The sequence below is a fragment of the Pyrgilauda ruficollis genome, unplaced genomic scaffold, assembly GCF_017590135.1.
Source record: "Pyrgilauda ruficollis isolate IOZ18807 unplaced genomic scaffold, ASM1759013v1 scaffold37, whole genome shotgun sequence".
NCBI classification, from domain to species: Eukaryota; Metazoa; Chordata; class Aves; order Passeriformes; family Passeridae; genus Pyrgilauda; species Pyrgilauda ruficollis.
This window is the reverse complement of record NW_024525156.1, coordinates 15,761,829-15,819,673: the sequence shown is the minus strand read 5'-3', so window position 1 is coordinate 15,819,673 and position 57,845 is coordinate 15,761,829. Positions and strand designations below refer to the sequence as shown.

The window sequence follows — 57,845 nt, the reverse complement described above, 5'->3', positions numbered from 1 at the left end:
CCACAGTGGCTGTGACAGGCAAGTTCCCACTCTGTCTCAAGTCAAAACATATTCATTGCAAAAAGATCAAATTGGCATAAGGCAGTGCTGTCTGTAAATATTGAAACATAAATTGCCTGAATGGGTTTGCTGAAATGCTACCATGAGCAATGTGTTTGTCAACATTACTGCAGGGGAATGCGAGCCAAATTAATGACAACTGCCAAAAAAGTAGAGCAAAAAAGGTATACTTTCCCCTGTGTGTCAGAAGCTGAATTTATGCCAGGCTCTGTCAGGATGTGAAAGAAAACGTGCTCAGAGGCTGCTGAGTCCCACAACAACTCTTCATTTCCTGCTGTAAGTATTTTCCTATTTATATTTATATTTATATTTGGCCATATGTGAGGGATGGTGATAAGGATAGATCCATAATTTCGTGAAGCAAGGAGGAAGAAGGACTGCTAGAAACATCTGTTAATTTGGATTCGTGCCTTGAGGCCCCTTCCTCTTCTCATTGTACCAGAGCCAGCCATAGGAGCTGAAGGAAACTTCACTGCACTTTGTGTCCCAGTGGTACCTTCCATGCAGGGGTTGAAGAAAGCTTGGAAGACTATAAACAAGTTTTTGAAAGCACCTGAAGGTAGTTTTTATTCTCTCTGGTTTGCATATTGTGAAACTGGAGCATTGAAAAGTTGATTTTCAGAGTTTCCTACTGCTCAGCACCTGCATTAAAGGTCAGCATTTCAGAAGCACTACGAGTGCTTGGGAGGAACCAAGCTCTTTCTCATAACTTTGAACAACAGCCACCTCTTTGCTAAATTTGCTAGTATGCACATGCTGGGGAAAGTCAGCACTGATGTTGACTAAAGCAGAGTTCGCAATCTGTTTGTGGCACCCGATAGCACCTTCGTTATCACTGTGCTTTTACCTTCCCTAATGACTAATGCACCAGGAATAAATCAGCGACATGCAAACTGGCACATTTTTCAGCAAGCGCAATCACCCAGGAAATTTGAGTAATTTTTCTCCTTCTCCCCATCCTGCCCATCTTCCCCTAGGAAACTGTTTCTTAATGGGGAAGATTGTTTATGGTGCTGGCAAATGACTCAAATAAAGTACTATGGACACAGATGTCCAAAGGCCAGCTTCTGGCACCCTACTGCTTGGGCAATGGGGTGAACAGGAATTTGTATTTAAAGTCTTGGTCTGTGAATAAGAGACCCAGTCGCTCACATCAATGTTTTGTCTCATGACATCTCTGGGCAGGGAAGAAGCCATGTTTCTGTGACCCATGATCACGCCATAATTATCCCAGGTGTAAATGAAGAACTGGAGCTACAGTCATTGAAACTGAGTCAGTGACAGCAAATTTCACCTGGTGTTTCTGGTATTACTTTAGAACCAGTGACCCAAATTGTAGCACACAAACTGCAATGTATTTATTGCATAAACATGTATAAATTTTGGGCAGCTACAATACGGTGTGTACTCCTGCTGCTGTTTTGACAGTCTTAGCTCAGTGAAACTACTAATTGAACTTCCAGTGCTGAAAATAATACAGCCATATGTGTAACTGCAGTGTGTACTTCATAAATGAGATGGTGGCACCATAAACTGTGAAAATAATGCAGCTGTATAAAATTAGAGTGATGAATGTGCATTGGCCTGCAATTCTACTCTGGAAGCCAAAGCTGGTACCAAACTCCTTCAAAACCGCGGGCGTTTAAACAAGCTTTATAGGGCAGCAACTGCTTACTCTGCACTTTCATGTGTGGGATACAATGCTGGTATTTTTTTTTTTCCCTTTCATCCAAATCTTTCTACTTTTGTTGCATTTCTGTTATGATGTTCGTCCTCTAATGTAGGTGGGCTTTGCTTCAGTTTTGGAGAAAACCACCCATTCCAGGCTACGACTAGCTGCTGTGGGCTGGGAGCTCCCAGATGGAGGGAAGATGAGAAATGGGACAAAGCAAAGTATGGCAATGGGGTGAACAGGAATTTGGTTTTCCTGCATTGTCCTTCTAAGGACAGAGAAAATCTTCAGCTTAGTGGGTTGTCACCATCACAGGCCCCTCTCCCTTCCCCTTTCCCCTGCACACAGCTCCTCAAACAAAGGACAAGTTAGAACAGGGGACAAAGACCTAGGCCATAAAGGGCTGAGAGCAGAAAGACAAGGAACATGAATACAGCCAAATGACACCTAAGTAAAGAGATTAAGGACTGGGAGTGATTCCTGATGATTCACAGAGGAGGGAGAGGAAGAGGAGGCAAAGACCATGATTACTATCAGCTTCTGGAGGGAACATCCCAGCCACATCCCAGGCTATCATATGGTGCCCGGAGGGAAGAAGCCAGGAGAGACGTTGAGAAGTGATTAGTGCGTGAAACACCTCTTTGCAGTCACAGGGAAGCCTGGCCGAGTCTGCTGGGGCATTATCTGGAGAAGACAGTGGTGATGAAACAGGTTAGGGGTTGTTGTGGTGGGCTTTTTTTTAGGTGGTTGGTTGGTTGTATTTTTTTTTTTTTTTAACTAAAACAATCTGCAGCTGCTACAGTATTGCAACGTTAAAAGATGAAGGTTTAACGCAATTAGATCTCTGGCCAGTGTGAGTACTCTGCTGGATGTTTCCTGAAAGAGGCACATTCGGGTAAGGGTAGTTCAGCCATCAGCAGATAAACAGCGATTTGACAACTTCCAGACCCAGAGGAATTGCTGCAGGCGAGGGTGCATCACTGGGGGGTGACTGTCGCTGTTTATCGATCTTGATAAGCATGAAGAGACATCTGTGGACAAGTAGCAGCCATGGCTCTTACACTGAGACTCCCCCTCTGATATTACTCCACAAAAAACTCCAAACCCCTACATCCCAGAAGTGGTTAGCAGCATGTGAGAGTTCTGTAGGAAACACCGATGAGTCCATGTGTAGAGCCCTATGCCATAGCACACCAATGAGTCCCTATGCCATAGCACACTTCTGTTGCCTAAGCTTACAGGTGTCAGAATGAAATGAGATGGTGCACTGCATGTACTCAGCAGAAAAAGATCACAGCTCACAGACAGTCAGAATAACCTTGCTCTGTAAATATGCACTATTTTAAATTTCATTTTTCATGCTGTGGCAACACCATTGTACCCCTTCTGCCTTAAAATAGCATTCACAAGAACCAACCCGCTGGTGAGGCTGTGCTGGGGCTTCAGCTGCAGACATGACTACATAGCATCAGCTCCAAAGAGAGGTTTGTCATGCTGCCATCAGCACTTTCTTGTTATATGGGATGTCTGGACAGGTAGGACTTTGGCATTAGGCTCTGGCAAGCAGCAACCTGCAACTGCAGCTTTTTCCAGAGCTCAGAAGTAATTCAGAGTGAGGCAAGGATTGGCTGCACTGAGAGAAGCAGGACCAAGGCACCAGAGGTGGGCTCCTCCTCACCTCAGATTTGTAGCTTGGTCCTCCTTGTCCAGTCGAGCACTTCTGCCGAAAGCCACCTGGCAGTCTCCTGGAGCCACCATTGCACATCAGAGAAGTTTTCCTCGTAAATTAAAGGATAGAACAAGCTGGCTGGGGCTGGATCTGGATCCGGATCTGGATGGAGCAGGATGCTGTTATTATAAGACAGCAAGGATAAGGAAGATGGTTAAGGAGTTCAGGCTGAGGAATACACTTCATAGCAGCAGGGAAGGAATTAATGGCCACGAGGTGGAAAGAATAAAATAAAATCCTAGCATTGAGAACTATGCTTCCTGATCTAACTTTGATAAAGCCATAATGAATGAAATTGAAACTATCTGGGCCAGTGAGTGGAGAGCAGGACAGTTTGCCTAAGGCAGCTATGAGGAGTAGGAAAGGTGACATCCCAAGAAGAAAAGGGTTTGCTGAATTTGGTCTCTCTCATGATTCCATTCTGGCATTGCCTGAAAGATGCTGATCCTGAGTTCAGAACCTGCAGACCACTTGATTTTTCCACTTCTGATACAGTGCAGTAGATAATCTGTGTTTTCTCATCTCTCACTAGCACCACTGGTGTAAAAACATATTCAGAAAAAGCAAAACACTTCTGACTTTAAAATGGAATTGAGTTCTGCCACACATAGGCAACTCTTTGTTAAACTGGGAAGATGATGATGAAAGGAAGCATTGCAGACAAAAGAGTAAGATAAAAGAGGCTTGGAGGTCTGCAAACTATTGTGGAGTTGCATCAGAATGGTTTTAAAAGAAGATTAAAAGAGAGAAATTAGTAGAAATTAAGAAATGGAGAGGGGAAACTTTCAGGTAAGGAGAAAACCGCAGTTTAGGCTTTAAAGGAAGAGAGACAGGAAGAGAACAACCCATGATAAAACCTAAAACCAGAAATGGTTAGAAGAGAATTACAGCTTTGGAGGGAGAGCATGAAGAAAGCTGTGTAATATTAGGCCTAGCAAAATGTATTTTATTTATTCATAGTTCTTCTGGATTATTTTTTGCTGGCAGCTGCTGAGGGTCCCATTGCTGCACATTCCCCTCCCTCCATGGAGGGCAGCCAAGCACTTCTCTTTGAGGATGATGAGTGTGCAAAATAGTTTTGAACGCTTCAACTTTAAACAAAGCACTTTCCAAAGCTCCCTTCTGCCTTGGGCAGCCGAACTCGAGTCTCCCTGGCGGAAACCTGGCAGCTTCCATGAGCTCCTTTTGCAGGTTGGTCCGTTATTAATGCTGAAATATAGATACTGGGACTGAAATAAATGAGAATCAGGCAAACTTTCCTTGCAAAAAAGAGAGCTGTAATTTACTTCCTCCTTGCATGTCCTGTGCTCACTTGCAGACAGGTGGGTGGGAATGTCAGCTCTCCTAGATTTAGAGCAGCTTCTGTATGGGACCCTCCAAATCCTGTTGTAATCAATGGAAACTCCACCATTCACTTTACTGGGACTTGGTGTGGCCCTGCAAGGCTCACAGCCCTGAAAGTCACACCCACCAACACCCAGTGGCCTCTTCAGAGAATTTGGGAAAATTGTGAAGTTGAAAAGCAGCCTAATCCTTTTAATTATTTTCCTGAGTAAGCCTTTTCCAAGCCTAAAAGGAGTGTTGAAAAGAAAATCCTTACTGACAGGTAATTTTTATTCAGCCCATACAGCGACATAGTAAATTTTTCAAAAGCTTTAAGGGTGTAAGTCCCATCTGACTTCAGAAATAAGAGACAGTTTTTTGCCCTTCAGCCACATTTCTAAGGAGGTATGTACTCCTTTAAGGAATGTAGGAAAATAGGGTTCTGAACACCTCTTTTTAAATCACAGTTAAATGTAAGAGCTGCCATGTTACAGGACTGACATTAGACATGGATTTAAGCAAGTCCTTGCAGCCCACAGGTCTGAACTGGGAACTCTGCACTTATTTTCTGGCAGCAATCTTACATGAGATACAGGAGATGCTGTTCTAGAAAACATGAACACGCTTAACTGGAGCTCTAGAGGAGTGAGCACTAATGAGACTGATCTATGAACTTAATAAGAAGCTTATTCTCTCAGACCATAAGCAGGCTGTTTGAAAAAACACCTACTAACTGAGTGAGGTTGGGAAAAGACTGTTTTGAAGCTCTGCCTCTGCAGAAATTCACTCAGAATCATCTTGAATTTGGCAGGGCAGGAGACGGGAGCCCATGTGGACACTGAGCAGCAACTGTAGTCCCCCAGACTTTGGACATGCTGACGTAGGTTTGAATGTGTCTGCCGTGGCCAGTATGTCCTGAAGACATTTGCTTGCAGAAATAAATTTAAAATTAGACACCACTGAAATTCTCCAAGCTTCTTCCAGGGGTTTAAGGACTGTAGGATGAAGCCCTGAATGGAAGACTGCTGTGCAAGGTTATCATCAACTAGTGTAGTTTGACCAGGCACCTCTGGCAGGGACAGCATTGGTTTTAATTTATTTCATGGCTACCAGTAATACCCTCCCCTCTGCGAGGCACAGACAGGATGCTTTCATTTTCAGAAGGCCCAATAAAACAAAAAAAAATATTTACTTCATATATTCATGTACTTAACTAGCCATACTGTCTATCCCAAGAAATCCGTGGGGTTTCCTGAAGAGCTCTGCTACTTAATTCATTGTAAATGGTGGGGAATCTGCAGCTGTATTGTTAAATGATAAATGATGTAATTTTGAGGAAGTGTCAGGATGAAGTGCAGTCACTGCCATGCCAGCACCCAGCACATAAATATCCCAGTGTGCTTGTTTTCCTATGTGTGCTTCAGATTTGACTCTGAAATTCCAGGCCTTGCTTCTCATTCTGTTAACACTGTGTGAGTAAAGTTACTCAGCTGAGGATGCTTCAGAGCAGCTTGTCCTGCAGGTAAGAGCTGGAAAGATCACCCAGTGGCTTGGAAATGTGTAGAAAGTCAAGAAAACAGGTCTGCATAAACACAGAGACTTGCATACCTCACTTTATTTTCTCTGCTAAAGTACACCATGACAGACATGCTGTCTGGATGATTGCTGGACTTTGTTGGGTGTTCTGTCTGGGGTAACCATAGGTTTTATAACGCCAGTCATGGGGTGTAAAGCACTCTGAACCTGGTGACTGGTCCTAATGATCCTAATGAACTACATCTAAAGTGTTTACGCAGTGCAATTTCATCTTCTCAAGGCCTGTAGTGTGAACTGTGGACTCTTTCTATCCTAAGGATAATATATCTGGTACTTCTGCTAGGCTAGACAAAATAACCTTTCTTCTACTCAGTTTGCTTTAAATAATACCAGAGTTGAGTTGCACCACTTCTTCTCTAACATGTTGAAACCTTAATCTCTTGGGCTAACATTTTCTGTGCCAGGTGGATACCTCAGTCTGATTCTGGAGGGATGTTTCTGGCTGTTCAGCTCTTCCTATGACATCTTTTCCTGTGAAAGACTGAATGCTTGAAACTAGATTTTCTACATAACATTAATCACTGCCTGGTCGTGATTCCCCTTCCAAAATGGAAGAAAAAAAAAAAAAAAAAAAGAAAAAAAAAAAAAGAAAAAAGAAAAGTGGTGCAACTCAACTCTGGCTGATGTGAAAAAATTCAGCTAAATTATAAATTCTTGGAAAATTGCAGTTTGCACACTCCTGGAGAGGCTTCTAAGTGTGGCTGCTGATCTCTATGATGTTTCAGTCTGTGGACACTTGTGCTCTGGTCTGTCTGTGGCTGAGGGACTGAGTAGGAGGTTTCTGGCAATGCTCTTCTTGGTGCCTGCTGGTACAGCCATGAAGACTTATGCTCTGTGTCAATGACCTCCTGGATCCCAAGTGATGAGGATGAAAGGACTTGGCCTTTATTTGTGGAGCTGGCATTAAAAGGTGGAGTAAAGCAGGCTGCAGTAAAAGACTGGAATTAGGGGCTTGGAGTGAAGAAGGTACTTGGGCCTCACTGTGAGAAACGTGATCTGGGCGCTGGGGTTGGAAACTGAGGCTGGAAACTGCTGGGATGAAATGTGGGTTACAGCTGGACAAAGAAAATGGGGGAGATGGTGCTGAAGAGAAGAAAGTGGCATATCAGGACTGGAGATTAGGAATGAGGGAACAGGGAGCCTAGGACATGGAACCTGGGTGGTGGCACAGGGGATGACAGAGGAGGTTGGCACTGGGGAGCAGGAAGCTGGGGTTGTGCTTCCGAGATCCCAAGCAAATGAAGGGAAGCCCAGGATGCTGTGAAAAGCAGCATGCACTCATGTAATGGAAGTGTGTGGTTATGTCAGGAATGACTTGCACAGTCAGCCTTAATTTGGTTATTTTCTAATTTTAAATGCATATGTTTGAAACCTCAATTTTCCTTCTAATTGAGCTTTTTGTCAGTGATAGGACTACCTGTATTTATTCTGTAGAGCTGGTGCCAAAGGGCTATCCTGATGCTTTAGTATGCAAGTCCTGAACAGTGAAGTTGCACTTAGTAAATTATGATGAAATATCTTCATGCCATTTATTTGTGGTGCTGTTTGTATATGAAGACTGTAATGCTCTTAAAACTCATCTACTTCAGAGGAGAATGAATTAACATGGATGACTGAGGGGTTGTCTAACTAATGGACTTCCAATATAGCTAGCGCCCAGCAACAAATTCAGTGTTACTTTGGATAACAGAAGAGTTAGGGTTTTTAAAATAATCGGGCTTTGGTAATTGAAATTCACTGATGTGAAAATATTTTTCACATATATGCTTTCTCTTTTGTTTAATATATAATGAACTATTAATTACTAAGAAGATACAGGCATGACTCAGTATAGTAAAAAACAAAGATTCGTATAAGTGTATTTTTCTAAATATCGCCTTGTGATGGGATAAGGGGAGAGAAAAGTGCAGCTCTGGAGATAATTGCCAGAGCTTATAAACAACCCCTCCCTTTCATTTTGTGACAGCTGCAGCAGCAGAGAGAATATCCAGGACTGTACAGAGAGCAACTGCTGCGGTAGCACCCCTGGTGTGTTTATCCAGCTCTCTGTACTGGCAGTAAATGTTCAAAACTCAGCAGGAGACAGCCCTGAGTGCCCAGCTGCTGCTGCCCCTGCTTTGAGCAGGGGGATGGACAGGAGGATCTGCAGAGGTCCCCTTCCACCTCAGTTATGCTGTGCTGACAACATAGGTAACACATCTCAGGCACATCCACACTGCTGCCCAGAGGCAGGCGGTGGCACTGTGCGAGAGGTGGGACCATGGTTGGTGGGATACAGGGTTTGTGGCTCCTCCAAGGTGACTCACTGAGAGGAGTCTGAGCCACTGCTTTGAAGGAAGCAAAAGGATGTGTCAGCAGACCCAGGCGGTTCCCAAGATTGGGAGCCTCAGGGGGCTCTTCGCACTGCCTGTCTCTGGGTGCTAAACTTCAGTGCAGGAAGCTTTTCCCCCTATCTTATCTGTGGAGGGAGATTAGCCCAGGCAGCAAGAAGGTGACTCAGAGTATGGATTTCTGCTGTGAATTATCTCCAGGGACATCTCCCCTTTGAGTGTAAAGGCAGTCAGCTGGTATTGAAGGAGCAACTTCCCTACATTTTGTACTTACAGATGTCAAATCACCTGATCTGTCAATGCAGGATGAGAGAGCTGGGATTGTTCAGCTTGGAAAAGAGAAGGCTTCAGGATGACCTACCTTTCCAGTACCTGAAGAGAGCCTACAAGAAAGATGGAGAAGGATTTTTTACAAGAGCATGTATTTATAGGACAAGGGGGAATTGAGTCAAAGTAAAAAAAGAGTAGGTTTAGATTGGACATTCAGTGAAAGTTCTTTGCTCTGAGGATGTTGAGGCACTGTAAACAGGTTGCCCAGAGATGCTATGGAAATCCTGGGAGTGTACAAGGCCAGGCTGGATGGGGCTCTGAGAACCTGGTCTAGTGAAAGGTATCCTGGCCCATGGCAGGTGGGGTTTGGACAAGATGATCTTTAAGGTCCTTTCCAACCCAAACCATTCAATGGTTATATGATTCTATGATTCATTATTAAAGTTATAATTAATAGATAAGCATTTTCAAGCTATTGCTATCAGGAGAAAATTATTGATCAAATTTCTGTATCCAACACAAGGACAAAAAGTGGGCTGAATAGCACACTGGTGAATAGAGAATTTGTTGCTCTCTTAAGGTAGGCACATTGACCATCTTCTCCTGCTTGAAGCCTTTAATCTTAATGAAGGGGTGAAGGCTCTCCTGTTAACTTTAGGGTAGAGTTTCTTTCTTTTTCGAGGGAGACTGGGGTTTCACAGCAATTTATTAAATGGAGTTACCACAAATACGCATCCTTTTTACGTGCCTGTTTTCAGGTTAGCGACCTGTAAAAATACTCACTCTGCTGAATCTTTTAAAGCATACAATAAAACAGTTTTATGGAAGGGAACAAGGGAATGTGTATGAGCCTGTCAGATTTCAATGAGCCAAAATGTTCATTGTAATTTTATCACAGGGTATCAATATGACAGGTGACAATTACCTATGATCAGCAGGGCTTGAAGCTGTTTCCACCAATAGATGCTTTTTTAATCGCTGTGGGCTGTACTTTTGTCTCACAGTTTTAGGCAACAGCTTTCTGTGAAGCTTTTGTGCAAGGTGTGGGTTTTGACAGGCCTTGACTCAGTAGCACTTTTAATGGTCAATGTAATTTTCCCTCCTTAGTCCCAGAGCTCTGAGATCATAGAAGTCTTCATTTTTTCCCACTGAAAGATGTTAGCTGAGCAGGGGATATTATGAAGTTTGGCGAGGTACTGCTGTTTCATGCATGTGTGCTCTCTGGCTGCCAGACTGAAGGGAAAAGAACTGAACTCTCCCTGCCTCTTACTTGGGGAGGGTTCAAAGAATCTTCTTTACCCCATTCCCTCAAAGAAGATTTCTTTGCCCCATTAATGATTTAATACACAACAACAAAAATCAGAGATGTTGCTGTCTGATTTCTTCTCCTCTGCTAACAGTTTCAAAAGCAGCTGAAAGAAAACAGGAAGATAGAAGGATACACAGTGAGGTAATATAAACTTTGTTTCTCTAGGAAACTGGGCTAAAAAGAGTTCCTAGGCTTTTTAATAACAGAGTAAACATTGGAAATATGATTTAAACCTCCAGTGTTGACTCAGAAATGAAAAGGAATGGATCCCCTATGTGCTGATTATTTTTAAAATGCTCACAAGCTCCCATAAAACCATTCGGTTTTATGATTATTTGGTGACTTGTTCCTGGAACTGAAAGTTTGACACTGAGGTCTTACATACATATTGTGTATTAGAAGTCTCTTAGGTGATCATAATGGAGAAACCATGAGTTAGCTACCTTTGTTATGATATCCCAGTGCTACCCCATCACTTGCAGGGATTGCTGCTATTATTTCTGTGAATGATAGATGTTCCCACTTCCCCAATACTGGGTATGCTTGAGTGAGTGCATCTGATAGCAGTTTGCTCTCATTGACTATTAGATATGATGTAAAAATTAAAATGATACAATTTGTTAGAAGAATCCAGTTGGGGGAAAAAAATGTCCCCATATCCAACCAGACTGGTGAGAGAACAGCAAAGGGCAGAAGAGCACTTCTGCCTTTCCATGCCTTTCCTCTGTCTTTTGATGCCTCTGGCTCTGGATGAACCCTTTTCATCCTTTTTATTCAGGTAGGAAATGAAAAGGGCAGTACCAAAGAACTTGCTGCCTTTTACAAAACTGTCTCCTAGTGAAAAGTTTTATCGAAATAAACCATGTGAAGCAATCTGAAGATGAAATCTATTTATCCTTCTATTTTCCTTCCCAAGTGTATTGCTGTGAACTTTTCAAGATTTCCTCCCCAGAGACTTACAGACTCTTCTCATAACAGATGCAGCCTTGGGGATGATGGCAGCAATCCAGGGATCCTCCTGGGAGTAATTACCTTTTCCAGTTCCCCTCACCTGCTGTATCTCTCTGGTAGCACTTCTGCCAGGAGCCTTGCATGTAATCCATTCAGCAGAGGGAGTCAGATGCCGAAAGCTGCAGTAGCCCCTCCGGACCAGGACCTTGTATTTGCATGTGGGATCTGAAACACTTGATTGTTTGCTGTCTGCTTAACCTGCATGGGGGTGTATGAGCTGAGCTGGCTAAACTCTGCTGTAACAATACAATCACAGCAGCAAGGACAGCAATACCATTGAGTCACTGTGTAAATGCTCTTCAACACTGCACTGCGAGATCCATCTTGTGATCTTTTTCTACATCTCTGTAGCCCCCCTGCCTTACTGGTGGACATCATTTGCAGAAGAGCTGACCGGTGCAGAGTTGGAGGGACATTTGGTTCCATTTTGTAATGCATTTTCCTCCCTTGAGTGCATGGAGATCTGGTACCACAGCACTGCCTGTATGCATAAGATGCCACTTGTTCTCTGAGGAAGAAAGGGGAAAATGACCCCTGAAAAGGCAGGGACTTGGAGCACAGAGGAACTGTGCCTTCCAAACCTGGTGTGTTTCTTCAAAGACAGGAGGTTACACAAATGCCTGATGTGAATTTGGCAAAAGCCCCTTCTTAAATTGTAAAAACAACTGTACAGCCCCCCTCTCCAGGACCTCAAAGGCTTTTTCTGAACAAAATCTGTAGAACATTGAGTGGCCACGGTGGGAAGGTGTGGGTCACAGCAGGTGCCATGGGCCACGGCCCATCCCCAAGAGCAGAGGGAAGGATGGCAGGAGGCCCCTGCTCCTTTAAGGGACACCTCAGAAGAAGCAATTTGGATGTTTGCTCTTCAGATTACTCAGCTGGGCAACGGGAGGGGGGAAGGGGAGATCGGCAAAATATTTCACACAGTCCTTCCAGCTGATCAACAGAGAAGCGAAAGTCAGCTGCATGTGCTAAAATGATGCCTGTGGTGTAAAATACATCGTGAGAGGTCAGAGATGGTAGTGACTAATACTTCAGAGACAGACATGAAGGGGGAACCAGACTCAAACTGATGGCTGAAATTTGACCTATTTGACTTCTTCTGTGTAATCCCAGTTATTTCATTAGGAAGTTTTGAATCAAGAAGCACTGTGGGATGCAAAAATCTGCTTCAAACGTTCATTGTGAGAATGGTAATTGAGTTTTAAATATTTATGGCAGAACCTGGAGTTGTACTAGTGAATGCATTATAGACTCCCTAGTGGTAAGCCTGGCTTGCTGGAGACCTTGTGCTGCAAATAGCCCCAGTACAGTGAGGAAGGGGGAAAGGAATTTTATTTTCTGAAAATGATTTATTTAGCTGATTATAGAGGGCTTACTCCTTCCTAGGCAACAGTTTCAGTGTGGAGCAACAGGATATGGGGAGGAGAAGGGTGTTCTATACAAACCTGGCACCTGGAAAACCTACAGGTCTGTGTACACACCACTTGCAACTGTTTGCTCCCAAAAAAACACTGGATTTGCAAAAAGATGAAGCAATGAGGAGTGAAAGACTCCTGTCTATTGTTGCCATTTGTAGTTCTTGCTGCTTGGCATTACTGATCCCATGTGAGACACTAGGAAGTACATATGCATTTTTTCTTTTACTGCTGATGGAAATAGGATTGTTTTCTCTGCAGGGAGAGAAGAAACTAGTCTGTGGTCCTGTGCTCTGTTGCCAGCATAGGCCTTGGTGCAGTGAATAAAAACGAGGCCTTATTCCCTCGCCTGGCCCTAGGTCTGCTGTGGTAAGACAACGCACCACATGTGCATACCACTTTAACGTGCTCTACTAATACAGCTCTAAGCCTCCAGCTGAGATTAATGGTCCTTAAGTCACTTGAGCCGGAGAACCTGCCTTGCGCGGGGTGTCCGACAGCCCCGCGTTCCCCGCGGGGGCAGCTCCGCAGGGTGCGCGGGGCAGGCGCCGCTCTGTCCCGCCGGGAATGCGCTCAGGTGCAGCTGTCCCTCACCTTGGGCCAGGTGGCACAACACGCTGCAGCTTAAAGCGGCAGAGCCCTTTCTCAGCCCTGAGGAACCCCCCGGCCGCTCCATCGTCCTCCTCCCCGCTGGCGGGGCCGGGTGGCACCGTGCAGGGCACGGGCTGTCCGCGGCCGCTGCCGCTGGAGAGGCTGCCGGGGCGGACGGAGCGGGGCGGCCTCGCAGCAGCGGCCAGCCCCGGCCGGGGCGGGGTGGGGCGCACCGGGGTCCGGGGGGGCTGCCATCCCGCGGGCAGGCACGGCGGCGGCGGCGGATGGCGGCAAGGTCAGTGGGCGCCCGCCGGCGGGGCTCCCCTCCCGGCCTCCCCCCGGGGCGGTCGGCGATGCTCGCGCGCGGTGGATCCAGCGGCGGGGGCGCCTCTCCCTCCTCCTCTTCCCGGCGGGGAGCGGGGCCGCCGCGGGCGCGGATGCCCCCCGCCACGCCTCCCTCCTTCCCTCCCGCCCGGGCGAGGGGCAGACGCGGGTTTCGTAAGCGCCTGCCCCGGCCGGCCCTGCCGCGCTCGGGTGTCCGCGGCAGAGCGGGGTCCCCCCGGGCGGTGCCGCGGCGCGATGCGCGGTGCAGGTGAGCGGCCGAGCAGCGCCCACCGGCGCGTCCCGGGAGGGCGGCGGGCGCCGAGGTTACTTCGAAACCCGGCGGGGTCGCGCCTGCATCGCACCAGCGCTGTTGCGAGCGGAGGAGGGTTATCCGTGTGCTCTGCGAGCAAGTAAATCCAGATAACTTAGAGACGGGGTTTGGTGGGGTCCTTTGTTACAGCGGGAGGTTTGGTGGTGCTTTTGCGTTGGTTTGGGTTCGTTTTGGTTTTTTGGTTTTTTTGGTTGATTTTCCTTCCATATGCCGCCAGTTAGCGGAGAAGATACGCGGTAACTCGGATGCTGTCATTGAGTGCCAGATATCTCGCCAAGCTTTTAGAAAAAGGTTTTAATTATTTTTTTAACCAGCCTGGAGGAGAGGCGAGAAGCCCCCTGCCCAGGTAGGGTCCCCGCTGTACGGAGCGGCAGCGCTCAGAGTTCCTTACGGCGTTAGATGCCGACCCAGCTGAGGTCGAGCTGCCAAAAATGTGATTTACGGACCCTGCCGACATCCGTCACCCAAGCGCTTTGTTCCGATACGCCGTCCGGTGGAGACACTTCTCCGGGAGCAGCTCTGCCTCTCCTGAAATGTGGATACACAGGATACGTGCACCAGGGTGCCAGCCGGCGAGGCATTAAGAGTGTGTTTGTGTAATAGGTGTCTTACAAAAAAAAAAAAAAAAAAAAGACGCAAACGGGATTTTGATAAGGTCCCATTAATTGAACTGTAAACATAGTAATTCCTCTGCACTTGTTTGCTCACTGAAACTCTTCCTTCTCCTCATCGATATGGCCCATGGTTTGTTTTTGTTTGCTTTTTATTTTTTGTTTTCAACTAGTATGTTTTAGAGAGTTTTTGATACAGATTTACTTAGACTTTTTGGTCTGATTTAGGCTGTTGGAAATTAATTATAGCCTTGCAGCTTAGGATGAGTACGAAGGTCATGTTCTCAGCCCTTCTGTACCACAGGCCTTTTTGAAATACCCAGTGAGTCTGTGCTAATGTAGAGCCTATGGGATGACAACAACAGCAATCTGGGGAAAAAAACCCTTCTGCTGAAAACTCTCTTGTTGGCTGTGTAACAGTGTGCAGCTGGATTTCAGCCTCTTGCTAGTTGCATGAAAGGTGGAAAATGAAAGTAGTCCTGGCTGAGGAGTGCAAAGCTGGGACAGCCTTGTGCTGTTGCTGGCCGTGGCACTGGCATGCCCATGACTGTCGGGACAGGGCTCTGTGGAAAATTCCCACTAAGCTGGTAGTACAGTTAAAAAGCCCAAGCCTCTGGCTCAAAGCTGTGAGGTCTCTCAGAGGGTTTGGACAGCTGGCCAGGTATGTGAAGACAAAATGAAATGATACCTGTTTTTTGCTGCTTTTCTGGGGGAAAGTTGGTTGGACCACATGTGATACAAATTTTGTATATATATTGTGAAGTCTTCTTGGACAGTACTGTGAGAGATCCAGATTAGAAATGCCAGGAAGACAATAAATATTATTTTGGCCTTAATATTGTGTGTTTAAGTCATACATGGAACTGCAAGAGCTCAGAACGAGCCTCTCATCCAAAGACCTGCTGTAACTTAGCAAAGTGCCCAGGGAATGGGCAAGTAGATCCTTCTGGGTGCTGGTATCCCTTCCCTGAGGGACTCAGGCCCTTCAGCTTTGCCAAAATCTGTGGATATGTTTTTGTCATACTTGCTCTTGGCTTCAGTTCAGGATTCTCACCTTGACCCCTCAGTGAACTGGATCAGAAGCCCCATCAGCCATAGTCCAACGGGAGGCTTCAGCACAGGTTTAACTTCAGTCATGTGAGTTGCTCCAGTGAAATTAGAGAGATACTTGAAAGCAAGCTTGCATATGGAGATTTCAAGCTCAGGGCTGCCTCTCATAAGCTTTCTAGGGTGTGAACTGCACATTATTTTTCCTTGCATGGGGCTGAGAACAAATGCCTCATCATGGTTGTGTTCCATCCAGAACAGCTAACCATACTTGGGACCAGTACTAGCAGATTAGGAGCAGTGGTGCTTTTCTGCTGGAGTTTTATGGAGCATTAGTTTGTGCTTGGGGCTTGAAGTCTTGCTGGAAGCTAATGAAGCTTACACTCCTAAATGCTCAAGCCATCCTTTTGAGCAGAATTTAGTTTTCTAAGTCAGTGAAGTATTTTTCAGACTGTGACCTCGATCAGTTGATGGGGCCTGGAGGATACAGGTCTATGGTATGAATGGATTTAGATGGTTCCCTGATCAGTTGACATGACTCTACTGAAGACCTGGTGATTTCTGATTCTGACCACATGGATGTTGACTTTGGGACTTGGCCTAGGGCTCCAACCTTTTTAACAATGATGTCCTTACACTGCCTTTTGTATACCTGTGTTTATTTGTCAGCCAGTTCTGCAGCCCCCTTCCGTACACCAAGTAGAAGATATTCAAGCAAGTAATGTCTCTGACTTGAGTGTGGTTCAGCTGAGTAAATTGTGTGCAGTCCAAGTTCAAAGCAGCAGATTTTGGGTGTGAGTGCTCTTTTTGTGTAGCATGTGGGAAACTAATTTCCAGAGCCTGGGATCTTGGCATGCCTTAAATTTTCTCCTGTTCTTATGCTTTGCCTCTATCCGGTGGGTGGGTGGGCTGGAAGTCAGATGGAAGGCTGGGCTTTCCTCCCCTTACAGAAAGCAGCTCTTCAGAGAAATTCCACAGCTGTTTCTGAGTCTGTCTGGAGCTGCCTTCTTGCTTTGTCGCTGCTGTTTCCTCCTGCTGTGCTGTGCTCTGCAAAGGGAGCAGCAGTCCTTGGAACTGATGCAGCTCTGTAGCGTGATCTGTCACACCGAGCAGGGTTAGAGGAAACCCTCCCAGCCCTCATCAGTGCAGCCTCTCCCTGGGTCCTGGACCGGCCAGGGCTCAACATTTGCTGGTCTGACTGCAGCAGAGCTGCCCCCTGCCCTAAAGGCAGCGATGGTGGCCAAGCACCAACAGCATGAGTTAAGGGATGCTGGGGATGGCAAGGAGAAGGATGCTGAAGTCTCTGGGATGAATTAATTTCCAGGGTTGTGGAGGAGAACTGCTTTCCCACTGAGATCTGAGTTATAGTCCTTCAGCCCTGACAAAGCATTTCATCGCTTTCAGACCAAATCCCCTTGCCCTGTTTTTTCTGCTGCAGAAATTACCCCTTCAGAGCAACCCCCAGATGTAAATAAGTTTGAAATTTGCCCCTTCCTGCTCCAGATGTGTAACATCTGGGTAGTTAAAGAGCTGAACTGCATTGTGTGCTATGCAGTTCACAGGCTGGATTGAGCAAAGTTGTTTTTTGGGATGTAGCTGAACATGGGAACACCACTAATCAAACGTAATGATTTTCATCTGGTTTCATTTTATTTCATTTTAACTGAGTTTCCCCAGCGTGTTTGTCTCCTGTTTGGCTAGTTTCAACCAGATTGCACCAATGGTTGGCAGTTTGGAAGATCACAAATTTCCCACTTGTGTTTTTTAAGAGTAGTGGGTGGCTGGGAAATCTTTGAAGCAGTGCTCTCTCTGACAAAAACTAGACTGCTTACAGCTATTCTCTGTTCTTCCTAGTAGTGGCTGTCCAGCCAGGCATTGCATGTGTGGTGGTCAAACATGCAGCACCTCTGCAGCCCTGGCCAATTTGCAGGGTGTGTGTGGCATCCAGGGCAGGGGCAGATGTGAGGCAGCACTGAAGGGAGCTGCAGGGGCAGGAGGGCAGAGGACACAGATGTCCCACAGATGAGTCCTGTTTGTTACTGTTCCTTGCAGCATGGCTACCCTTTGGTTTGTCAAACTAGAGAGATTTAGGAAGGCTTGTGGGCTGACAGCCACAGCTTGGACAAGCCTCCTTTCTCCTGACCTCCAGTACACCTTGGGAGGTGAGCATTGGAGCAGATGGGAATATGTGCGCTGGGCAGGATTTACCAGAGGTGTGTGTGCATGGGCAGACTCTTCTCATGTGTGCAATGGCGCTGTGATAATCTGGGTGTTCACTGGTGCCAGCCATCCTGTTGAATTCAGTGATGATTTGACACTGATAACATTCAGTGCTGTACATTTCTCCCACAGCAGCTTCTGTGAGTGAATGCAGTCTCGGATTCCCACACAGCCCTCTCCCTCCCCAGAGTGACTTTAGGTAGGTGTGCCCTATGGCTGAGGTGTTGCTGTGGGATGTCAGGGACATGCTTGTTGTTGCTGAGCATTCCCAGTATAGATGCAGCTGGTTTGGCATGGCTGTCTTGAGGGATCTGCCTCTGAAATCTGGACACCATTGTACTAAGAAAAGCAGACTTACCCTCACCCAGGCTGTGTCTGTGCTAGACAGTATAGTGTTCTGGATGTGGTGAGCACATTTCTTCCAGACCTGGACTGAAGGAAAAGACAAGCATTGACAGTAGAAATAGGAGTGCCAGAGGTGTTGAGCATTTATGGGATGCACATGCAATTCCTCACCCAGTGTGCATTTTGATACCCTTTTTGTTGCTGCTGATTCAGATGATGCATACCTATTGATGTGGGGCATAGAGCATGGCCCTGCAGAGATCACCAGTGTCATACTCTAATGCCAAAATATTCTAAGGTGACACCTTAGAAGGCCAAGGTAAATCTCAAACACCCATACAGATCTAGGTAAAACCAGATGCATCTGTCAAGGTGAGGTGAAGGGAGGAACTGTATAGCTGGCTCCCCATCATGGTTTACAGAGGATGTGGTGCACCAAGTCATGCCAATGAGGCAAAATTCCCTTTCCCCACACAAAAATCTGCCTGGGTATCTCTGGCATCCAAGTGTAATTCTCTACACTATTAGGGATATGTCACTTAGTGAAGCAGAACATCTCTTGCTTCACTTCTTTTCCCCTCCATAAACACCACCTCTGACCACCAGTAGCTTGGCATGATAGATGACTGTGGTAGAATGGACTCTTGGGCTTGGACAACACTTTGCAGGTCTCTCCTCTGAAGCCAGCCACCCAAGCTTCAGAAATCTGAAGCAGGCAGATGAGGGGTAAAACATGGCTGTGGTGTTATCTTTGCCTGCTCTTGTTAGATGTATTGTGCTACCTCTATACCTTTAGGGATGGTGCCGTGCTTTCTTTGTTAGGTTTTAAACTGAACTGAGCAGGTTGCATGCCAAGAGGGAAAGATTGCAATGTTTCCATTACCAACCACAGTGGACTTTTCCATGGTGGAGCTTTTCCAAAAGATATGCACTGAGAAGAGCTGGTGTGACCCGAGTGCCTGGGACACTGCAGGCTCTGACTGACTGCCCCTCAGGGACTTGATACTTCCAGATTTTTACCAAACTCTGCTCTCTGAGGATGAGGAAAGATAGAAGTGAAACTTGCTTTGTTAGGTGCACAAGATCATGTAAAGCTTGTGGTAGTAGCTGCCAGCACCCCACAGACAAGGTGAAAGTACTACTTAAAAGAAAGTCTGGGTGTGTATTTGCAACTGGGGACATAGAAAGGCAAAAAAGACTTTTTAAAAAGCATGAAGCATGCATAGGGAGCATGGTGTCAGACACACTGCCTCTTGCCAGCTAATACCATCTTGCAAATGAAACAAGTTAGGTTGTTGCTATTGCAGCCACTTTCCCTCACAAAGCAGGGTGACCCAGACGCTGAGAAACATGTTGGCAATTGGCCTGAAGTCGGATGTATGCAAGGTAATTTACTTAAAAGACCCAATATAACAATTATCATTCAGCATGAACACATACAGCCGTAATGTTTGCTTGCCAGTTGTATTTTATATGATGCTCTCCCTGAAGTTGCTCATTGGCTGCATCTCCCAACAAACACAGAAACACTGCCTGGGGATGGTGGGCTTCTTCCATGACCTGTAGTTAGGAGCAATGATTACACTTAAACAAGTTCTATTGTGGAGGTAGGAGGGATTCAGTGGCTTGGGCAGAAGGCTGTTAGTGGGGTTATTTGGGATCCAGGCCTTGGGAGCTTTTCTTCTGACCTTGTGCAAAGCACATCAGCTGCTCAGTGCCTCTGTTTCATAAAATCTGATTTGTGACAGTCAGCTTCAGAGTAGGTGATTGATATTGATCTTGGTTTCCTCCTCTGAAACAACCCCAAAATCCCCAAATGTTTGTGCATGGCATTGAAGTATAGAAGCTCCCTTTCTTCTCCCTGCTCTTTACCTCAGATAAAGGTGGAAGAAAGGGAGTTGTTCACAGCCATCTGCTGGAGGCATCCATCATGTTGGGAGCAGAGGCTTCTGGTTGTTCCACATGTTATTAATGATGAAAAGATATAAACATATGATCACATAATTGTGTTGTATTTCAATTGCTTACAAAATAATGATATCAGGGGAACAATGGGGTTACAAAATCAGGCGGACAAAAGCAATGAAGTTCCAGGACTAATGTTGCAGAACTCCCCTTTGCATCTGCATTATGATACAATCTTTAATTCTGTAATTGCATCATTTTTTCCCTTTCACAGAGTCCCTTTTTCACTAGATAGGTAATTGCTGCATAATTCATTTTCTCTTCCCCACATTTACTTTCTCCATGTGTCTCTACATCTATTTATTTTACACCCTACCCAGACCTTGAACTGAACAGTTGCTAACTCCTTCCTGGAGGGCTTTCTCAGGTGGGGAAGTTACTCTTGCAGCATATCAGGTACAGGTATTGTCTGTGTTTTCATAGTTGAGGAATGAAGTCAAAGAGCAAATCAGTCTTAGGAGATTGAAACACCTTCAGTTTTGGCTACATCAAAGAAGGTACTTGGGTATGATTTTATTTTTCAGTCATCCCAGAATACCTGGCATGATGTAGCAGTTCATCTGCTGGAAGCACAAGGACAGCTGACCTCAGGTGCTGGTGTCTGTAGATTAGCCCTAAATGCCTTGACTTGAGTGTGGAACCGCCCCGTTAGGAGTCGCGTGAAGAGAAAACTGGTTTCAGAGACTTGGTGAGCTTCTTAAAAGGTTAAATGTGGAGCCAAGGAGGAGGTAATTCCTGCCTGTAGGTGGAATGTCCAACTTCCTCATGTGAGGTGGTCGTCTGTCTCTCTTTCTTCCTGCATTGCTTTGTTCACTAATGTTTCTGACATTCGCTGAGAGAGGCAGGGTTTGAGAGATATCTGTTGCACCTTAACTGCCTCTTTTTTTGAAAGCAGGTGATTTCCAGAGCTCAAGTGGTTTGTGATCATTGAATTGGAAAGTCAGTGCAGATATATACAGAGGTGGGATGAAGGTTGTATGGGCAGTCTTCATGATGATATCTCCTAATCTTGAAGTGATCCAGTTTGCAGTCTTTTTATTAAAAAAATGCCATAGCTAGGTTTAAATGTAATTTCATAACTGTACATAGGGAAAAGTGGGAGATAAATAAAAATTAGGCCTTGTCATATGAATCTGCAGTGGCCTGAGTCATCCAGAGAGCACAGACCCTTGGGATGTAACATGAATTTCTGACCCATGAGATAAGGGCCTGGTGAGGAAGCACTGTTTGGTGGTCAGTGGCTGGGGTGGGATGACATGCTCAGCAGGTTGTCTGGTGCTGTAGTGGGGGGCTTTGCAGCCCAGAGTCTGGATATCCTCAGATCTCAGTTAAGGATGGGGTAGGCAGAGTTCTGGTGCTTCTCAAGTCCTCTCTAACCTGCCTGTGTCTGTTCTGCACTTCACTGTATGGCAGCCTAGTCATCCCATTAAACTTGCCCTCCCCAGTCCTTCCTGCTTTCCCCCTCTATTTCTGTGTTTCTCAAATGCCATCTGCTTCTCTCGATGTTCTCAGGTAATATCACTTTAGCCTGTTGTTTCTGGTGCCACTTAAAATTTTCCAGAGGTTCCGGATAGCCTAGTACAGTTATGTACAATCTTGATTCCAGTGTAGATCTGTAATTTTTGCTTATTCAAACTGTAGGTGAAGGGCCAGCCCAGTGCTTTTGAAGCATTTTAGAAGATTCATCTTCCTTACTTTTAGACCAGAGCTATTACTATGAGATACTTCGTGATCAAGCAATGGGGAAATGGCTGCTTTAGGCCAACTCTGTTTATACCTTATATCTAAAGAATATGTTGTGTTCCACCCTGTTCCTCAGTATTTTGTTGTATGCAGTCCTGCTTGATGTCACCTACCTTCTATGGGGTGAAATACGATACTGAAATTGCAATAATTCATAGTGAGGAACACTAGTTGCTCATGCTCTTTTTTATTTTCTGGAAATGAATAGCAGCATGATATTGCAAGAAAGAGTGTTCACGTTCTAGAGGCTGAACTTCCAGCTGAAATGCAAGTTGGTGAACTTGGCCACTTTCCAGAAAAGTGGTGTCAGTTGTTCCAGCAAGTCATTAGATGTCTGCACTTCTGTCTTCTGACCAATTTACAGCGAGTCTCCTCCTACATCTTTATTCAGGAGAGGGCGGTGGTTTAATACCAACCTCACGCAGCAGCAAGAGAGGACGATGTAGACAATTTCTGATTGTGTTCATTGAGCATAACAATAGGCTTTCTTTATGTACTTTAGGATTTTTTGTTTTCATTGTACTAGATGAGGAAAAGTGGATGTACCAGCAAAGAAAATATGCTTGCCAACAAATCTTGGAACAGACCAGGCTGACCTGTGAAACATTTGGGATGATAATAATTTTAAAGTCAGACTTGTGTTCTTGGGAGTTTGTAATATAAATCATGGCCATGATCACTATAACCATGTCAAACTAGATTAATAAAATAATGTCAGAGTGTCTTAAAAAGTTTCAGATGACTCCAAGGATTGTACACCTTTACAAAATAATTAATAACCCAGATGCTATAAACTGGCACTAGCCAGTTTTTCTCCTTGCATTGTCACTGTGTGTAAGTCCAAGAGCCACTATTTGACTACTGAACTTCATGTGTTTGAGGAGAGACAATTAACAGGATCACAGGACTGGTCTTCAGCTTTTACCTGAAAGTTCTTGGGGTTCCAGGGACTTTGTCAAGCCTCTGGAAGGTTACTGGGAGAAATGGCTTGTATCAGTGGAGACATCTACACATCTTTAAGAGGTGGGGGACAGGTTTTGTGGGGGGAGAAAGTAAACAGCAAAAAACACTGATATAGGCATCTCCAGCCTGGAAGGTGGTGGTGACCCTGTGTGCTTAGGATTTGGTCTGTGCTTGGATAGGCTTCACTTAATCCCTGATAGAACCTTGTTCTCTCTGTTTTGTGTGTGCGGTTTTCTTTTGAAGTGAGCATGTTTAGGCAGACCTTCAGGCACTGTAAGTTAGAATAGCTCCCCTGGGAAAAAAACAGCTCCTCTGTGGGGTGGCTCCCATGTTAGGTGTGCCTTGCTGGCCTCTCTTCACCCCTGGTTTGCCTCCCTGTTCCTCTTCCTTGCAGCATCTGTGGTCAGATGCTTAGAGGCAGGGACAGGGATTGGAAAAAGCTGGCTCAGCAGAGGCGGTGGAGAGCCAGCTGATGCCACTATTAATGTTCTTTCAAAATTGATGGATGAGATGATTACAAAATTGCAGAGGGAAGTGAAAGTTAACAGAATCCATGTTTTAATTGTATTCTGGATTGTTTTCAGCAGCCAGCTTCTGAGGTACAGGACAGATCAAGCATTTTTCTGAGGTTGTTAATGTGGACTGCACACTGTACTGTTTTTAAAGAAAGAAAAAGACAGGTACAGTCTCTTTTCCACACTCTGCTGCTTTCAGTCTTCTTCACTTGTCCTGTGTTGATAGTATGCTGTGTCTAGGCAGTAAATCAGATCTGAAACACTGTCCCAATGCAGCTAGAGAAAAAAGAGGCTCTTGCAAACACCTATGGTGTCAAGGTCCTCCAGCCTGTAAGGGGTACCTAGGTTCTGTAATTTCCTCTGTGTGCCCTTCATGCTCATGGAAAGGAGTAAGGATGGTGGAGCTGTCTGGCTGGTGGGTGACCAGCAGTGCTGGCCTTTAACATAAAGGAGATTCTTTTTCAGCTGATGAAGACCTCCTGCTCAATTTGCAAGTAGCAGTTGTGTGCAGCATGAGGTTTTCTTCTGGACAGGTGTTTTACTTGAGTATGCTTTATCCAGGATTGGACCGAAACACTCTCTTCTAAGTTTCATTTTTCTTCAGGTTTTAAATAAACCAAATGTCTTTGTAGTATTTTTCCTAGCTTTTCTTCCCTCTGTTACTGAGAACTTCTCCCCACAGGCTCCTTAATTCAAACATGACATGCTGTAATTCTGCATGTTTTGAGAAAGTACTTGTGTAGGTGGTTAAAAAGCATCAGTCCTTTCGCTTGCCTCCTCCTGCTTCCTCCCAAGTCAAAAGCTGAGAATGGGACACCTTTCAGGAGTGGGCTCTTTAAATTAAAGTCCTAGTCTCAAAGTCCTGGCATCTTCATCGAACAAGTGTTCTTTTCCATCAGCTACAGGTGGAGTTGCATAAGAGAAGGTATCTTTGGGTTCTTGGAGGGCCGCTGTGTTTCTTAAAATGAATATCTTAAAATGAATAATTTGGGGTGGAGATAGTCTTCTGCCTTAATGCTTTAGCATGTGTGTTTCTTCCATCTCTCTCATATCTTTGTAAGTATTTCTGGGATGCAGTTGGGCAGTGAGGAGCCTCCCCCATTTCTCCTTACTTACCTTCATGGGGCAGCAGCTGCCATTCTAGTGGTGAGGTTTAGAAATTTGTTTCGCTGGCTTCATTTCCTGCTCTGGAGCTGGTTGGTATTTTAATGTCTGTAATCTAAGATTAAGCAGGGTAGCACACCAAGGAGCTGGACTGCTGTAAGAGGAAAAGTTCCTCCCATTGTTGCAGGGAGGAAAACAAACTTGTGAGACGTGGTTGTGATCCCAGTGAGTTCCAGAGGCACCTTAGCTAAGCAGGCAGTAAGTGGGGAAGATGAGCAGTGGATCACAGCGGCTTTCTGACATCCTAAAGGACACAAAATCTTTGCAGTGTTTACTCTGAAAATATTCTCTCTGCCTTTCCAGAAGTGGGCTGTTTACACACAAGCAAAAGCTGAGGTTTTGCAGTGTACGTGCTTGTGCTGTTTGTGCTTATGGGCACAGCTGGTAATGCTGATAGGAGGGTGTCTCTTGTTCAGACACTGCTTAGAAAGTAGAAATTTGCTGAGAGTGGCACTGGAAGCCCAGCAATTCTCCTTCTGGTGGGGTAGGGAACTGCTGGTGGGGGCGGAGCTGTGCCACAGCAGGACCGGGGGTGCTGAAGTACTGGCACTGTTATTTGGAATATTTAAATCCTTTAAGCTTTTTTTCCCCCCTTAGCAATACTTTCCAAATGTATTTATTTAAAAGAAAACCTGAAATATGCTGTTTTGCAGATGCTTGGGAGCCTGTTTTCTTCCCTCTGCCGTGGTAGATCTGTTAACGTCAGTGACTGCAGCTACAAGTTGCTTGTCCAGGTGAAGCTTGTCTTTGCTTTTGTGGTATCAAGCCCTGTTTGGTATGTTTCGATCTGATTCTCACAGAATTTCCTTTTGTTTACTGCACTGTTGTGTATGCCAGTTTCCCTGTAAATGTTATGAGAACTGGCAGTATGGGCCTGATGCCAAGGGTAAGGGACTAATACAAATACATTTATTTTTATTTTAGAAGCTCTTGCAATTCACACTTCGCTGGCAGGGTGGTAATGATGTTTCACAGAAGAATGCCTTTCTTTTCATTTTGATTTCAAAATGCTCTAACAGGGTCCATCCACAGTCTTAGGCATGGCAGATGATGCACCAGGATCAGAGGCCATTCAGCAGCAGGAGATGGGGATGGAGATGGGCCTGGGGGGCATAGGATGAGCCTGAGGTTTGTCCAGGATAACAGCACTGCTGTGGCATCCCCAGAGCAGGGTGTGATGTCCCTGGGGTCCAAAACAAGGTCATGTTTCCATTTTTCAGTTGCCAGGTCTGTGCTGTAGCCATTCTGCTGTGTTGCTTATTCAGTGTTTTGTTTTAGGGGGCGTGAAGATGTGTTGCCGTAGCTGAACAAGGTGTCCTCTGTGAGATCCAAGATCTCTGCCTGTGCCATACCTGGCTGTTTGGGGTGTGCAGAGCCAGAGACAGAAGTGGCTGAGGGTTTGCTTTTGCTCCTGGTGCGTGGCTGTGCTCAGCAGGCTGTGGGATGTACAGAGCATTGTCATGCCGAGGTTCTTGCAGTGGGACGTGGCAGCTTTGGCACGCAGGGCTGTGCAGTCTGAGGACACAGTGTTTAAGCTGGAGAGACACTTGATGGGAGGTCAAGATGGTTATTTGCATTGCTGATGAGATGATTAGTAGACGGTGTTCATGGCTCTCATTAGAGACCTGTGGAAGATTGGGTTCAAACAGAAGGATCTCTGTGTGTGTGTAATTTATGAGGGCTGCTGCTCAGACCTTCATTCGTACTCTTAATTGTTCCACAGTGGCAGTGGGGAGGAGAAGCTGGAAAATGCTAATTGTGTCCTGTGCTCTCAAATGAGAGCAAAGGCGGCCATGGCATGCAGTCCTCAGAGGCTTAGATGCTTCTCTCTGCTGTGGATCAGCCGTGTGGGGCAGGAGGATCTAATTTTCTTATCCTGATGATTGGCTTTCTTTTTATAGAAATACCCATTTTTTTAAAAATAGCTGAAATCAAAAGGCCAGGCTCTTTGGTACAAAACTATTTGTTCTTGGTACTTGTCACATGCTTAGTTGACTGAATTAATCAAATGGAAAATGCTTTTTCCCAAACTAGAAGAATTCCATGAAAAGAAATGTACTCCACCTATTTTTTTTTTAAATTTAAAAGCAAAATACAAAAAGATTCCTCTTCTCTGCTACCTTCTCTCACCCTCTTTCTTCTGTTTTTCCCTTGGTGGCAAAATGAGAAGAGTAAAAAGTTGAAGATGTTTTGTATGGGCATTCACACATGTGTGTATGGAGGAAAAAACCAAAATATGTAGATGTTTTTGATTTACCAAAAATAGGCTCGTAAAAAATCAATGATTGATGTAAATTTACTTGTATGAAAAAGCTGCATTTAACAACTTGCAGTAACTTTGCAAGTTATTCCACTTTGTATTCTGGTGGTACATAAACATAGGCTTACTTTTCCAGTTTCTTGCTGCTGCATATCCTTTTCTAACTTACAGCACAGTTGTTGTTCATATAAAACTAGTCTAGGGTATTAAATAGGCATGTTCAATTAATTTTCTTTCAGCTCATTGGTTTTTGGTTTTGTTTTGGTGTGGTTGTTTTTTGTTTTTTGTTTTTTTTTTTTTTTTTAACTCTTAGTTCTGACGTATGCAGTGCACTTCTTTGAGTGTCCTGACCTGCGTCACAGTTTGGGAGCCTCTCTTCTCCATTTCCTTCGTGTTTGAGCAGAAGCCAGTGGCTGCCTTAAGAGGGTCTGAAGGCATGGGTGTGATGTGCTGCATACTTCTGAGATGTATCAGCTTCCCCATTTTGTAAATCGTAAGGTGCAGATCCTTTTATATTTCAGCATGGCTGAAATTTTATATTTCAGCATGGCTTGCTTGTTCAGTGAAAGGGATGCATGCAGTTGTCTAGGTGGATAAAACTGCTTTTGGGTGTTTCAGTACATCCACACGACAGAAATTCTGAGCTTCTTTATGTGAACTGTGTCTCTTGCAAGAGAGAAAAGTCCTTTACTGTACTTTCAAAACCTGAGTTAAGTAATTACCACATTAACATTTTCTTTTCTTGCCACTTTTCCAATTGTGGCAAGATTTGCAAGCAAGAAAGAAGAAAAGTAATGTAAGGGAGCAGATAGTTTGGGGGTTTGTTTGTTTATCTTCTTCAGTGCGTCTTATCTGCATCTGATTTCTGGCAGTGTTTTGTGACCTTCAGTGGATCTCATGAGTGTTCTCCATTTGAAGCTCCAAGCAGACAGAAACCAAGCAAGCCAGAGCACTGAAAGCTCTGAACTGCCCAAAAGCAAAAGCTTCTTGCTCTTCCACTTTTCTCCTCTGTTGGTGAGAACATTGAAGGCAATTGTTTAAACCAGCTGAGTTTTACTGCAAAAGAAGAAGAAAAAAAACCCCACAAAACTGTCAACATTTGGAGATAAGTAAAAAGAGGACTGACCACTCCTATTCCTCCTCAAGGCAATCCCAAATTTATTGCTTGCCTTATTTCAATACATTTTAAAAGCTTTTGAAGATCAACTTCATCTGAAAACAGAGCTGTGGTTTGGTTGTAGTGCCCCTAGGAAGTGGGGATTAGTCTTGTGTGTCAAGGATACATGTGTTTAGACTATCTGGAGCTTGAATATTCTTGGAATATTCTCAAAGTGGGAAAACTGGGAGCCATCTAGGCATTAGCTGAAGAAGAAAAGGTCTTAAGTCACAAAAATCATAAACAGAAGGAATACAAGTTGCATTTCTTTAGTGCTGCATAAAAGGAAATTGCTAAACATGTTCATTTGGTAAGCAAATGGGTTCATGAACTGTATTGTATTGCCTTTTTTTTTTTTTTTTTTTTTTTTTTAAGCAAAGGGGTTTATGAAATGTTTTTTTTTTTCTTTTTTTTTTTTTTTTTTTTTTTTGTAAATGCCCCCATTTCATCAGCTTCTGTTCTAAGACAGATTGCTGGCAGTTACCTTCTGTAGCCAAAAATCAAGAAGAAAGAGGTTTGTAGGAGTAGCAATTTCAGCAGACTGCCTGGAATCTCAAACTGCTTATTAGGTTTCTTTGAATTATTGGATGATGTATTTGGTAGCTGGTGCTTTGTATCAGAAGTACATAATGTAAATAAATTTAATTAGAATAGTGCTCATACACTTTGTCAGTCTTTTGACTGGATTTTGCTAGCTTTCTAAAGCACAAAACTCCAGCTACTGGCAAAACTTCTTCTTGTGAACTCCTTTCCTGTAAAAAGCTGGTGCAAAGTAGTTCTGTTCTATCAAAGGGAAAGACTAGGAGGCGTGCTGCTTTTCCCAAAACCACACAGGTCTCTGTGCTATTTTGAGGATGCACGTTGGTGGCTTAGCTCTTCCTTTATCACAGATCAAGGGTCCCTCTTTCCTGGTGCCTTGGCTGCCACTGCAGAGCCTCCTTACAAGTCTTGCACCAGTATAGGGAGGTGCCCCTGCCCTTACCTGTTGAGAAAGGGTGCTCAGCATCTGGGAGGCACAGACATCATGTTGGAACCCTCGCTCTCCCTGGGAAAGCTGAGGCAAATTGGAAAGAGCTAGAGAAGCAGGGTCCTGCAATCCACACACTATCTGCTTCCTAGGTCTTAGTACCGTGGCTTTTTGGAAGCAATGAAATTAGATGGCCATGTGCCCAGTGCAAGAAATTATTCACTCCACTGTATTTATTTTTATAGTGAAATTGCATTTTCATATCTCCGTGAGAGAGACTGTAGCCGGATACAAACCCAGTGAAGCATTTCTTTTTGTGGACATAGCGACTTTGGCACAGCTGTGATGAAGCTCGCTGCTCTCTTCATGAAAACACACTGAGCTGGGAATGCTGCTGGTTTGCATCCTCTCCGAGGAAATTCGGCAATGCAGTTGTGGATGGAGATTGTATTTTGTCACGCTCCAGATCGATGTCGTTGTGCAGGAAAAGATGCGCTGGACAGGCATAACTTCAGTAAAGTTATGTGACTGTGATTCACAGGGAAACATGGCATTAAGAACTACCTAGAAAATAATTTAATTTCACTTTCTAGTGACTCAGGAATGCGAACACTTCAGATTTGAGGCGCATTTCTTAAAGGGGTTTTACATTTCAGTGCATTGAAATGAATATGCATGTGAAAGCTTGAGAGTATGAAGTCTGTGCTTGTGAATTGGGCAGTTAGTGGTTTGGCCCACCTGCATTTTGTGTTTACACGCAAAGTAATTTCCATTAGCAGGAGAGCATTCCATGTGCATATAGCATGTGTTACAACTAATCTGCACACAAACAAAATGTTCTGAGAGATACAGGAGGCTGCGTGGTTAAGATGGGCTACTTGTTGGAGGTCACTAAATTGTGTCTTGTCTTAAAAACAAAAAGAGGGGGAAAAAATGGAGGTGAGATGGTGGGGGTTATGTGATTGTTTTAGTTAGGATCTAGTCCACTTCGAGTAATGCAGTCTGCTCTTGATCTTAGAGAATTACTCAGGGCTCTGTTTCAACTGGTCTCCAAAATGACTCAGTGTAAGTACCGAGGTCATGTGGATTTTTTTTTAAAGTCTTATTGGACTAATTAGGCTATACTATGTGGCTTAGTAGTAGTTAAGCATGCCCAGTGTTACTGGTAGGAGTTCAACCTTCAGTTTTCTGCTGGAAGCGACTTCCCTTCAAAATGCAGAGATGAACAGCAGTTGTGATTAGAGATTGTAACATACAAACCCAAAGCATTGTAGAAATTATGGGGGAAGGAAAGAAGCTGTAGAAACTGGAAGGGGAGTTAATTACATGACAAGGGATCCACTGAAAAAGCAGATGGCTTAACATTCAGTGTTGCAGGGAGAAGATAGATTGTATGAGTGTTTAGTAACTACTTGGACTGAGTCTGTTTATCTGCATATAATATATATTAAAAAAATTGTAGCTGCTGTGATTATGTGTAGTGGCTTATTATGTAGTTGTTAGAACAAGGCAACAGTGAAATAAGACTTCCAGATGTACTTCTGCTCATTACAAACATTCCGTTCCTTTCTCTCCACCTCTGGACATGCTGAATGTTGCTTGCACGTTATCTGTGTTCCCCCTTGCTTCCTGCTCGCTCTCTGTCCCTACCCACCTCCTGCCCCTGCCCTGGCCTCCAGCTCCCGTAGGGAGTCTGGTGTCTTTTCTCCTGCTGCCTTCTCCATCCTCTTCACGTACTTCCTAAACTTCAGTAATACAGATGTAAATCAGGCAGAGTTTTAGTTCCCCCTTAATTTCTGTAGCATATATAATTTCAAAAGATTTAAAAAAAAAATTTAATACAGGTCTTTGTCCAGTGTTTGTTTCCAGATACTTTAAATGATTGGTGAAGACCTTAGATTATTTCTACAAGGAAGCTGTCTTAGTATAAACTTTGCCAAATTCTACATGACTGAAAAAAATAATCTCTTGACCCATAATTCCAGAGGGGTAGTTTTATTGAGGTTCAGACTCAGGTTTTGTATTGCAGGAAGTCTGTGTCTACGAAGGAAGAGCCTTCATCTATCACATACTGTTTACTGTCCAGAGGCAAATTTCAAGTCTGGAAGTGTGAGGCCATGTGCCATCGGGAGGGTTCTCTCACAATCGGATTGCCAGACCAGAGGGCAGTATGATCAGATGAGCCAGAACGTGCAGTGGGGTGTTTTTAGTGATTTTCATCAATTGCAGGAAGACAGAGGACTGCCTGGCTGTTCACAGGGCCTGCTGGGCAAATGTACTGAGGCAGTAAGAACATATTGAAGCAATGCTGTGTTTTGTGCCTGTGATATCCATGGTTGAGTGTTGGGTTTGCTTTTGTGTGACACATTGGCCTTGTGCTGCCAAAGGTTACAGGGTGGCATTGGGTGCTTGTTTGTCCCAGCATAATTAATGTTCAGCGTGGTGTGCTTCCTCGAACTTGGCTTGGCTTTCTGGTTGGATTTTGATCCAGAAGAAGTAACTGCTGTCACCAGGGTGTGAGTACAGCATGGATGTTATACACAACATGTCACTAGTAGGCCTGCCCAGTTTAGTGGTGGCCAGTGCTGAGTCTAGAGGAGTTCTTTCTTTTCAGCTGTGCTTGGTGTTGGCACAGTGTAAGCTAAACTTAAGCTGCCTGAATACCAGTTTAGCTAACTTATTGTTCTTTGCTACTATTTGGTCTTCCCAGCACAGACAAACATCACTTCATTTCTCCTCTTCAAAGGCTGTTATTGCTCACTGTTTTTTTAATTTCTTCCCCCTCTCCCAGTGACACCTCCAGTAATGTTTCATTGCCATGCAAAATGAGGAAAGCACTTTGTCAGCAGCCTACTTCAGGCAGAGAAATTTATATCTTTGAGAAGCATTTCTACAGAACAGCAATTACTCAGATCATCAATATTTATATAGCAGATAATAGACATCATGGACAAGATGAATATTGTCACAAGAGCAATAGCTGTTGGGAGGGATGGGGAATGCAAAATATTATTACTAGATTTCTTTAAATGGGATAATTATTTAACTTTCAAGTGATTGGTGAAAGTAGCTTAGAGTCTGAATTAACTATTGAGTGGGAGTTCATCTGCTTCTAGAAAGCAAAGGAAATGCCCCCTCTCATCTACCCTCAGGTCACACAGGGAAAGCTGCCTGGTGTATTGTCCCTTGCATGTGGCTTTAGCTGAAGGCAGTAATGGTGCCAGTCTCTGAATGAGGACTCATATAAAATAACAAGTAATCAAGCAGCTTGTTTTGAAAATTAATTTTTATTATGTCTGCTGTGGATGGACACTTCTGGTTGAGATGGAGACACAGTCACACATGCTTTGATTTTAAAAGCTGAACCCCAGTGCTCAGGGAAAGGTGGCCATGCTGGGGCAGGTTTTTTACCAGGGCTTTGCAGCATCCTGCCTGCCAGCTGATGTGCTGCTGCCTGCCTTGGCGCTGCCGGATTGGACGGGCAGCCCAGTGAGTCCCTGTCTGGCCTCCTGGCCGGAGGGACAGCCCAGGTCAGGGCTTCCTGTTTGCGCAGGAGATGCAGCTCCTGAATTCTGCAAAGAGAATGCCTCCTCCCACCCACCATTTTTAACCTTTTAATGGCAGTGTGATTATTTGTGGGGCTTTCGTTCACTGGCAAAAAAAAACTGCTAGCTTGTCCTGTTTTTGAGATCTGTTAAGCCAAAAACTAAAGCCCACTGCATGTGTGCTGTTTGCTAAAGATAATTTATTTGCTGACTTTTTTCTTCTGCTTGTGAAATGCCTCTGAATAGCTCAGTTTTTTCTTTATACTGACTAACTCTTCACATGTGACTTCAGATGAGTGTCTGAAGCCCTGCACCCTCCTGACTTCTTTCAGCTGAGGGGGAGCAGTGGATGGGAAGGTACAGTACTTGATGTTCAGTGTTTAGCTCAGTTGGGTTGGCTGTCATTTGTAGCATTAATCACATGGTTTTCAAAACATTAAAGCAACTTGGGAACATTTGCAACACTGTTGGTCTACCACAAAAGATTAAAAGTACTAAAGTATCAAGCCTCTGGGCTCTGTGTTCTGTGGGATGCATATAACAAGGCTTCTTGTCCAATGCCCAGAGAAAAGCTGGAACAGCATTTGCAAAAGCTGGCATCCTAAATCAGGAGACACATGAACTGGCTACAAGGGAGGATCAGATGAGGACTTATAAGTCGGTGTCCCTCTTTCTGTTAAACATCCATTGGAGCAGGGACAGGAACTTCCTTTCCCTCATACTCACTTTTCCTTTCTGACCTGGATATTGAATTATGCACTTCAAAGTGGAATGGTGTTAAGGAGGAGGCATTGGTGAAGCTCTCCTGAACTACTGAAATTCCTGGTACTTGAAACTTTAATCTGGGAGAAAGGAAAAGAATATTATAATTTAGTCAGATTTACCCTTAGTGAAGAAAAGTTTCCTTCTGCTGTGAGCATACCCAGGTTCTTGTGTGGGTTCACTGAGTCTGCTGCTGGCATGTGGCTTGGGGAAGTCCTGACCCTGTTGCATGCAGCTCAATTTGAACCAAAGGCCTGTTTGAAGCTAAATTTAGGCCAGCTTAGATGTTGCTATTGCAGGTAAAATTGAGATCTCCAGTAATGTCAGTATTAATAGTTTAGATGCTTGTTCCAGTGCATAACTGTATTAATGGAGGTGGTTTCTAAACTGCAGATCACAGACCCAGTATTGCAACTATGCGTGTTTCAGCTTCTTCTAAAGTTGTACCCCCTGAGCTTTTAATGATGGTGGTGCAATCTTTGCTGGGAATTTAAACTTGCAGTCAACAGGCTCACTTTTGTGGTTATCTTCCCCAGATCCCTTTGAGGCAGCCACTCTTGAGACTCTGTTGAAAGACTGTCTGCAGAAGGGTTAATTTAAACATTATCATCTGTCTGTGGTTCTGCCTTGAGGAAAGTAAGACTAGATAGCCCTTGGAGAGACTGCTGAAGTTCTCAAGCCAGCCCCTTTCACAGGTGAGCCAGCCCTGTGACAGATGCATTCATTGCTCCTCCAGGTGCATTGCAGCTTGGAATAGCTTATTTTTTCAGAGTAAGGAGAAGAACAAGGGGCCATTGAAAAGAGCAGGTTATCAGCACTACTGATATGCTAGATTATTGGATTGTGTTGAAATAATTAGTTTTTTCATCAGGCTAGATTTTTGTACCTAATTATCTGAATAGTTTTTTTTTTTTTGTTGTGGTAACTTGCGCAGAGATCCTGGAGATGATGAAAAGGATTGCTTTTCCCTCACGTTTAATGAGATACTTTGCTGTGTTTTGGCTGTCTTGTCCCATTGCTAAGCCCTGACATATTTATATTCTAATTTGGGGATGAAGTATTAGTGGCATGAGAAAATGGTGTGTTTGCAGCATCCAGAAGCCATGAGCCTCTCTTAATTCCATTCCACTTCAGTGTCAAGCACTGGGGCACCACCATGAAGATTCCTCATCAAGGCCTTTCTGTCAGGCCAGGACATGCTAGCTAAAGCCTTGAGAGGTTTTGGTGAGTTAAGTGTGTAAAGATCCAGTCCTGTGTAGTGATTTTCTTTTAAGACAGAAATGGGAAGAGCTGCATGGTGAAGGATGGGGTCGGGGATATATTGGTACAAAGCTTCAAGAATGTTCTTAGAAAAATCCCTCTTCTTTAGCTTCTGAGCAGTACAAGGGTGAAGCTGTTTGCTTCTTCGCTTGGTTTTAAGCTGGTTTGAGGATTTGCCCTGCATTGCCTTCTGGAATAGTTTTTATGCATCCTAATTTGGTCAAGGTTCATTGGTTTATTTTATGGAGGGACACTGCTCCCCCCACCAAATCTCCTTTCACTTAGAAATGGAACTGAAGGGTTAGATGTAGGAATACTCACACCATACCCCATGGGAACCGTAATTAGCATACTTTATTTCCCATTCTTCCCTTGGGGTTTGGCTTTATGGCTGACTTCCATCTCTTTTAAAGTTTAGTTGCCGTTTTGGTTATGGGAGATGCAGTCTAGCTGGGAAGCCCAGTCCCTGTTGGAGGCTTAGAACAAGGGTTATCCTTTCTGCAAGCACCTTGAGCTGGAGTAAGCAGCATTTCACAGTTCTAAAAATGGACTACCAAATTTCCAATATTTAGTAGAAGGGCACCACTTCCTTTAATACAGGTGGAATAGCTGTTCATTTAATATAATTTATAACGTGTTAATTTGAAAATTCATAAATTTTCATGACAACTCACTTTTCTCTATTTTTAATTAATCATCTTGGCTTAATTTGCAAGCACAAAATACCACTTGTAGGGGCTTGTCCCACACTAAGGAAGGGTGAAACTAGGATACTGAAATTAGTTGTGAGTTCAAAGTGTAGCAAGTAGGGGATGTGATATGATTTACCTGAGGAGGCCTCTTGTTTGGCATAAATATTTCTGACATGTGGAATGGAGCTAGACTGGGAATGGAAATAAACTACTCTTCAGACTGCAGATTTTACGTTCTGAAGTAGATAAGATTCCCTTCTTAAAACACAAATCAGCAGAAATGCTGGAATTGTGTTAATTGAACAGACTGATAGTCTGTGGAGTAGGAGATGTGTCAGTATGAAGTTTAAGGATGTACAGAAGAGAGAAGCTGGTCAGCAAGAGCAAATTAGTTAGAATTCAGTGAAGTTGTATTACTCACAAATTTGCTTTTCAATAACCAATGAGCTATTTTTACAAGTACTGCTTACAACTGCTACTTTTATGGTTGGCTAATTAGCAACCCCCTTCGGACAGAAGCATGACCCTCCTGAAAGTCTTCAAGCATACGGAAACTTGGATTTTTTAATCCTCTCAATTTCACAGTGTCTTCTGCCTTTCAGCTTACAATCTTTCGCCAGCTGCCACTCTCCCTGTTTGTGTGACTTCTACAGAGAACACAAGTAATAGTAGTTGAAAGGGAATTTTAAAATAGATCACAAAATCTAGGGCATGTCAGGATGATTTTGAGGTGGTCTTGAAAATCTGGTGGTTGTCTTCTTTGAAAGCTTTTGCTGAATGTTTGAGATTTAGCCTTTCTCCTCTTTAGATTGGGCAGGTGTGTTCCTCTTAGGTGGCCCATGTCACATGTGTTGGCATTTGGGAATTTGACCAGGATGGTTTCTCCACTGCAAGGATTCCTGGGCAAGTCTGGCTCAAATCTGCTCTTGAGAGCAGTTACTGTGAAAGGAACTTCACCTAGCTCAGTGGAACTGCTTTGTATGGAGTGGGCAGTGGCGGAAAGAAGTGCTGGCAGAACTGGATCCAGGCTGGTTTTCACAGCTTTAAAGAAATTGTATGCTCATCTACAAACTGTCTGTGATACATTTCCTTAGACTCATGTCTAAATTTATCATTATATTTATGTATAAATAAATTAATTCATGCTATCACACTGGTGCTCCTGAACATCTTTGCAAAAAGGTGAACAAGTGAAAAGCATTTTGGTAAGAAAATGTACATTTTAAGAGTTTGTTTTGCCTGTATTCAAAAGCACTTCAGGGAAGAAACTCCCTCACACTGATTTACCTCTTGGAGTCCTGATGTACTGCGCAGATCTCTTCTGATACAGCTGCATCCCTGACACAGGAAGGTGTGAGCTGGGCTACTTGTGGTAGTGAGGAATTATTTGAAGACAAGTTAGAATTGTGTGGCATACTGGCTTTCCTTCCTTATGTCCTTATGTTTGGAGTTAGTGTGACCCAAAGATACATGGTGGTTTTTGGTGAGGGACAGTGGAAATGCAATCCTACAACTACAGGAGCTTCATGGTTGTAGCTCTTTGAGGAACTGCAGCAAAAAACCCTTCTTATCGTCTATGTTAATGGGTAGTTATGAAATGAGAACAAAAAAATTAAGGATCATGAACTGGCAATTTTGAGAAGACAAATCTACAAATTTGTCATTTCATAAAATTGTAATGCTGTTGCTTTTTCAAATAAAGAGGGACACAGAGGTCCATAACCTGTACTTGTGCATTTTAAAATCAGGATATAACACTGAGTTAGAGTTTTTCAGCTCACTCCTTTAAAGGTCTCGTTTTCTAGCATTCATGCTGATTTCTTTTGTGTCATTTTAAACAATATACAATAGCATTTTTCCATCAGCAAAGGCCTTGCATTTCAGTGACCTTTACTGCTTTAGAGGGGTTATGTGATCAACATACAGGAATGAAAATATTTAATGATTTTTTTTTTTCTTAAGAAAGGTCATATGTCTTATGATTGTACAACTCACACCTGTGTCTTGCACCTGCATTCTTTATTTTGAGGAGCCTGAAAGTCTGCTTGCAAAATCTGAGCTCATTTGCAAGAATCAAGCTAAAAAAGAGGTGGATAAAACTATTGTCTTTAAAGCAAGACTCTTTTATTCTAATGTTCCTCCTTTGGTCTCTCACTCCCATTAAATATGTGATATTTTCTTCCAAATTTCACAGAATCACATAACTTATAAAGGGATTGACCCTTTTCATATCTATTGACTGGTCAGTGCCAGAGAATTTTGTGTGCCTTTCTGAACCCACTTACAATGCACTCGCCTGCTTTTTGCTGCTTGGCAACATTAAAGCTTCTGAGAGTCCACATTAATTGCAAGCTCCTCACTAGAGGTGGAGGTTTATTGCACCTAATAGCAAGGAGAGTACTGAAGCCTCATCCCCCTTTAGTTCTGCTTCCCGATCGGGTGGGTGGGATATTGAGGAGAGCATCTCTGCATCTGTTCTGGGACATCTGTGGAAACAGGAGATTCAAGTAAGTTCTTTGATTAACAGCTGTGTGACTGTGAACTTGGAAATATTTCTGGTATTAACCAGTTACACACTTCATTGATGCTCTGTGTATGGGTTACAGTTACACTTCATAATTTGTCTTCCCACAGGTGAATATTATGGTCCACATCCACAGTGAGATAGCAGCTAGGAAGGCAGAGTAAGCATGAACAGTTTCCTCATTTTTCTTTCCATGCTGTCAGCCCATCTTTGTGTATTGAAGGTAACTTACTCTAAAAACATGTTTTGAGCAAGCTTGTGTGCAGAGCATATAGTGCATAAACGTTGAGCTGCATTGTGCCTCTTTCAGTGGGTGATACTAGTGCACCATCAAGAAAAAAAAAAGGTGTTTATAGCTTGTGAGGAAACGAGTTTGAAATTCTAAATACAAAGGAGTTCCCTAAACACAAGGGATGTCATGGCGCTGATTGTGGAGCCTGTTCTGCGAGAAGGACATGTTACTTTGGTTTCATTTATTGTTCATATCCACAGATTTGACCTTAAACTTTCCCAGTTTTGTGTCTATTTATATTTGGGGTCAATTTGGAGGGAAGGAGACAGGGAAATGCCACTGATCCACTGACATATACAGGAGAGGAAAGGAAATTACTTTATGACAGATCTTTTCTGCTATTTCCACATGAAAAGATGGATCCTATGGTACAGGTTTGCCTTTAAGGAGAGTTTAAGCAGTAAATACTTTGCTTATGGTAAGAGGGCTGGTTATTTTCCGTGTTTGTGTAGCTTTTAGGTAATTCATAAAGACTTCTGATAAAAATGCAGGCTTTTTTTTTTTTCCACCCAGTCGTATGAACCTCCAATACTTTTAAACTCTAAATTTTTCCAGGGTAGAATGATGTGAAAATAGCATCTTTGTCAAATGAAGCAATTCATTACCTCTCTAAATGTTGATTGCTGTGCTTGATGCCTAGAGTTAGACAAACAACTATCTTACAGTTTCTTTAAAATTTCATTTTCTGAAGGAATGGCACATCCTTCTGCATTTAAGGATACCTCCTTTTATCTCTCTCAATCTGCACAGTGTTTTCAAGAGCCTAATTTTGAACATTGAAGGATTGGGAGTGTTTTCAGCAGGAGCAAAATAAGCGACTACTGTTAAGAGTTGGATGGGAGATGCAAAAACCAGGCGGGCCACAGCTCTTTGAGGTGGATTTATTTCTTCTGGCTGCTATGACATCTAGATGGAGGCTTTACTGACAGTCAGTGTTTGATTGGGAGAAGTGCTGGTGTGACTGGCTTTGCTGTGGGAGGAGTGTGAGTGTTTGGGCAAGGCTGAAGGCTCAGAGCAGGGTGGGTGTTTTCACCCTGGTGCCTTGGGGCACCATCTGTAGTGACACTTCCAAGCCATGCAGGTGAGCGCTGTAGCTGTTCTGTGTGTGGAGGGCACAGCTAAAAATAAACACAAAGGAGCTGGTCTCCTGATTGCTGGGGTTTGTTTTTTGTTGGTGGTGCTGTCTTAAAGCAGTAAAAACTAGCATTACTTCATCTCTGTCCTGTGTTGAGAGGAGTGTAGGAGAGTGGTGGGAAGCAGCAAGATGCTGGCACTTCTGCATGCGCAAGGTGGGAAAGCTGCTGTAGGTGCCCTTTGGGAGCTGTCCCCTGGGTCAGGGAGTGAGTAATGAGCTCAGTGCTTTGGGTGTGCTGGTGCCCCTTACTCGCTTCTAGGAAGGACTGCACAAGGTGCATCTCAGCGTGCTGCTGCATCCCATCCAGCACCAAGGTAAAAGCTGGAACTGGCAGCACTTTTCCCTGCTGTTTGGGAGGGGGAAGGTGGAGAAGGTCGTCCTAAACCAATCCTCCTGAAGGGTGCTAGAGGCATAGTGGGACAGCCAAGCAGAACTGGCTTCCTTGGTCCTGCAAGCCCTGGTGCTTAATGGTTTGTATTCTGGAGTGCCACCTGCTGGCACCTCTCTCTTTGCTTGCTGTTTTCTAGAGGCAGCTGCTCCAGAAGATGAAAGCACAGAGCAAAAAAGCATGAATGTTAATAATAGGAATAACAGTACTAATTATGTGTATTGATCTTTACATTATTTTTTTAATCATCATGGTACTTACGGATCCTGTTTATTGGCAAAGAACACACTCTGGCAGGTTTTCTGCAAACTTGGCATGAAAGAAACTGGCAGAGGTTTCACGGCTTAAAAAATAGAGAGCACAGTGTGAAGGAGTGGTTTAAAAAATAGAAAATGATTTTTTCAATCCATGCTGTTATTTGGCAAAATATGAAGCATTTTAAAAAAATTTATGGCTCACTTTAGTAAAATGTTTGGATCATTTCTGTGGTTGGCAAAAAAACCCCCAAAGCAGTAACCATTCCATTGAAAGACACCTGACAGTGAAAAAAGTTAGGAAAACACTGACTCAACTCTAAGAATTATGTCAGTAAAGTAATTCTGAAAACCTTTTGGCTGTAAAGCAAGAGATATTGTAGATTGTGTCACAAAGTAGATCTTGGTCCAGAGCTGAATTTTTTTTCATCCCACTCAAGAACTTGTTTTGGCAATATAAAAGAGGCAGGTTTTGATTCTGTTTTTTAACACTGATTTTGCATCTGTGGGTCAAAGCCTAAATGGGTGTTGTCAGTCTGGTGCCTGTGGCATCAGTTTGGTTGTGTGCATTGGCTTGCCAATGTTCAGTGTGAAACTGTAAGACACAGATACAATGCTATAACAGAAATTAGGTAAAGAACTCAACTGAGTGGAAGATGGTCAGATCTTGCAGATATGCATAAAGCTGTGTGTATTCACACCGTGTCTGAGATAATCACATCAACACTCTCTAGACTTTTTCCTTTTCCCTTCTTTAGTGATCTGTCCCTAAGGCACCTCTTTGGTTCCTAACAGCTATTCTGTGTGATGTTGCATGGAATAGACTCACACAATTGTTTAGGTTGGAAGAAGCCTTTAGACCATTGAGTCCAGCCATTAACTCAGCATTGTCGTGTTCACCACTAAACCATGTCCCCAGGTGCCAGATTTCCACATTGTTAAAATACCTTCAGGCACAGTGACTCCACCATTTCCTTGGGCAGCTTGTTTCAATGCTTGACAATCCTTTTAGTGAATAATTTTTTTCTAACATCTAATTTAATCCTCTTCTGGTGCAACCTGGAGCCGTTTCCTCTTGTTCTGTCACTTGTTACCTGGGAGAAGAGCCCAACATCCACCTCACCACAACCTCCTTTCAGGCAATTTTGGAGAGTGATAAGGTCTCCCCTGAGCCTGTTTCTCTCCATGCTTAACACCCCCAGCTCCCTCAGATGCTTCTCATCAGACTTGTGCTCCAGACCCATCACCAGCTCCGCTGCCCTTCCCTGGACACACCTCAATGTTCCTCTTGTAGTGAGAGGACCAGAAATGAACACTGAATTCAAGGTGAAATACATGTTGGAAGTATGTGGTAAGGCTTCTCTGATGTAAGGCCTCAAAAGTAATTAATGATCTTGGAATGTATGCTGGAGAATATTGGGACGAGTGTGACTTCATTTTTTTTTAAGAAATCTGTGAACCACCTGTCTTTTTGCTGTAAGATCCTTCAGATCCTTTGTGAGAAACACTTGTAAAAACCAGCAATCCTATTGATCGTGTAGTTCTCTTCAGCTTTTGGTCACATCGTGAAATGTAACTTGTATGTTGAAAATACCCCATGTTGTGATTTTATTTTTAAGCCAACAACCAAAAAAGCTGAATCACAATTGTTGAAAGCACACTTCCATAAAACTACAGCTGATAGTTTCAGTCTATCTCATTTGCCTTTGTTGAACTAGGAAAGCAAAAAAAAGTCACTAGACTTAAGCATTCCACATTCATTGATAGTGCAGTGTGAGAGACACTTCTGGCTCAACCATATCAGAAGAAAAATTATTCCAGAGTCAGTACAAAAAGCTTTGTTTGCCCTTTACATTACCTTTTAAAAAATTTCTTCTGAAAGAAAACAGTCAAATTGAAATGGAAGTTGAAATGAGCTGGCATCTTAATGGAAATTTCCATTTTTGCTGAAGGAGAAAGTATTGCATAATTTGAACAGAAACTGCCAATGAATTTGTTCACCTCAAAACTTTATTTCTTTAGTTAGCTCTAACTCTCATGCAGAAATCACGAGACTGGTTTGCAAATCAGAGACTGAAGTTTAGAGGTCCTACCTAACTGGGATCTGAAGTTCATGTTCTCAGGCTTTTCTTCAGATAAATGGGGCTAGCAGCCTTTTTTTTTTTACAGAATATTGACTTGATTGTCCATACTCCTGTGAGCCTGGGACTCACTGTGGCCATGGACTATGGACTATCAGGATTGTGATGATGTGTTGAGCATTAGCAGCATTATGCTGGTTTCCTTGCCTAAGTTTGTTGTACTGTTACATTGCAAGGACTGCAGAACCAAACAAAAAGTTAAAGAGGTGTGAAGAAGTTTGCTTCGCTTTGATTGTTTTGCTTTATTGTGGCATAACATAGTCCTTTCTGAGCATTTGTACTCCTTCATACGCCAAAAATGCTGTAAACTGTTAGTTTAACTGCTGCCAAATGCAGGGTATTTTCACACCAGGATGTTTCAAAAGCAGATTTTAACTGGCAGAAGTATGATGGGCGATGTCTGGCCTAAACTTTCAAACTCACTGTAAAGAATGAAATTCAACATAACAAAGCTTGGCAGGTCTGATAAACTTCATGCAGCTACAGGAGTGGCTCTTGGAATTCAGTACCATCTCTGTGAAGGAAAGCAACAGTAGGTTTCACATAATGTGGGTAGGAATATTTCCTCTTCCCATGCCTGAGCATTTGAGGAGCCAATTGCCAGTCCCCACTGCAGTGTGTCTGCCACAGCAGAAGGGGTAGCAGCTCTGAGCTCAGTGTCCCAGAGCTGTAACTTATCTCAGCCCACCAGAGAGGGTTGTGGTAGCACTAACCTGAGTTATGATCATCACTCTTGAGAGAGTGCGCTGCTTTTTTCAGCTGCAAGACTACTTCTGTCTGAAAACAGTGCTGGTTCATATGGTGGAGAGACTGGGTGCAAATCTGCTCACCCTGTTCTAGGCTTCATTCTAGAAGTCCATCCTTGGGAGTCTGGTTTCTGTCATGGGCATGCCAACGTCCATGGGCATGGAGAGAGCTGGCAGCCTTTCCTGGTGTTAGTTTGTTGTCTCACCACTGATCTGCAGTTTCACCTGGTGGTGTTGGGGCTTTGTGTGACTGTGTGGAGCTGGCTGGGAGAGTTGGTGTGTAACCAGTTTGTTTAGTTGCAGCTATTTTGGGAAGGTTGTCATTGTGTTTCTTCAGATCATACCTTTTCAGTGTGGCGTAGGGGAAACAAAGGTGTCAGCACTTGGAAATTACTTTGATCTGCATGTGGCTTCTGGCACTGGGTTCTGTATTGGTGGTGTTGATGGATCATGTGTTAAGTATGTAAATGTGCTACTGACCTCAAGAGCATGTGTCATCCCATTAACTTCCCTGGCTAACATCAGGTCATGTGCTTGATAACTTGTCTGAACTGGAACTTGTGGAGTGTATAGTCACAGGTAGAAACATGTGGTTTGGAAAAGTATTGGAAGTAATTATTCATCTGGTATAGCCTGCTGCATCTCTTTGGAGGATTTTACTGGTCTAAAGACAAAGAGATAAATCATGAAATAGGAAGTAATCAATATTATGCAGTTCAGGCTTGATCTAACTCTGCTTGTGATCCATATTTGCAGTGAGAGTTGGACTGTTCCCAAAATACAGGAAGCAAGAGTGGTATTAATATTACAAGTTGACAGAATGTTACAGGGTGAATGATTAGTTTCCAATAAGAAAGGAGCTTTTGGATCAGTTCCAGTTCCTTTTGGTGTAATCTGCAAACCTGAATGACCTGTTGCTGTGACCTGGAGTAGCTGTAGTGCTTATCAGAGGCCAAAACTTCATGAAGATCATGATTTGTCTGCATTATGAAATGACAGAGCTGTTGACCTTGAGGAGGCATATTAGTTGGCTACCTTCCCCTCTCTTGTGAAGATGAACTCCTGGAAGTGGTGGTTTGGCATTGGCACAGCTGTTCTGCATTCTCTGTTGATAAACAGGGGGCTTTACTCCTTTGTGCTGCCCACTTAAAGGTTTGCAGGAGAAAGGTAAAAATAGGAACAAAGCTCCCTGGGCCCTTCTAATCTCTTTCAGACCTTATTCTACCAGTTATGATGTGTGAAAGAAGAGAATTTCCTTACTTATTGTTGTGGGGCTTTTAACAAAATATTTTCCAATTCTTTAATTCTATCTCTTTCAGTGTAAAAGGACATATTACTTTGATTCCCCTAGAATGATTCCTTTCCTTACTGTTTGGGCCCATAGGCAGATAGATTTTATCCTAGTTTTATCAAAATCCACTCAATGACCTTGGAGAGCTGGAGCAATCTCTCCTCTAATTATAGACTATTGTCTTAATAGACTCAGTCTAATAGATAGATCTTAATAGATACAGTCACCCACTGACCTGTATCAGTGAGAAAAGTCTGCATTTGAGCTTTATTTAAAATTAATTTTTTTTGAGGGTGTATTTTGTAAGTCTAATACAAGATCCTCAGGGGAGGGAGGGAAGAATCTTTTAATTAAGTTTCTGTTTAGGTATCTGGCAAATTCTATCAATGGCAGATGAAGCATAAAGCTCTAATGGGAGAGTAAAATTTGTAATTTAAATGATCAGGTTCTTCATGCCTCTCTCAGCAGTTTGAATGCCACAGTAGTATGTCATATTGCCATAAGTGAAAATCCCTTAGAAAGAGGATGCTATGTTGCATTTGAAAGCTCTTACTGAGTGTGAGTTTAGCACCAGTAGCTCCTCCTGTATTTTGTGGGGTTTTGGTCTCAGTGACTTAAGTTGTGACCTCATTTTAAGTTGGGGAAGGAGTTTCTAAATCTGTCTTTGCCAACCATCTAACCACTTGCCCCTTATGTCCTGGTCATAAATAGCTACTGGTGCTGCTTTTATTCGGGGCTGAGAGGTAGAACTCTTTTCACACCACATCTTCCACTGCCATTCCTCTCGATATTGGTTTGAATGGCAAACGGATCTCTCACTTGGTAGTGGAGAAACCTGGCTTTTCATTCCTGTAATCCTGGGGTTTAGAAGTGAGTCAGGCATAATTAAGAGCAGCCAACAAAATTGAGCAAGTGCTAATGGCCCTGCAAGCATTGTGCTCGGAGTGGGCTGTAGAAATGAGCATCATCCCCTGGGATGCTTTGAATGCTGGAGATTCTGTTTACTTGCAAAATGCAAGGAACCTTTTTATATCCTGTGCTGGAAAACTTTCAGATGTGATGTCTTAGGACCACAGTCAGGTTGTTAGTGCACTGCTCATGAAGAGAAGGGCAACTTAGAACAGCAGAAATGGTGAGAAGTGCCATCACACTCCTTTTAGCAGGGCAGAGCTGCACCTGGGGGTGCTCTTCCAGCATGGAAGGGGACTAGGAGATTTAGAGAACTGTAGCTTGACAATTGACCTTGTAAAAAACTTGCAGACATATCACAGTTGGGCTGGTGAGGAGCAGATCATGCTTCCACCACCTGGCCTCTAGGTTCACCTGCACAGAGGGCTGCTGAGAGGCAGGAAAGCTGTCCACTCTCTGTCTCTGCCTGTCTGAAATGGGCATATTTCTGTGGAATGTTTTAATTTCAGATAATGTGTTTCACTTGTAAAGTGCCTCATGTGAAACTGTCTGATGAGCATATCATACAGAACAGCTGTACTGTTCTGCCTCAGCACGATGAAATGTTTGCTGACCTGGCACATTGCAGGTGATTAGTAGTGTTTGCTGTTGGAACAAAGTGCAGCTTATCCTGGTCATATTTGACCAAAATAAGGTCTTTGGAGGTAGGGAATGTGGACGTGTCAAAGTTTGCAGATAAAAAGAGGGAGCAGCGCAGCTGGTGATGTGAGATGGAACATGGAGCAGCTTGTGAGTCTTTCTCTGTTTTCTCTAAACACCAAAGGCTGGTGTTTTCACCTGATCTGTTTTTGCTCCATACCCATAAATGTCTACATCTCATTACATTCCTGTATGTGACCTTTCTGCCTCTGTCTCCTCTTCCTAGGGCTGGCTGGTGACAATTTCTAAGGTAAATGCTGTGGAATGATACCTTGCAACTAGGCTCCTTTTTTGTGATCCACACTGATTTCTCAGCTGCCTGAGAGGCAGGACAAACTGGTGTTCTGACCAAAGTGTATCATTGGGATCATCCACAGCAGGTTCTCTTGCCATCAGCGTGGATCCCCTGGTGCTGGTTCATAGGATATTACAGACTCACATATCACAGTTTCACTCAGCTTTATTTTTTGTGGCTTTATGCACCCAGGACTGCGTATACCAAGATGCTCATCTTGGCAAGGGCTGGACTAAAGCTAAAGGAGCAGTGACAGCTTGCACTGGCTGAGGCTTTGGCTAAATTAAAATACTTTTCTTCTGCAATATTTCTGTGCAATTGTGAATAATGAAATGGAAAGGATGGTGGATGTAGGCTGCTTGGCTTACAGGAAGGTTCTTGGAGAACAGCTAACTCTGGAGAGAAGAATGGATTTACATTGCTGTTTTATTGTTAACTTTATGTCCCTCAAAATGCATATAGTCTCTCAGTTGTAATCTGCATGGTGGATGAACTATGAGTGTGGAGATAGGTAGCTTCTGGGGCACAGGCTCTTGTGTTTTTCATAATCTGTGAAAAAGCCGATGTACTTAATGAAAGCCCCCCTCCATATCAAAGGCATACCATGGGGATGCTGCCAGCTGAAAGAGGTGGGGGCAAATGTGTAGGTTTCTGAGCTTTTTTGCAGAAAAGAATCTGTCACCTTTGCCCTGTGGGTCGTGAGGTGAAAAGTAAAATAGTGATGAAATTGTACTGGAACTTTGAGGCAGTCTGGGTGATGCTTGCATGACCTTGGACCAATGGCTTTGTCTCTCAGCGCTTCTTTTCTTAGATGATGAAAGAATATAATGATGATAATACTTGTCTCTTAACAAGAGTGTTGTGATGAATAAATTAATTGTTCGTTGTGCTGTTCCCAGTTACTATGGTAATTAGTGCTCCAGAATGGCCTAAAAACAAGTAAGATCATTTAGTGAAGGATATTCAGGGGAAGTCAGGTAGTACATCCTGGACATTTGCAGTAAGCCTGAGTGTGTTTTGTCCAAATGTGAATTTGTGAAAAATGTTCACTGATGCTGAATTTTTGTAGCAGAAATGCTTCCAATTATCTTTTTGGAGGCGGCTGTAGCACACATTTCCTTCCGTATCTGTGGGCACATGATTCTTGCAATTAGTTCTCCTATTGAGAACAGCACTCCCTCCTCGCCCCATCTCCTTTACAGCCTAAGGGCACCTGAAATGAATGATTCTTTCTTCTTCATAAATCATACATACTCAGTAATACTGCCAAAGAATTGTTAATGTGTTTGGGGAGTTTACATAATGAACCTTTCTTGGTAAAGGTGAAGTATGGTCGATGCACTGCCTTGCTGAAGTTCTGCTACAACCTTGCTGTATGGCAAGTAGACTGCCTAAATCCACGTGTAAGTCTGTGCATAGTTTTTGAGACTTTCTCTCAGTGATCAGTTAACTACATCAGCATGCCCCAGAGCCAGCCTTTTGAAATGTTATACGATGTTTAGTCATCTGTGAATTGTATTGGATTCCACAGGCATCACTAAGTATATTTTTGGAGTTTTAAGTTAATATAATTTTGGAACCTAGTAAGTTAGGAAATATGTCTTACGGTAGTTCTGAGTCCTTCAGTGAAGGCATCACCCCTTCAAGGCTGTGGTTTCCATTGCTTAATATCACAGGGACTATCCTTACATAGGAAAAATATTATGTTGCTAGGCAAGGATTTGCCATTAATTGCTCTGTTCTCTGAATTTATGTATAGCTCTGGGCTTGGATGATCAGTGTCTTCCTTTGCACTGGGTTCCAGAAATAGCTGTCTCTTGTGACCTGGCCAGTTTGTAGCTAGCATTTGTGCAGAGCAAACTTGTGCTTTCTTCCTCTCACTGTCGCAGCTACAGCAACTTTCATCTGTTCACCTCCCGCAGCACCTCCCCACATTGTGTTGGGAAGGTGTCAATAGTAAGAGCAACAAATGCCCCTTCTGCTTCTTCAGGAGTAGGAAGCTGATTTGGCGTTCCTGGCCTCCTGCTCACTCAAACTGAGAGAACTTGGGTCATTGTTGTGGTCTTCAGTAAGGTACTGGCAGAACAGATAGCATGACTAACAGATTACTTGCTTTATTCTTCAGAGCTTTATTGGTATTGAGTCATACAATTTGAAAAACTCATGGCTTGTGCAGATGGCAGCCCAAATCTGCAAGGAGGACCTTTGTGCCATATTCTCAGCCACCTGGCTGCTGCAGAGATCATCAGCCTTGCAGGTTTCTCTGTGGGTCTCTGTAACTGCTTGTGAATTCCTTTCCTTGCCAGCCACTGGCAACCTTGTGGATATAGGGCAGATGGAACAAAAAGAGAGTACAGGGCAGGGAGAGAGGCTTCTTTTCATGGCCTGTCTCTTCTTGCTGCCTTTGCTCCTGCTGCACCTTTCTGATGCATGAGTTTTTCATCTTGTGGATTTTAATTTCCAGTTAGTTACTGTTTGTGTTACAAATAATCTCAGCCCTGAAGAACTTGCAGTTGCTGTCAGGTTTGTGCCAGGCAGTCACTACTTGTCGCTGCAGTTGCTTCTGTGTGTGTGGTTTCATTGTCATAGTCCCCAGTCCCCATTCCACATGTGTGTCTTTTGAAGACCTGTGGATATCCCTGGCAGTGTTTTCTGCTTTTTCTCCCCACTCTGTTTTCTTCTGTCAACAGTGCCCTTGCCCACCTTGGGTGTCACTGCGTAACAAGAGCAAATGACATAAATGGTTTTGGCTGATACCTGATGTCTTCTGTGCCTTCAGGTGCAGTCCTGGCTGCCTCTTTGTGCTGTGTCTTTGTGCTTGAAGCACAGAGAAGAGTTCAGTCTTAGTGAGCTTTGAATGAGCTGTTCACCTGTGGCAGTTCAGTACCTTCAGCTGGTGTGAGGGTGCATTGAGCATAAACTAAAGAGCTTGGTCTCCTGTCCAAGAGGAAACCTGCTCCTTTTGGCATAGTTATTAAAGTCAAGTGGTAGAAGAGTACTGAGAGCTCCCATGGATTTTTCCTTCTTAGGTACATAGTGCAAATTTTTTTCAAATAGATTCTTCTTCTGGATGATGGCATGACTTTCTTTTATCCTGAAACTGAGCTGTGACAGAGTGCAAGAGGGTTGTATGGTTGGAAATAAAGTTGCATTGCACCTGTGACGCTGCACATCCAACCTTTGAACAAGGCAATGTCAGCAAAGGTCAAGGGGTTAGATGGCTGTGGCTACTCTTTAACTTGTCTTTAGTTATGTTCTGAAGGAATCATACTAACCTCTCTGCTTACTGGTCATAACTGCTGATCCACACCTCTGATTATGATTTGAGATGTTTTGGGAAAGTATGAGCAGTTTATGTCATGTAGGTGGCAAGCCCATTCCTGACCTTGCAGATGCACTGATTTACATCTGCAGAAGCAGTACTTCCACTCTGTCCTTGGGCAGAGTAGTCACGTGAGAGTAGGTTTAGGTTAGATATTAGGAAAAAAGTCTTCACTGTGAGGGTGGTGAGGTACTGAACAGGTTGCACAGAGTAGCTGTGGCTGCCCCATCCCTGGAAGTGTTCAAGACCAGGCTGGATGGAGCTCTGACAACCTGGTCTGGTGGAGGTGTCCTTGCCCACAGCAGGGGTGTTGGAACCAGATGATCTTTAAGTCTCTTCTGTGATATTATACTAAGCCTTAATTTCTGAATTTCTAGGCATTGGGATTTTGTCTTGTAATAATACTGCAGTATTGTTATACCTGAGGCTTTTTTGACAGATTGGCAGATAAAGCAGGTAAGAGTTGTGTCTTGTACTGTCTGAGCTTAGCTTTGACATGGATGGTCTGTAACTGCAGATTTTGTGTGGATATTTCTGTGCAAAATGCAAATCTGCTGGGTTGCTTGTCGGTGAAAACTGGATCTGGTGGCTTCAGTGATTCTTTTCTGAGTTTCTATAACTAATTTCTATTCTGGCTGTTGTCTCTTAATATTTTTTTTCAGCCAGAAATTGCCTAGCATCATGGATATCTCTCTTTCTCTCTTCCATTTTTCTCTTTCAGCTGTATGCTAGTCTATTATCATGTCAGCTCCTTTCTTGATAGTCTTCCTTTCTGTGTGCCTGTACCATAGGGATATGGAGATAGTAATGGATAAGGAAATAAGGAAGATAAAACCTCTTCTCATTTTCTTCCACTTTCTCTCAGTGTGGCCTGCACACAGATTTGTAGCCCCTTCTGCAGCAATGTTCAGCTCCCCAGCACACGGAGTATCTGTTGATGCCTTTGTGTAGCATGGCACCAGTGTGGAGCAGGTGTCCCATGGGCTTCATGATGGTGGGGGTCTCGCTCAGCAGTGGCCTCTGTGTCACATTAAGATAAAGTGTCCCAAAAGTGCTGGTGGACAGTGTGTGCCAGTTCCCCCTGCAGCCATTTTACGTGTTTCGGGAGCTTCTTAACTGCCTCCTGCTCCCTTCTGAGTCAGGATTATCACTGTGTGTTTGTTGAAGCATCTTGTGAGCCAAAATCCACTGCTGTTACAAAATCTGCAAGCAGGGCCATTTCTGCCAGTGTCGGTGAAACCAGTCATCAGCATTTGAAGAGATGACGTGAATTTTGTTTTCCCTATTCAAATACTGCTAACTGCCAGAAGCAGGGTACAGGACAGTGAGGTCCAGAGCACTGTCCTGCGTTGCCAATCCCATGTCTATGCCTGCCTTCTCTTCTTAAACTACAATGTTTGTTTTTCTGATATCACCCATTGGTTCATATGTTGCAACCTAGTTGTTATAATCTAGAGAGGAGAGCAAGAAGTTATTGTATAGAAGGGAAGAAGTCCTCTGAAAGCGGTGGTCTTTGGGTGTTAACTCTGGTTTGGAAATAATATTGCAGTAAGAGAAGACCAAAGGTCACCCTGCAGATATTTTGGGTTTTCTTTATTCTCTGGAAGCAAGTTCAGGCTGGTACTTCTTCAAACACAGGAAGGAAGTGTAAAATGTTGTAAAACTGTCACTGCTTCATATTAATTGTGTTGGAGTGACCAAAATCAAACAAAGCTGAGCTACGCACTGTGCAGTAAACACAGATGCCTTCTTCTTGGCAAAGATGTAAGTAATAAGTGGTAAAATGGGAATTGTAAAGGGAATCCCTTTATAAGGATTTAGAACAAGATTAGTAATAATTTGCTTTTAATTCAATGCATTATCTTTCTTTCTGTTATTATTCTGTTCTATTTCTGTTCTTTGTGGTGTTCAGTGGTCCTGGGTCTAAGCAGAACCTTTTGTCTTGGGTGAGGTTTTCATTAGTGAGAAGGTTTATGTTTAAGAGGGCCGTGTTCAACAAGCTGCTTGTGTAACTGAGCAAACAGTTAATTTGACTGAAAATGATACCATTCCTTTTCATTATGTGCAAGTGTAGGTGTTGCAGTATAGTTGCTTGGTTGCTCATTCGTGCACGGGCACAAGTTCAGGAGCCTGTGGAAATGCTTCCATTTAAACATACTTTTTCTTTCCCTCACCTTTCATGCTGACTTAGCAGTTGAACCAAATAGCTAAAAATCCTCAGGGATTTAAAGGATTAAATGAGAACAATTGTTTTGGTGCAGGAAGGGCTGAAAAGTCCTGAAAGTATGATAGGAGATTGTTGCTGTGGGACCTGGCTAGTGAACTATACAGCCACCTCTGTTATGGGCATAAATATAACTGTGAGTGGTGGACTGATGGGTTGATGGGGGTTTGATTGCTGGGAAAATTAGGGGGAAAAAACCCGATAAGAGACCTAGTGATAGTACTGATGACTGACTGGAAGTTTTGCCGCTGGGCTGTTTGGTGAAGGTGGTGGGAAGATGCTTTCTAGTGAAAGATAACAAATTTGTTTCTCCCACCAGATAACAGTCAGTGCTAGTTTTCATTCTCATTTGGCTGGACTCTTCTGTTCCCACAGGCTCCTGTGAATAACCTGTTCTTTCCTGTTCTTCTGTTTGTCTCAGGTGCTGAAAGTTTCAGGCTGGAGTTTTTCCTGTGCTCTCCATAGCTGCTGCCTGGTGCTGCCCTGAGGAAAGTAGCATTGGGAAGGCGGGTGCTGCCCTGAGGAGAAGTGGTGGGAAGGCTGCTCCCCCTTGGCCTACCGGGTGTCAGGGCGAGGCTCACCACAAGGCCTGCTGTGCTTCCTTGCACCGGCCGCCATGGAGACCTTATCCCAGGACTCTCTGCTGGAGTGCCAGATTTGCTTCAACTACTACAGTCCCCGGCGGCGGCCCAAGCTGCTGGACTGCAAGCACACCTGCTGCTCCGTGTGCCTGCAGCAGATGAGGACCAGCCAGAAGGACCTGCGCTGCCCCTGGTGCCGTGGGATCACCAAGCTGCCTCCGGGGTACTCTGTGTCACAGCTGCCCGATGACCCCGAGGTGATCGCCGTCATCGCGATCCCCCACACCTCGGAGCACACTCCCGTCTTCATCAAACTCCCCAGCAATGGGTGCTACATGCTGCCCTTGCCTCTCTCCAAGGAGCGGGCGCTGCTGCCGGGAGACATTGGCTGCCGTCTCCTGCCCGGCAGCCAGCAGAAGTCCCTGACGGTGGTGACGATCCCCACAGAGCAGCAGCCGCTGCAGGGCGGCCTTCCCGCCGAGGCGGGAGCGGAGGAGCCGGACCGGAGAGGTGCTGTGAAAAGCTCCACCTGGTCGGGGGTGTGCACTGTGATCCTGGTGGCCTGCGTCCTGGTCTTCCTCCTGGGCATCGTCCTCCACAACATGTCGTGCATTTCCAAGCGCTTCACGGTGATCTCCTGCGGCTGAGGCGGCGGGGGCTGTGCTCCCCCGCGGGTCAGGTTGGGTCGGGTCGGTGGTGGTGTTGAACAAGACAATTCCGTGCAGCTTTCCCCAGTGACTGCAGGACGCTGTGCACCCGGGCAGTGGTGCCCGCCTGGCTGTGGCCCATGGAGGGGTGGCATCAGGCCTGTCGGCAGTCTGCGGAGCAAACCACATCCCATGTCTGGCGGCAGTGGCACTGAGGAGGACTGCATGTGTCACCTCAACCATTTATCAAAGGGACTGCAACTTCACAGTGATCTTTTTTAATTGTGTTATGGGATTAAAGACCTCTATGTAGCTGGTTATACTGTGATGTATACAGTACGGGCTCTTCTTTAAACACAGTATATTAAAATCAAAACTGCTCCACGTAGAATTAAATGAGAACTGGCGCACAACTGTACAAGCTGTTCAATACCAGTCCACACATGCATTATTTTTTAATGAGGGGAGGGAGGGAGACTCTTAAAACAGCGAAATCATGTAGCTGGTAAAGCATTTTATATGTTTTAAACAGCACATTAATTAAACCAAGTTAGGGAGTTGTACAATAGTTTTTAAAAGGTAGCATTTTACAAGCAATTATTTCCTTCCTCGGTGTCTGTTTTTTGCCTCTGTTTTTCCCCATTTTCTCTCAACTACAGGGAAGTGGTACTTCCAGCATCTTTTATTTGAAGGAGCTTTGAAGAAGGGATTCAAAGTGGGCTAGAAAGCATACCTAAAAAGTGCAGTCAAAACAGTTCTGCCTTACTGGCTTTATGGGAAGGATGGCTTTGCATGGTAAACATTGGACATGCTGTTCCACCTCCAGTCTGGCTGCAGACTTACTGATGACCTGGCCTTCATAGCAATTAGTGAAGAAATGGGTCATGTGAAGTCCTGGGACTCCTGCAAGGATGTGATAACATATTACTCTTAATTTTCTCTTTCTGCAGGTTAGGTTTACTTAATTGTTTTTGAAGAATTTAGACCTATTTTGCTCCATCTTGCCTAGGAGTTGCAACTGTGCAGTAATGGGTGCTGTGACAGAGGTGTTGCTCTAAGCTCCACCATTGAAACTGAGACCAAGGACTGTTATATGCAGTCATCTAATAAGAGGCAGTGATGTATCTCGGAGAATGCAGGCCAGCCTAACCTCTTACTGAGTGGGCCACCCCTCCTAAACTGCTGTGACTGTCCTGGTGTCAGAATGTCTGGGTGAGCGTAACAGAGCCTCTTCACATGTTTCAGTCTTAGTAGTGTTGATGATTTCATAAGGACAGATTTGAAAAACAAACACAGTAAGTGTCCCTCTTCCCTTTCATGACAGTCTTCTGTGACTGTCATGAAACCCCAGTCATTTGCAGTTCACTTCTTGGGAAGAGCCAAATTCCTGAATGTTCACTGCAGTAGCACCTTGCTCTAAGCAGTCCCACTAGCTTTAGTAGTACTGCTCATAAGTAAAATAGAGCCCACTGTGAATTTGGGTATTTGGCAAGTCTGATTGCTGAAACTTAGATGAGATTTAGGGATTGGATCAAGGGGCATGTGGCAGACCTTTAATAAGACAGAAAAATCTGTTGATTTGCACTGCTTCTTTTTGTGAGTACAAGGCATAACCTCCCTGAACTGTGTCCTCTTGTTGTCTACCTGCTGTTCTAATTCTTGGAGGTTGCTGAACGCCATATTATTACACAGTTTTGACTATGCAGTGCCCAAGCTGGTTCTGTAGTCATTCTTGGTTTTCTGGTTTTGTCACGAAACCCAGTTGCTGGTTCACAATAAACATTCTCAGCTCACACTTTTGTCAGGAACATACCTCTGACTTCATGCTGGATTTCTTTCCCTCCCTGTTTCTAAACCACCATTTTCTTCCTTGATTTCCATTAATGGAAGAATGGAATATAGGGCGCTTAGTTGTGATGATGTGTGTTTGCTTACGTAGGGAGAGGAACCATTGTGCTGATTTTTATCTACTGTCATATGTATGCATAGCACAGGAAAAAAAAAAAAGTCTTCAGATAAAACACTCAATGCCTTTTTTGTGCAAGGCCCATGTGCAGTATGCCTTGAATCTGGCTTGCAAGTATTGTAATTACATGGACACCTCTCGGCAGTCCGCAGCATGTTTCATGTGGTTGCAGTAGGGAACACCAGGTATTCCCAAACGTGTCTTGTGAATGTGCTCGTCCCTTGTTGCCAGTAGCTAGCCAGATTTCTACTGACATCCATGCTACGCTGCTTATTGTGGAAAGGAAAGCCAGTTCACAAAAAATCCTGCCTTTACAAGGCTCTTGGGGTACTGACCAGACACAGGATTTGACCCTCTACTGCCTTATCCTGTAGCAATTGCTGGGTGTACCAGAAGCTTATGGCATAGGTGAAAGATGCTCCGAGAGCAGTGCTGGTGCATTTTGCGCCAGCTTCTGCATTTGTTTATCTGAGTTATCAGTGAATGCACAAAACCACGAGGCAGTCAAGGAGCAGGTCCTGGCGACACAGTGGTGGTAACGTTACCTCCTTCCAGCCATAGCTGCCCGACTGAAGCTCTTGAGGCCGAGGATTCTCTGACATTGCAAAGAAAGGCCCTCTTCATCTCCATATGGAGAGTGCAGAATAAAAGAGGAATCAGAAATTAGGTTAAAAAACCACACTGCATAACACATTATACAACAGGCAGACCTGGAGTTTATCCGGAATTAATGACGTTAAGTGTTATATTAGCAGAATACCATCCTGTACTACGTAACACAGTACATTGTTTTGTTAATATGAATTTCCTGTACTTTTGTGCCTGCTGAAATGCATGTTTGACCTAATTTCTGATCCAGACATTTGCCTGCTCACAGCCTTGTGTAAGAGCAATAAGTAAAACCTCAAGATTTTGCCTGCGTGTATGCGCATGGTGTGTATGTTCATTCCTTTTTATAAATAGGAGTTCTGGAAAAGTTTTTGTTCTGGCTTTAGACTGTGACTAGAATTTTAAATTTGCAGCTGTCATATATGTTAGATCACCTAGCTTTTTTGCTGACTTGTGTAGAAATGAACTAAATAGTTTGTTGTAATGTACAGTGTTAAAATGTTTCTCAAGTATGTCAATAGTCATACTACTTTAAAAATGCAGTGCAGTCTGTCCCATTCTTTGGTTCAATACCTGGCATTAAAAAGTGATACTGCTAATTTTTTTATTATTATTTAAAAAAACAGCTTGTCTTTGTAATCTTTCCTTTGTGGAGAAACACATTTGGACTTGTGCCAAAATCATCAGGTTCCAGGTTAGCTTTTGTTCTCTGGTGTCCAGTAAGAAGTCACTGCCCAGTTCCACCAAAAATAAAGACAGAAGCTTACTGTGACTCAGTACTGTTTGAGAAACCAAAACTTATGCTAAAATGTGTGGGTAATTATTCAAGCACCTGCATTTTTAGAGCACATTACTCTGTATGAATGTGTATTTATTTGCTTGTTTAATAGGAAAGGTGTGTGTGTTGGGGTCCAGTTTCAGTTTTTTTCCTGGATGGTCCCAACTTCCATTGTTGGCTTGTGCTTTGCTGGCAAACAGACTTTAGGGTTCACTCTGTGAAATTTTGTTTAGTGAATTTTAAAAATTCAAAATATGCAATTTTGGTATGCAGGATTTTTTTAGGAAATAGTGTGTTCAGTGATTGTTCATGCTTAACCACAATGTAAAGGAGCCTGTATGTTTTGTAAACATGGAGCAGTCATGAGTCCAAAGTTTCATCTTTACTAATGAAACTCATTCTGAATAAAACATTAGCAGGAAAAGAATGATAGCAAGTGAATTATGGTTCCTCTGTTATTTTGCCATCAAATGAAGTGTGGAAGGGAATTTGGCAGGATTGCTCCGTATGTTATGAGAGAGTGGCTGAAATTCATCACTCGGTGTTTAAAGGCAATGTGTAAAGTATGGGTTGTGGTAAATAGTGAAAGGGCATGAATGTTTTAATTAGTGTGGCACACAGAACTACAGCTGATGACTACTAAGCCACAAAACTTCTTTTGTTTTAATAAAATTAAAGACTTTAAGTAAATGCTTTGCTTATAGGAATGAGGGATTGCTGGCTTTCACTTAAGCTTGCATTGTGCAGACTGGTACACTGATTCCCTCTTGCCTTGAGCTCCCCTTCCCAGCTGCATGATTGCTGGAGCCATGGGCATCCAGCTTTTTTTGATAGTGCACATGATTTTCTGGAGTAAGGGTGGTCGATATTGCACACTGATTTTGTTACATTCACAGCAGGGCTGAACCAAAACCAACCAATCAATACATGGTCTGAACTCTTCTGTAGATGTCCCAGAACCAAAAGCTCCAGGCACCAGTCTGTTGTGTAAATTTTGCCAAGCCTGTGTTCTCTCAATCTTGTCACAACAATGCCAGGGAGCAGAGGATGTTGCTCCCTCCCACTCATGAGAATGGATCTGTACCCACCATCCACAGCCAAACTAGCCCCAGGGAATGGGGCCTACTGGCATGAGACACTTGCATGAGTGCTGCAGGAGATGTTCATGTGTTGAGTGAACACCTCTCTAGTAAGTGTTGGTGCTGAAATGCCTGCTTATCCCGATTGCACAGAAAAGATGGCTTGAGATTTGTTTTTCCCAGACCTTTTCTGTGGGTGGATGGAGGGGGAAGGGAGGGAAGAAGGTACATGGCAGCACATTAATCCTAGCAGCATCTGGGAGGCTGCTGAAAGATCTGCTGGCCCTGAAGGCAAAGTTTTTGAGGAAGAGTTTCAGTAGGACAAGAGTGTCTGTAAATGCAGTGGATTTAGAACATGTTAGTGACCTTTCTGGTGCTGTACAGTGTTCTTAGGCCTGACAGCTGGGCTTGTTGTGCTTTCTCTCTTTGTCACTTTACCTCTTGCATGCTTGTGTCAACAAGCAAAGCTTCTTGCTTCAGCCTCAAGTTGAACAATTTTCAAGACATTTCTTAAGTTGCCCTGGGCATCTCTGATGAAAAATACTAACTTTCCAAGATCAGTGAGATTTAATGCTTAATGAATGTTCGGAAAATGCATTTTTCAAGCATTTTCTTATGCTTCAATATATTTTATTATAGTTCTAAATCCTCTATTTTTTGTGCTAATCATGTTCCTGAATGTCAGAGTCAATTCAAGGGATTAGTTAAGATCCACAGGCAGAAGAAAACATTTCCTATGCATCCCACATTCCCCCTTCAGATGTACATGAATCTGTTTTCACTCTC

The 57,845-nt window shown here is 43.8% G+C and overlaps 1 protein-coding gene across 8 annotated transcripts; it reads left to right on the top strand.

Moving 5' to 3' along the window:
- The first annotated feature begins 228 nt into the window (after positions 1-228).
- Positions 229-56,599, top strand: RNF152 (ring finger protein 152). 8 transcript variants are annotated; one of them, XM_041475979.1, is made up of 3 exons: positions 13,569-13,604; positions 37,814-37,926; positions 51,821-56,599. In XM_041475979.1, the coding sequence occupies exon 3, from the start codon at positions 52,016-52,018 to the stop codon at positions 52,625-52,627; it is 612 nt and encodes a 203-aa protein (XP_041331913.1). In that variant the 5' UTR covers positions 13,569-13,604; positions 37,814-37,926; positions 51,821-52,015; the 3' UTR covers positions 52,628-56,599. The 8 variants fall into 8 exon arrangements, with proteins under 8 accessions (XP_041331915.1, XP_041331913.1, XP_041331908.1 ...); XM_041475974.1 differs by lacking the exon at positions 37,814-37,926 and adding an exon at positions 25,191-25,271 and having other exon boundaries at positions 13,589-13,604; XM_041475973.1 differs by lacking the exons at positions 13,569-13,604; positions 37,814-37,926 and adding exons at positions 13,940-14,043; positions 25,191-25,271.
- Positions 56,600-57,845: the final 1,246 nt, after the last annotated feature.

Coding starts and splice junctions, on each gene's coding strand:
- RNF152 (XM_041475981.1), top strand. CDS start 52,016: ATGGAGACCTTATCCCAGGACTCTCTGCTGGAGTGCCAGATTTGCTTC.